Here is a 64,367-nt window from a genome sequence, read left to right on the forward strand (position 1 = left end):
GCCGCTCCTAATCTTCAAAAGGAAAGCTTGCATTTCAAAAGAATCTGCACCTTCTATAAAGAGATAAACAAATACATTTTAATGTGAAACATAGCATGTAAATCTTCTCTTTAATCTGTAATCCTGTTCATGTTTCATATATTTAATTCTCTGTCTTTACTTACCTACTGTATGTGAAAGGATGTACAAAACACTTCTTCAAATAATTCCATGTAAGGGCGTGTTGTTATTTTTGACTTTGCAATGGTCTTTGCTGGATTTTAAGCAAGAGATAACAGTAGACCTGTAAGTCTTTCTTCATTTTTTTAAAGCCACTCTGCATTAGGTTTTCCAAGGAAAAACTTTTTTGAGATTAAATTCCATGAACAGCCTCTTGCACCTACTTAAGAATTGGTCTCCTTGAAATTGGCTAAGATTACTTTGGCAGACATTTTGCCTTCTGTCTAGGCTGCTGTTTGGGCACCTTTGCATAATGTGAAAGTCTGGGAAGTCAGTTTATCACTCTCAGATTAAGAGTTGCTCACCCTAAATGATGAATGGAATAGGGGAAGAGATACACCAGAACACTATAATGATCAAACCGAAGATTCTGTTTGCTGTCTTTCACCTTTACATTAAGTGGACTAGTGACAGACTGATCTCACAGTGAATTCGGAAACAGTAGGTTGACTTTTCTTGAGCTAAACTGTCTTCGCTTACCGAAATTTTAATACTGCCACCAGTGGTCAGTAGCGGTTTTAACCACCACGCAAACTACACAATTGCGTGGGGCCCCAACCCAGTAGGAAAGCTCTGCAAAAACTGCTTGAGGGGTGGCATGTCACATGTTGTTCTGTTGTCATGTGTGAATACGCTGTTGTCAGCGATCTCAGAGCTGTTCATGTTAGAGGTCCACCGGATTGGGTCAGTTTTTCAAGTAAGACTTTTAGTTCAGGTTTGTAATTTATGAAAAATATATACAGGCCTTCCAAACTTGTTTCGCCCACGCACTCTCACTCAAAGATACGTGCGAATGGATGAGTTAGGGGCCGTTCATACCGAACGTATTTTTTGCCCATTGTAAACAGCATTGTTTTCCTTTGTAAACACGCACTGGACGAACATCCATGCCTTCTGCACTGCATCTCACTGTTTCTTCAGTGTCTCACAGAACCTGTTTCCCGCAAAAACTTTCTGTATCATTCGTTGCGCTGCGTCTAGATTGTTTTTAGCGCAGGTGGCACAAAGATTTAACATTCTGAACAAGTTCAGGTTGCAAAGAGGTGACTGTTACAGTGTTTAACATTATTCCAGATTGTTCCTCACCAAGCAAAGTTTCAGCAATGCTTTTTTCCCCTTCTGCTCTAGTGTGCTGAGGGGCCGCCGTGCCTTGTATATCTACTGTTACAGTACTGTAATGAATGTTGCCAACGATGCTAACATAAAATACAGCCTTTTGCAACATGGTGAACAATACACTGCAGCATCAGAATATAAGCTCCTGGTGAAAGTAAATTAAATAAGAGAGAAATATATTACTATTGTATACAACAAATCCTTGAAGTAATAATAATAATACTGTATCAAATTATAATGACAAACTGGACAACAATAAATTATTGTTGGCTTATAATAATAATAAATAAAAACTAAATTCCAAAATGTTAGTGAGTGTAGTAGGTTTTACACACCCTGTTCATAAAAAAAGTGTGTTTTGTAAAAATATATGTAGGTAAATATTGTTTTTTTTATCACTGTATTGTGGAAAACTGGAAAGCATGCATTAATTAACTTTAACTAGGTTTGTATGTTTCTGGGAGAAAAAAAAAAAATGTGTATGTTTCAGTAAACATTTTGAATGTACTTGGCTACAACGGCTGATAGGATGAATTTAAAATTATGATTTAAAATAAATTTTATGCTATTTGTTAAGCCAAAATTTTCGAAATGGGGCCCTAGGTTGATCGGTTTCTTGGGGCCTCAGAAATTGTAAACCCGCCCCTGCCAGTGGTCAAATTGGGAAGTGTTTTAAATGTAAGGGCAGGTGTGGGCTGTGTCTAGAAGCTAGCACCCCAGCAACCTAAGTCTTGCGAGAGTCTCATTCACTGTTACTAATGTTAAGTTTAGGGTTTGATTTAGGGGTAAGGTTAGGTTTAGGGGTATGTGTAGGGTTTCTGTGGGACTCCAAATAAACACGAGTGAATGTTTTATGCGGCTCTCGCAAGATTTACGGCAACCGGGGGATTACCTTCTAGACGCAGCCATAAGTGTTAGCTCCAATTTCCGGGTGAAATACCCACAGAGAGGCATCAATATCAAGTTGTAAAGAAAGTTGTTTTTAGCTGTAAATTATATATGGAATGCATGTTTCATTAACTCTACCCCCAACCCTAAACCTAACCGTCAGTGGAGTAAAAATGTTGTCTTAGAGAGAAAAATGGAACATCTGAAATGAGCTTGCCATTCATTATGCAAATGTGATTACTTCCTGGTTTCAACCCGGGTCTCCCACGCAATTGACGTGTTTCCGGTCACTCAATATGAGAAGGTAAACATGTTTGAACAAATGCAATATCGATATGATGGGAGTGATGCCAGGGTATTTGGAAAGCAACTTGCTGACCCTCCGTGTGATCATGTTGCCTTGTGAAGCTGCATCATACATTCTTTTACAATTCAGTCATGTCAAATACAAATACAATTCATCCTTGGATGTAAATCAGATGTAAATGGGTAATTGACAAATAAGGTTGTCCGAGGTGATAAAAAAAAAAAAAAAAACTCTTGTAAAAATCTAGTTTAAACACGTGTCAAGCATACAGTGCATCCGGAAAGTATTCACAGCGCTTCACTTTTTCCACATTTTGTTATGTTACAGCCTTATTCCAAAATGGATTAAATTCATTATTTTCTTCAAAATTCTACAAACAATACCCCATAATGACAATGTGAAAGAAGTTTGTTTGAAATCTTTGCAAATTTATTAAAAATAAAAAATGAAACAAAATCACATGTACATAAGTATTCACAGCCTTTACTCAATACTTTGTTGAAGCACCTTTGGCACCAATTACATCCTCAAGCCTTTGAGTATGATGCTACAAGCTTGGCACACCTATTGTTGGGCAGTTTCTCCCATTCTTCTTTGCAGGACCTCTCAAGCTCCATCAGGTTGCATGGGGAGCGTCGGTGCACAGCCATTTCCAAGTCTGGGCTCTGGCTGGGCCACTCAAGGACATTCACAGAGTTGTCCCGGAGCCACTCCTTTGCTATCTTGGCTGTGTGCTTAGGGTCGTTGTCCTGTTGGAAGATGAACCTTTGCCCCAGTCTGAGGTCCAGAGTGCTCTGGAGCAGGTTTTCATCAAGGATGTCTCTGTACATTGCTGCATTCATCTTTCCCTCGATCCTGACTAGTCTCCTGCCGCTGAAAACATCCCCACAACATGATGCTGCCACTACCATGCTTCACTGTAGGGATGGTATTGACCAGGTGATGAGCAGTGCCTGGTTTCCTCCAGACATGACGCTTGCCATTCAGGCCAAAGAGTTCAATCTTTGTTTCTCATGGTCTGAGAGTCCTTCAGGTGCCTTTTGGCAAACTCCAGGCGGGCTGTCATGTGCCTTTTACTGAGTGGCTTCCATCTGGCCACTCTACCATACAGGCCTGATTGGTGGAGTGCTGCAGAGATGGTTGTTCTTCTGGAAGGTTCTCCTCTCTCCACAGAGAAACGCTGGAGCTCTGTCAGAGTGACCATCGGGTTCTTGGTCACCTCCCTGACTAAGGCTCTTCTCCCCCGATCGCTCAGTTTGGCCAGGCGGCCAGCTCTAGGAAGAGTCCTGGTGGTTCCAAACTACTTCCATTTACGGATGATGGAGCTTTAACTTCATGGCTGATGTCTTGAGATGTTGCTTCAATATATCCCTCAATATATATATATATATATATATATATATATATATATATATATATATATATATATATATAATTTTCCTTCCTCCTGATGCCATGTATTTTGTGAAGTGCACCAGTCCCTCCTGCAGCAATGCACCCCCACAACATGATGCTGCCACCCCCATGCTTCACGGTTGGGATGGTGTTCTTCGGCTTGCAAGCCTCATCCTTTTTCCTCCAAACATAACGATGGTCATTATGGCCAAACAGTTAAATTTTTGTTTCATTAGACCAGAGGACATTTCTCCAAAATGTAAGATCTTTGTCCCCATGTGCACTTGCAAACTGTAGTCTATGGCGGTTTTGGAGCATTGGCTTCTTCCTTGCTGAGTAACCTTTCAGGTTATGTTGATGTAGGACTCGTTTTACTGTGGATATAGATACTTGTCTACCTGTTTCCTCCAGCATCTTCACAAGGTCCTTTGCTGTTGTTCTGGGATTGATTTGCACTTTTTGCATCAAACTACATTTATCTCTAGGAGACAGAGTGGTATGATGGCTGCATGGTCCCATGATGTTTATACTTGCGTACTATTGTTTGTACAGGTGAGCGTGGTACCTTCAGGCGTTTGGAAATGGCTCCCAAGGATGAACCAGACTTGTGGAGGTCCACTGTTTATTTTCTGAAGTCTTGGCTGATTTCTTTTGATTTTCTCATGATGTCAAGCAAAGATGAACTGAGTTTGAACATAGGCCTTCAAATATATCCACAGGTACACCTCCAATTCAGTACACCTCCTATCTGAAGCTAACTGTCTAATTGTCTAAAGGCTTAACATCATTTTCTGGAATTTTACAAGCTTCTTATAGGTACAGTTATCTTAGTGTATATAAACTTCTGACCCACTGGAATTGTGATACAGTCAATTAAAAGTTAAACAATCTGTCTGTAAACAATTGTTGGAAAAGTTACTCGTGTCATGCACAAAGTAGATGTCCTAAACGACTTGCCAAAACTATAGTTTGTTAATCTTAAATCTGTGAAGTGGTTAAAAAATAAGTTTTAATGACTTCAGCCTAAGTGTATGTAAACTTCTGACTTGTCTCCGTGTAAACTTACAAAAACACGAATTTGTGAAAATGATGACGTCATGCGCACCAGTATTACGTGTTATATAAAGAATGATGGATTGATAGGCATCAATTTGAGATGTATAATTATCAATATGAATACTGGTGTCTGTGCAAATAACAATAATCAATAATTTATTCATTTGGAGTGTTTTGTATGGAGTGTGAACATTGTACAGTAGGCAGAACCTGCAATTTGAAAATCTTGAAATTAATGTATGGATTCAGATGGGAAAAATTTATCTGTATTTTAAATGTTATTTATTTACTTAATTCTATTTGATGCACCTTTTACCCTGCAATTCATTCACCACCGCTTATGTATATAGCCTATATACAGAGATGTGATGCCACGTACAGTATTCAATGATATGCTTGAATATGAAAACATGAGGCAGTGAAAATGCATGTTAGATCCAGTGTACACAAGACCTCTTTCTCCGTCAGAAGATATCCATATATCAGAGTTATGTCTGATATCCAAAACCAGACAACATCAACAGCTTATGTTAACTTACTCTCTTACCAGCCCAAGAGTCAGTAGGGGAAATACAAAAGAAGGCAGGAGACGAAGTGATGGTAAAAATGAGCAGAGTTTATTAAATAATCTTGAGAGTTCAGTCTATAGGCATGCGCGCGAGTACTTCAAAACAACGCGTGAGACATTCAAAACTACAATGGCGGACTACAGGACTGTGTTTGTGCTGCTCAAGATTTTGAGTTTATTGACGCTTCTCCAGTAAAGTAATTATAGTAATAAAGCAACCTCATCGTCTGTCCAGACAGAATTGCTCGATGCTTTCGCCATCTTCATTGTTTGTATTCACCACTCTGTGGAAGAATGCTTATGTGCGCAGGCGCGTAGTGATTCTTTACAAAGTCACATTGCCAACTACTGGCCTGGCATACATAATACAGCGTTTTTAGTCGTTTTCGCGGATCCGTGTGAACGGGGATCGTTTTGACAACATTGTCGTCTGTACGCGAAACTTTTCAAAAACGCAAAGGAAAAACTTCGTTTTTAGTATATCGTTGTCGTGTAAACGTACCCTTAGACATACAGTCACTACGGTCAAAAGGGGTCCTTTCTGTTTTATTTTTATTTAATTTATGATTTTTTCACATGACAACAGAATGGCTACCTGCAGCACGGGACTTCATTCGTGTGATGGACAAAAGTTTTTCAAATATTAATAATATTTGAAAACAAAATTAAGAAATAAAATTAAAAGATTATTCCAGTACTCCTATTTATGCTAGCATTTATTTTTTCAAGAACTTCAGCTTTTAATTAGACTCATATTTTTACTGTTTTTTTATTATGACTTTGAACACAGAAATTTAAAACATTCTCATTATAGTTGAGATGTGTATGTGTGAATTGGATTTTTTTTTTTTTTTTTTTTTTTTTTATGTATTTTTTAATTAACTTCATAGATCCGGACAAAATATGAGTGTTATCATTGACCAAAATACATTCTTAAACTTAATATTTCACCATATAATCACTATTCACACCCTTTAAAATAAAGAGAGAAAATAATATTAGAATCATTCTAATGGAAATCTTAATAAAGCTGCTGTTTCGTAAAAAATAAAAATAAATAAATAAAATAAATAAATAAATAAAAAAATAAAAAAGAAAGAAAAGAAAAACCCTTAACGGAAAAAAGATTACCTTTAAAGGTGTTGATCAGTTCACCTAATGCAATCATATTACCTCTTATTCTATAACATTTGTGAGACTGGCGAATTTCTGACATCAATCGACTGTTTTTGCTTTCTGTCAAATAGAAAACAATGACTTATATGTTATCTATTCTACCATGACAGATAACATATATAACCTACACCACTAGACTCTGTGAGCAGTACACCCCATCTCTAAAAAGAGAAGACAGCAGTTACATTACCCAGCTCTATCTCAGGTAATCTAACCGCTGTAATGGTCGGTCCCCAAAACACAAAAGACAGATTCAATTTAATACTAACTCAGCATCATCAGTTTAGTGAGACTCTGACTTATTAGCCATAGAGAAAGTATTGAGAGTCTAACTTTATTTATTTCCCTCTAATGATAAGAGGAATTAAGATATCTCCTTTGGAAAAATTATGACTGAATAACAAGTGCTACATCTTGCATAAACGACACAACCTCTCTATATATCTGCGTTTACATGCATGTTATTGACACCTATTAATTTGATTTATTGATACATTTTCCATGCTTTATAAAAAAAATAAACAAAACAAAAAATAATAAATAAATACAATAAAATACTTCCTAGCTCAAATGTCTTAGTATTCACAGTCTGCACATTATTGCACAGCATTATATCTGTTAAAGCTCATTTCAAGATAAAATTGTGTATTAAAGAAAAAAAATGTCCCACCTTTGTCCTCTTGATCACCTCTTCAGTAGATGATGCATGGTCCACTTCATGTAGGCTAGGTGAAGACTGTTTCATAGACTGAGTAAATTAGGACGTTGTCTCTGTGAAATATGACCCACACATTTAAAAAGACGGACAATTTCAGTCAGTTATCTAATCAGACTTCTGAACTCGTGTACATTTAGAGCGAGGACCGCCGCCAGATACATGCACGAATGACTGGAGATTTAACCCGCACAGCAAGTGTGGGATGGGGAACCTTCAAGAACTACCAGCCTACTTCTGTGATGATATCTAAGCATAACTTTGAAGATATTTTCACCCGAGGCTACTTTTATATGGATATTGAGCACGTGACAGTCAAAAAAAAAAAAAAATAAAAATAAAAATAAAAATAAAAATTAAGTAGCATATATATAGGCCGTTTCAAAAGCTATAATCTACCTATCTGGGAAGAATTTTTGGGAATCATATGCGCGCTCGAATCAAACCAATTGCGCCCAAAATGCTGTCTAGGTAGGTAGCTGACAACACGGCCATAAAGTTTTAAGTTTTACTGAAATTACCCTACCCAATAAGAAAATGAGACATAGACCTATTTAGACTTTTTTTGTAAAGATATTCGGTTTGGAAAAAAAAAAAAAAAAAAAAAAACATTTTCTTTAAGAAAGGAAGTTTTAATATTTCGATTAAAAACTATTGAGGCTAATCAGATATTGGAACCTCACAACAGCATCAGATAACTTTTATCATAGGAGAAACAAACGATGCTCATTGATTAACAAAATATAAATGAAAAAATCAAGAACAGAAAAAATAAATAGATAAACTAATTTATATTATAGACCTCACACTTTGTATTTAAGTTTAAACGGCTAGCATTGCCAACATGTAACTGTGGAACAAAGTAATGATGCTTCAATTTAATGACAGGAATGCTCTGGAGTGGTACCTCATCCATATTCAACAATAGTGACATCTATTGGTTACTGCTGTGCAAAAAATATCTGTTTGCAACACTACAAAGTTTATACACAAGAATCTAATGAGAGCTCCTTTCTGGCATTTATTATCCTTTCATTATTGTTCTAAATACAAGTGTACAGGTTACATGGTCATAAACAATGGGAATATTACACTACACATCCTTTAAAGGTGCACTCTGTAATTGTTTTTAAACATATGTATAAAATCATGACCACTCACATGAAATGAAGACTCAAGTCACATCAGTAACCTTATAAAATCTGTTTTATTCTACATGGAGAGGGTCCCCTCATGGGGGCTGCCATGTTAGAATCACATGACCAGCCGAATACTACTCTCAGCAATCATACTGTAATTGGACACTTTCACTCATGTATTAAATTAATAATGGCTGACTGTGAATTGTGAATTTTTACATTGGTTTCTGTAACTGAAAACTATTGCATTTGAATTATGCTGCATCCAGGCCACTACGTGTCAGTGTAAGTCTAAGATGACATGAACAAAATCTCACTGAGTGCACCTAAAACTATGTTTCATTTAGGTTTTAGCTAATCTAATGTCCTATGCATCTGAATTAGCTCTGGGGCAGTATGTATAAAGCCACTTAGAGTAAACTTTTAGTCTTAACCCAGAAATAGTTCATCCAGAAATGAAAATTCAGTCATTATTTACTCACCCCTGCGTTCTTATAAACCTACCTGACTATCTTCCTTTTTCGGTACACTAAGGGATACATTTTGTGCTCAGTAATGTCATATATTGACAGTTTATGGTGACCACCTTTTCAGACATGATTTGTAAGTTCTGTTCTCTGGTTTGTTTGCAGCTGTGTTGATTTCTCTGGTGGTCCGGTTTCTCGCTTGAACAGCCCATCTCACGAGCCGCGGCTGCATGCTTGAACTACTGCTCTCGTGCACTCTCATAAACGCGCATAGGAAAGCACCAGTTGATGAAGATTTTCACTACTTAAGTTAGATTTCCATTTGTTTGTTTCCCGAACTTATCGTATGACTTTAGGGCGAGGCTTGAGTCGCATACTATAATTTATTAGACTTCTAAATTATACTTTTGTGTCCTTTTGAAGTTTGAAGAGGTGGTCACTATAAACTGCCATTGTATGGCATCACTGAGCACATTTTTGGGTGAGAACCAAATGCATATTTAAGACATTTTTTTTACTATGAATTCTCCTCCCTGCCCAGTAGGTGGCGATATGCTTGAAGAATGCAAATCGCCAAAATCAAAAGAAGAAGGTTAAAAGACAGAGTGGAGATTAATAGTAAAATAGGACTTAAATATTTATGTTTCTCAACCACGCCTATCATATCGCTTCAGAAAATACGGATTTAACCACTGGAGTTTTATGGATTACTTTTATGTTGCCTTTATGTGCTTTTGGAGCTTTAAAATTTTGGTCACCATTCACTTGCATTGTATGGACCTATAGAGCTGAATTATTCTTCTAAAAATCTTTGTTTTCAGCAGCAGAATGGAAGTCATACACATTTGAGTGTATGAGGCATGAGGATGAGTAAATGATGAGAGAATTTTCATTTTTGGGTGAATCATCCCTTTAAGTGTCACCTCAGTCAGCACTTTAGAATCAGGCTTAGACTTTGATAAAAGTCCCTCTTTCTACTAATAATTATTTAAAACTAAGTCAAAGCTTAGGACTATTCTTTAGAGCATTTTTTAGAAGTTTTAAACATACAGCCCAAGATAAGTGCTCATAATTGCATATACATAGAACACTGTGTTATATTTGTCAATACCAGCGACACTTCCAATAGTGCAGGAAAGGACTAAGAAGCAACAATTTCCATTTAAATTTAATAGCAAAAAAAATTATGAAATTCGCTTGATATACAGTATTTGTGGAATGTTACGTGACGTAGTGAAGGTTCAGGTTCCTCTGGATGGTAAGAATATTTTCTGTGTTCAGACTCAACAAATTACAATTCTGCCATTGAAAAGAATGTAGTGCGATCCTTGGCAATTAATATTTTACAGTCTTTAGTATTTTTTTCTGATCTTTGTTTCCAATCCTATATACACACTAGATCATTATTGTCTAGCAGTGTTAGGACTGACATATGAATAAAGAGGATGCCCAGCATTCCTGAATTGAAAATGGATTAAGAAACATGCAGAGCCAAAGATACCTTAAAGGGATAGTTCACTCAAAAATAAAACATTCTGTCATGATTTACTCACCCAACTTGTTGCAAACCCGTATAACTTTTTTTCTTGCATGAAACACACAAGATTATTTTAGGCATAATGACTGCCTTAGTGACCATTCAATTTCATTTTAAAGATTTTAAAAAGATGTAATGAAGTGAATGGTAACTCAGGTTAACACCTTTTGCGTTTCACGCAATTTTAATTCTGGGTGAACTAACCCTTTTTCTTTGAGAAATAAATGATACCCTTAATTGGGTCACAATACTGTATAGTTGCTTTCCACAAAAAGACCCTTTATACACTTAATTTCCTCAACACTGCTGGTCAGTAGAGCAAAACTGGTTATTGCTGTGATATGTTATTTCTCCGGGCTTGGGCACTCTTCCTCTTCACATGGCTTATCGGTTTGGGCCGTGCTGGCAGGAACCTCACTGTTCTGTGTGGGCAAAAGAAGGTACTCCAGCTCTTCTGCATTGATGGCCACCCTTTCAGGGGACAGCCAGCGCTTGAAATGTTCCAAAGCACTGCAAAATATAAGATGAATAAAAGGCAGTATTCTTCTTTTTATTTTCTGTAAAGCTGCTTTGGAACAATATGTATTGTAAAAAGCACTATACAAATTAAATTGGATCTGCAAACATATTTTGTACTTTCTGACACCTGTGCTGCTGGGTCACAATCCAACTCAAAGAGTAAATCAACAACAGAGTTGTTCAAGCAGAAGAAATTCTGTATTTTGGAGAGGCCAAGTCAGAGACTTAAGCTTTCACTGAGATGTTATTTTGTAATCTGCAGCAGACCATTCCAGTGAGAAAATGAAAATAGAAAATATATATGCTGAAATAGTTTGGAATTTAAGAATGACCCATGGTCCACATTCTATTTTGTCAGTATAAATATGCAGTCCATGTTTAAATAGCACCATATAAAGTCTGTTTTTGGTTATTGCCATTAGGTTTTTTTTGTTGTTATTACATATATTACGTCACAAAGTTCCTTGCTTAATGCTTATTATTTTTTAAAGACCATGTGAAATCAAAATTAAAGTTTTGCAGCTTTTAGTCCATATCTATTATCTTTAAGGTAATCTATATGCTAGGGTACTCCTAAAGGTTGACAAAATTCATTTTCATAAGATACAAGCATTTAAAATCTGCAGTCTCTCTCCAACGGCAAAACGGACCCAGAAAAATGTATGACTCACAACTTACTGTTAATTTAAACTACATTAACCAACCAAAGTTAATTTTGTCCAATCAATTGTTTTTTTTAGAACGAGAACGCACCCTCCCCCATAACTGTTCAGCACGTCTGGCTGTTGTTCTTACCTACGCTGATGATGCCTTCGCAGGGCACTTTAAAGAGAGCACAATCCATGCTGTTGGGTCATTCCAAACATAATTTCCAATAAGAAAGTCACATAAAAAGGAAGTTTTGAATGACCAATACTGATTTCAGCAGTGGCGTGCACTGAAGGAGTGCAGCCCCTTTCATTCACAAATATAAATGTGCACTTCTTGCAGAAAAAGGGGGATCATTTTAATATTAAATAAAACAGATTAAAATCTCAATCTCATAATATCAGTAATAATGTTTCAACGTAAATTTTCATTGTAAATCACGGAAGCATTTCAGAAAATTTGGCAGAACCACGGAGGTGCTTTTAACAGCTACAGCAGATCAGGGTGAATTCCAGTCGAAAGTGATCATCCCTATGCCGTATTTACTCCGAAGGGCAGAGCCTTTGAAGTACTCTGAAAGTAACATGGCATCATTACTGTATGAATGTACACTTTGTCTTGTGGAAGGGCCCTTAGAGAAAGGATTCATTTTCTCACTTTCATTTGGAACAGCCCTTCGAGTCTAGTCACCTTCCCACAGTGCCATTCAAGGGTGCAAAAATGCTTTTGGAAATTCGCCCCCGGGATCATCGAAGTTGCTTTGCCTCAGATGAGAAACAGGTCAGACAAAAAGTCCACTCCATGTAGTGTATGCATGTACAGTATTGTAGTGTAAATTCATCAAAAAAATAATGCTTGATTGCTACAGCATTTCCGACATTGCACACTTGCAGTGAGTGTAGTCAGCTTTATTAATTATAAGTGAGTGGTGGCGTTGCTTACATTGTAGAAAGAAATTCAATAAGTATTTTGAAGAATACAATCATAACCTGAAGGATCTGCCTGATTTAGCCCCCCCCCCCAAAAAAAAGTCATTAAACAAATCAATTTAAAAAAAGTACCATGGTATTAAGATTTTTTGGACAAGTAGGCAACCAGACTAAACATTCAGAACCATTTAACAGAGCACAACAGTCTGGTTCCGGAAGTAAAAATCACATTAATTTTTTCCATAGATGAACTGATTTCAACGATAACTTATATACCTTTAAAGACAGACATACCGTGAGCTACGAGGTTGTTCATCGATGGTATTTGCTTCCGTTGAAGCCATCAGTCTGCGTTATTTCAACTTCATTGTTTAAAAATCGTGTTTGACAGTGGAATTCCTGGTAAACAACTAAATTACCCATGGTACAGCAAAGAAAGATCCACCAATCAGAGAACCCAGGAGCGACCACCTACTCCAATGACGCACGGTGAATGAGGCAAACAAGCTGGTCTCCCTTCACCCTCAAAATACTTATATATTATACATATTGGAATATTTTGTAATAAACTTAAACAATATTGTTTCTATACTTATAATCAACAACCTAAAATCAATAGTTTTAAATATTTCCATCATTTTTTATTCAATGACATCATAGGCAATGCATCGTGGGATTGTAGTTCATGCCCTCAAGTACACGGTCTTGTACCTTTGTCTTTTTGTCTGATTTACAAATACTTGTTTGCCTCAAAACAAAGTTCTTGATGTTGTTATTCACCTCTGAGCTGGTTGGTAACTCTTGTATGGAGGATTTTATGAAAGGCCTATGCAAAAAACTTAAGGGAAAAATACTTATTAGAATCCAGACAGCTGAAAAAGTGGGTGGACACTGTTGCACTCTATTTCTATCTTGGTAGATCATTGTGCCATTGTTCTGCCAAATTACTGCTGTAAGGTCCTAAATATTAATGACAGAATACAGTAAAATAACAACATTAATATGAAAGAAAATGAAGTGTGAAAGTGTCAGTTCTATAAGAGAATCGTGAGGTCAGAGAGGAGGCAGCAGAGATGACAGGATGAAATGAGGGAGCAGAGATGAGAAAAGTGATGGGACAAGAAAAAGATTAGCACTTTAAGGGGCCGTTTACACGACAACGTTTTCAACTAAAAACGGAACACTTCATGCATTTTGGCTGTTTGTTTACACGACAACAGCGTTTTGGGGCCTGAAAACGCAAACTTTTGAAAACGGGCTTCAAAGTGCAAGTTTTTGAAAACGATGCCATTATCGTCTCTGTGCAAACATACAAAAAGGCGAATTTGTGAAAACGATGACATCTTGCACACGCGTATTACGTGTTCAGTCTATAGGCATGCGTGCGAGTACTTCAAAACAACGCGCGAGACATTCAAAACTACAATGGCGGACTACAGGACTGTGTTTGTGCTGCTCAAGATTTTGAGTTTATTGACACTTCTCCAGCAAAATAATTGTAGTAATAAAGCAACCTCATCGTCCATCCAGGCAAAATTGCTCGATGCTTTCGCCATCTTCATTGTTTGTATTCACCACAGCACATTATGTGCGCAGATGCGTAACGTTTCTTTACAAAGTGACATCGGCAACTACTTGCCTGGCATGCATATTACAGCGTTTTTAAGTCGTTTTCGCGGATCCGTGTGAACGGGGATCATTTTGACAACATTGTCGTCTGTATGCGAAACTTTTAAAAAATGCAAAGGAAAAACTTTTCAGTTTTTAGTACATCGTTGTCGTGTAAACGTACCTGTAACACTCTCAATGGAAAGGAGGCGGTGAGAACCAGCTTGATAATATAAATAATATTTTAATCAAGAACTGAACCAAAAGACACACACACACGTAGGTGTCGGGCAGCTGCCCGTAACTCTCTCTCCGTCATACTGCCATCTCCGGTCGCCTTTATCCCTCTCGGGCTTCATCAGCCTAATTAGGGGCCGGGTGTGTGGAATCACGGCCCGGCCCCGCCCTCTGCCCTTCCAAATTCCTCCCTCTTTCTCTCAGGCCAGGGAGCCCCCGGCATGACGTACATCCCCGCTTTTCCCTTAACACAATAATAATATTTAAAAGAGAGGGAAAGGCCAACACGGAGCGGCGGAGAGAGAGAGAGGAGAGGGAGAGAAAAAAAATGGAATGACAAATCAATTCATAGTCTTTCCCTTCGGATTGTCTCTGGCACTGGGCACATTCATGATGTGGCGCTCGCCCCTTTGAAGATGAACGGCATGCGCATTCTAAATTAACTTGATGATTGGCTAATACTGGCCTGATCAGAGGCTCTGCTATGTGAGCACAGGGACATTATACATCACCATTTGAATAGCATGGGTATCAATGTGAACTGGGTGAAAAGCACACTTCCCCCAGCCAACAAATCTCCTTTTTGGGGGTTCAACTCGACTCCGTGAGTATGCGTGCGCACCTCACGAGCGAGCACATCCAAACCATTCACCAGTGTCTGTCTCAGTTCAAACTGGGAAAACATTTCCACTGAAGTCTTTTCAGAAAATGCTGGGTTTTATGGCAGCAGCATCTGCTGTCATAGAGTTAGGTCTTTTACACATGAGACCTCTCCAGTGCTGGCTCAAACACCATGTACCGAGTCACGCCTGGTGTCAGGGGCGCATGTGTGACTCACTGCTGCCTGGCTGCTCTAGCACCATGGACAGCTCTGAACCTTTATCAGCAGGGTGTGATGCTGGGTCAGGTTTTCAGACGAGAAGTGGTGGCAACAGATGCATATAACATGAGTTGGGGCGCACTGTGCGATGGACACCTGGCTTTCGGCACTTGGACAGGTGCGAAATGGGCGTGGCATGGAACTGCTTGGAAATGATAGCTATCTTCTTAGCGGTGAAAGCTTCCCATTCCAACATAGTGAATCATCACGTTCTGATTCGTTTAGACAATATGTCAGTGGTAGCGTACATAAATCACCAAGGCGGCACTCGATCACTACCAATGTTCAGCCTGGGTGCAACGCCTGCATCTTCTCTCCCTGCGCACGACATATGTCCCGGGGTGTTTGAACTGCGGAGTGGCCATGCTGTCGTGCCAGGGGCTGATGGCAGGGGAATGGAGAATTCATCCTCGAACAGTTATGAAGATTTGGGAACTGTTCGGCACAGCAGAAATCGACCTATTTGCCTCTTCAGAGACAGCCCACTGCCCTCTTTGGTACTCCATGTCCCAAACCCCGCTGGGAGTGGATGCCTTGGCCAACAAGTGGTCGATGATGCGCAAATATGCATTTCCCCCGATACGTCTCCTCCATGCTGTCATCAGCAAAGTCCGAGAGGACAAGGAAACGGTTCCGGAAATGATGGAGATATTAGGCAGCCCTCCATAGGAAACACCGCTGAGGAGGGATCTGCTCTCTCAAGCACAGGGCACGATTTGGCATCCCCAGCCGGAGCTGTGGAACCTAAACGTAAGGCCCCTGACCGGAGCTTAATGAATGAGCCAGAATTGGCACAGTCTGTAAAACACCATTTTGCATGCTAGAGCGCCATCTACGAGACGCCTCTATGCATTAAAATGGCTTGTGTTTACAGATTGGTGCTCTTTATGCAGCAAAGACCCAGTGAATTGCCCCATAATGGAGATCCTTACATTCTTTCAAGAGCGGATGGACGCAGGTCTTACTCCGTCAACGCTTAAGGTTTATGTAGCCACCATCTCGGCATTTCACACCACATAGGCTGGCTCCTCTATAGGCAGATATGATCTAATCAAAAAGTTCCTTAGGGGAGCGAGGCGCTTAAACCAACCTCGCCCTGCTACGGTTCCAACATGGGACTTGAATCTGGTGCTGAGGGCGCACACGAGCCCCCCTTTTGAACCTTTGGAATCTGTGAGTAATGTGTGCTCTCTTTAAAGACGGCATTGCTGTTGGCTCTGGCCTCAGTCAAACGGGCTGGCGATATACAGACGCTGTCGGTTGAGAGTTCATGTCTGGAATTCGGTCCTGGGCTTTCAAAAGTCACCATCAAACCCAAAAAAAAGGCTATGTGCCTAAGGTGCTTTCCACATCCTTATGGCTTAGATAGAGCACTTACAAGCTTTCTCTTCTCCACCATCTAATTTGGATGAGGAGCAGTTAGCACATTTATTATGCCCCGTGTGGGCATTGCACATGTATGTGGAGTGCACTCGCCAGTTTAGACTGTCAGATCAGCTCTTTGTTTGTTATGGAGGATGCACAAAACCATGTCCGTCTCCAAACAATGGCCATCTCACTGGATCGTTGATGCGATCGCTCTCGCTTATGAATCACAGGACGTGAGATGACCTATTGGCGTGAAGTGCATTCAACTAGAGGCATGGCCTCTTCATGGGCATGGACAAATGTTATATCCTTAAAAGATATATGCTTTGCAGCAGGATTGTTTTCTCAAAACATGTTCACGAGGTTTTATAACCTAGACGTCACTTTCAATAAAAATAATAAAACCTCCCTCCCCTACCTCTGGTACGAAGGGCTTAAATTATACTGTGTGTATTATATGACTCATATACATCCTCAGACTAAGATTAACTTCCCGTATGGTTTCCACCATGTGGGGTTATTCATTTTCATACACACTAAAGAGATATTATACTAAGTCACTGCCCGGTGGGCCTGTGAACTTATATACATATTCTTCTAAGTGTTTTATACCCTGGAGCATCTAAGGGTATTACATTACGTAGCGTGGCGTCTCGTGAACTGAATCAATAGGGAATGTCTCCCTGAGATAAAGGGAACCAGACATTGCAAACTTGGCCGCACTACTACTTCAGAGTTTCGAGGTACAAGTGATGCATTCTTGTCTGAATTCAGAAAATTCTGAAGAAATGGTGTGTGAGCTCCCGCTTATATAGGACAAATGTGTGCCTAAAAGGGCGTGACTCAAACACCATTGCCAATCATAAGATTACTGTTATGATACAAAGGCTTCAACTAGATCAAGCGTTCAGCAATGTCTCGTTCCCTTCATCTCAGGGAACCGAGGTTACAAGAGTAAGCGGAGACATTTTGTCCATACCTCTGATCGAAGTTTCCCTCCTGGAACAGCTCTGAGGTTTGAGCGTCATGAAGAAACCTATCCCAGCATTCTTTTTTTGCCTGGGACAAGGAACGGAGCATCTCCCTGGATGTTACCTCATTTGACTGTCCCTTGATTCTCTTCAATCGACTTTCTAAAAAAGTATCAACAACATAACATGCTCTATGAGAACAAGTCAACAGGCCACATTAAAAATGTGATCAAATGAAATGTCATTTCAGTACCTAAACTAGCAATGTAAACTTCAGAGTCAGCCATTGGTTCCCAGGGGCTGAAAGAAGCTCTGGGTGTGTTTGGCTGAAGGGTCCCTCGAGAGGAGGGCTGAAATGAGTCTGTAAATTGTCCATCATCCTGTCCCTGTGGATTTGGCAGACTGGAGCAGACCTCAGTCCAAAGATCTCCACTAGATCGGACCACATGGGTTTCGAAGTCGTCAATCATCACGTCCTCCAATAATTAAAGCATATATTTAATGTAACCGATGTGAAAACACTCTGGGCCGACAAGCATGTTTATAGTGCATTTAAGTTTAATTAAAAGACAGCATGCCAGGTGTCTGATGAAGTGGATGGATTTAATCGATAATTTGTTGATGGTGTTACCATAATTAACAGCAATGTAACAAAACACTGCTGACTGTAGGCATTTGCTATCAAGAAAAACCGTTTAGTGTGGACGTGTAGAAAATAACACTGTACATAAAGCTACAGTCGGCATGCATACCTTCAAGTACAAAACTCTCGATGCACTTCAGACCTGAGAAGAATGATTAAAAGGAAAAATAAATACAAGAATTAGCATGTAAAATTCATCCTTCGGACTCGCTTTGCTTCCCCCTGCTGCTGCTTAGGTATGCGTAACCAGTAAAGATTACCTAACGAATTTGATTGGCCAATACACCTGTCCGTCAATATTTCCGTGAATGTGATTGGTGGAGGAGATGTGTTTGGAAACGATACTTCCGTTTACTTCTTCGGCACGTTAACATCTGGTCGAATAATTTTAACGCATATTACTGTTACAACCTCTATATCTCTTGTATCAGATGCCATTTGTTGCAGGCGGTGCTCATTAGGATATGCAGACTGTGCTCAGGCTGGCAGCAGTAGCGGTCCCTATGGGTTTGCTGCTCTCCAGAACCATGGCATGGATATCTAGTGGCAAAACTCATGCAGAACTCATCACACGTTTAAGAGGTATGATTGATAGATATAGAGATAGATAGATAGATAGATAGATGGATGTATGTTATTGCATATATTGCAATACAAAGTTTTCATATCAGGTCATTGAACATTGTAACGCGTAGTGGCTTTAGTATGGCCCAAAATGTGTATTCTTTTTCTAATTCTTTGACAGATCATGGGGTTATCCGAAGTGATCGAGTGTTTAATGCTATGCTTGCCACTGATAGAGGGATTTATTCCGGAGACCACCCTTATTCTGACTCTCCCCAGTCCATAGGTGAATTCCATGGATCTAAAGGCATATTGTTTTGAATACAAGCAACGAATACATGAAATCACAGAAGATTTTTTTTTCTCTACAAAGGATACAAGGCTACCATCAGTGCTCCTCATATGGTACGTAGGGCAAACAGATGCTTCTTAAAGCAAAGAGAAGTTTTACAGAAACTGGTATCATAAGTTTGAGCACAAGTATGCTGTAAATGTCATATTTTACGTGTAATTTATTACTGCTTGTGTAGCATGCACATGCCCTTGAGGTTCTCAGTGACAACTTAACAGAAGGAGCCTCAGCCTTGGATGTGGGCTCAGGAAGTGGCTATCTTACTGCATGTTTCGCCAGAATGGTGAGTGCAATCTTCTTTCACTAAGTTTTTTATACGAAATATAAACTATAAAAGTTATTGTGCCAGTCAAGATTTTAAAAATGCTAAAGGAGTGACTTTCAAGCAAATACTGTATTTTTACAAGTTTATGTGATGACAAATTGTGATGATTCCATCTCTTATTACAGGCTGTGACAGGACACATCGTTAAAAGTATTAAGATGTCTGAAATATTTGCGTTGTGATTTATTATGTTCATTTTGCAGGTAGGCCCCTTGGGAAAGGTGGTGGGAATTGACCACATAGAAGAGCTGGTGCAAGCCTCTGTGAAAAATGTCAAGGCAGATGATCCAGAGTTGCTTGCCTCTGGACGAATTAAACTAGTGGGTGAGGGATTTTTAAAGACAATACATTTAGGACATTTTTAAACAGATTAACGTAGCACATGCTGGTAATGAATTAATTGTAATTACTATACAAATAGCAATTTTCATGGTAATTAAAATAAATGCCTTTATATACTGTATATATATTCACTATATTGCCAAAAGTATTCGCTCACCCATCCAAATAATTGAATTCAGGTTTTCCAATCACTTCCATGGCCACAGGTGTATAAAATGAAGCACCTAGGCATGCAGACTGCTTCTACAAACATTTGTGAAAGAATGGGCCGCTCTCAGGAGCTCAGTGAATTCCAGCGTGGTACTGTGATAGGATGCCACCTGTGCAACAAGTCCAGTCATGAAATTTCCTCGCTACTAAATATTCCACAGTCAACTGTCAGTGGTATTATAACAAAGTGGAAGCGATTGGGAATGACAGCAACTCAGCCACGAAGTGGTAGGCCACGTAAAATGACAGAGCGGGGTCAGCGGATGCTGAGGCGCATAGTGCGCAGAGGTCGCCAACTTTCTGCAGAGTCAATCGCTACAGACCTCCAAAGTTCATGTGGCTTTCAGATTAGCTCAAGAACAGTGCGTAGAGAGCTTCATGGAATGGGTTTCCATGGCCGAGCAGCTGCATCCAAGCCATACATCACCAAGTGCAATGCAAAGAGTCGGATGCAGTGGTGTAAAGCACGCCGCCACTGGACTCTAGAGCAGTGGAGACGCGTTCTCTGGAGTGACGAATCACGCTTCTCCATCTTGCAGTCTGATGGACGAGTCTGGGTTTGGCGGTTGCCAGGAGAACGGTACTTGTCTGACTGCATTGTGCCAACTGTGAAGTTTGGTGGAGGGGGGATTATGGTGTGGGGTTGTTTTTCAGGAGCTGGGCTTGGCCCCTTAGTTCCAGTGAAAGGAACACACTCCACTGTTGGTGCCAAACAGGCTGGTTTGAGTATTTCTGTAACTGCTGATCTCCTGGGATTTTCATGCACAACAGTCTCTAGAATTTACTCAGAATGGTGCCAAAAACAAAAAACATCCAGTGAGCAGCAGTTCTGTGGACAGAAATGCCTTATTGATGAGAGGTCAACAGAGAATGGCCAGACTGGTTAGAACTGACAAAGTCTATGGTAACTCGAATAACCGCTCTGTACAATTGTGGTGAGAAGAATAGCATCTCAGAATGCTATTCTGAGATGCGGGTTGGCGCTGTTTTGGTGGCACGAAGGGGATCTACACAATATTAGGCAGGTGGTTTTAATGTTGTGGCTGATTGGTGTATTAAAAAAAAGTGCTTTTCTAAGCACAATCATTATCATTGACATTGGATCTGTTGAACAGTTACCTTAAGTGTTAGGGTATTGGTATTTTTATTTATTTTTTTCATATTTTACACAGGTTTTTAATCTTAAATGGTGGTTTTGTGTTTTTCTTCATTTGTTTTTGCAGTGGGTGACGGTCGGTTAGGTTTTCCTGATGAAGCTCCCTATGATGCCATTCATGTTGGAGCAGCTGCTCCTACACTTCCTAAAGCTGTATGCATTTTAGTAGTGTTTTGCATTTATACAAGATTTTTTTTTAATTACCTTATAATGAATTTAAATTAAATTATTGTTTACATATTCTATTGTAGTCTTATTTAAACCTGTGCATCAACAGCTCTTGGAGCAGTTGAAACCAGGAGGGAGATTAGTTTTGCCTGTGGGCCCAGAGGGTGGAAGCCAAGTTCTCGAGCAGTATGACCGACAGAGTGATGGCACGTTCCTCAGGAAAGCACTGATGGGTGTGGTTTATGTCCCACTGACAGACAAACACCGCCAGTGGCCAAGGTATTTATCAGTTATGAAGATATTAATCAGAACTGAATTATTTATGGTGTACTACTACTGCAGCTTATTATAACTGTGTGGCTGTTGATTTGTTTCTCTTCCTAGTGATGAGCTCTGATTGCAGTATCGTTGCCCTTGCAGGAGATGGCGATGGTGCTGTGGTTCAGCAAGCCATTAGGCCTGAGAGAAGGCCTCGCATCCCAACTCACCCTGCTGCCTAGCAACATACTTGCCTGGATCATTCTGATTCTTAAAACTGAAGTGCAAAATGCAGCAGTTGCTAGAGGACAGAAATGAATGCACTTATCAGAAGGTTTCCGAGGAGATGTCCCTTCTTTTACCTAAACTGAGTGATCAAGGACTTTGCTAGGAAGGCTTTATATCTAAGACTTGTGTGATCTTAGTATGCTTCATAAATGGTCATAGGTTCAGCTTTAACATACCATACAGCAAGAGGAGTAATGCAGATAGAAAACAGTTACCTTGAAATGTAGCTACTCCCATGCTACCTTTGCAAGATTAATCCTTTTGATGTGTAATTACCACTGTTATATGCCAAGGCATTAATAAATAACAAACAAACATAGCTTATACTTGTAATTATTGAAATAAAGAATGAGTTTAAAACGTATTCTCTAAAACACTTTTCTCTTATTGCATGCATGGCAATTTTCAGTTAATGTGTTGCTATTGTCTAATCTGATTTTGTAATAATCTACATGTAATTAAATGTACACAAACTATAATGCCTTGTACTTTTATAATCAATATAAATATGCTTATACAATACAGTGGCAAATGGCAAAAAGTATGTGAACCCTTTGGAATTAGCTGGTTTTCTGCATTAATTGGTCATAAAATGTGATCTCATCTTCATCAAAGTCACAAGTACAGAGAAACACAATGTGCTTAAGCTAACCACATAAAAACAATTATAATCTTAATTGTCTTTGTTGAACACATCCCAATAAACATTCAAAGTGCTTTGGAAAAAGTAAGTGAACCCTTGGGTTTAATAACTGTTCAATCCTCCTTTGGCAGCAATAATCTCAACCAAGCGTTTCCGGTAGCTGCAGTTTAGACCTTCACAATGTTCAGAAGGAATGGACAATTCTTCCGTACAGAACTGCTTCAGATCAGACATATTCTCAGGATGTCTGGTGTGAACAGCTCACTTGAGGTCATTCCACAGCATCTCTATTGGGTTAAGGTCTGGGCTCTGACTGGGCCACTCTTTTCTTTTTTTGAAGCCATTCTGTAGTGGATTTACTTCGATGTTTAGGGTCATTGTCCTGCTGCATCACCCAACTTCTACTGAGCTTCAGCTGGTGCACAGCCACCCTGGCATTATCCTGTAGGATATCTTAATAAACTTTTCATTTTTCCCTTGATGATGGCAAGCATTACAGGCCCCGAAGCAGCAAAGCAGCCCCAAATCATGATGCTCCCTCCACCGTACATTACTGTTGGGATGATGTTTTCATGCTGGTATGCTGTGCCCTGCTTACGCCATATGTAGTGCTGCGTATTCTTCCCAAAAGTTTAATCAGTCCAAAAAGCATTTTCCCAGTAGCGTTGTGGAGTGTCAAGGTGGTCTTTGGCAAACTTCATGTTTTTGTTGGAAAGCAGCGGCTTCCTTCATGGTGTGCAGCCATGGACACTATGCCTGTTTAATGTTTTCCGTATAGTAGACTCATGAACAGAGATGTTAACCAGTTCCAATGATTCCTTCAAGTCTTTAATTATCACTCTAGGATTCTTTTTTATCTCATTAAGCATTCTGCAGTGTACCCTTTGAGTCATCTTGGCTGGACAGCCACTTCTAGGGAGAGTAGCCACAGTACTAAATCATCACAATTTATAGACAATTTGTTTAACTGTGGACAGATGAATATCTAAGCTTTTCAAGATGACTTTGTAACCCTTTCTCTACTTAGCTTTTGTTGACGTCATTAGCCTAGAGTTTCTCATACTTTTTCCAAACTACACTGAATGTTTGAATGATGTGTTCAATATATACAAGAACAATACAGTATTTTGTGTTATTAGTTAAAACAGATTGTTCTTATTCATTATTGTAGCTTATATGAAGATCAAACCAGATTTTAACACAAATTTATACATATATGAAGGAAATTCCAAAGGGTTCACATACTTTTTCTTGCCACTGTATAAAGATGTCAATATACTGTAATAGATTAAATATTACATTTTGGATGTATTCGCTCAGTTGATGAACTATGAAATGAACTAAACTTTTTAAACATTTTGTTAAGAAAACATATTTTTGCTATAAGTCCTAACATTACAAACAACTGTACCTATGTAAAAAGTAAAAAATACAACAGAACAAAAATACAAAAAAATAAATGGGCACACAGATATTATGTCAAATTAATTAAGTAAAGAAATGGCTATTCTGAATGTTTTTTGTTTGATTGTTTTAGAAAATTTGATAGACTCAAAATAAAATGCGTGTAACTGGGTTTAGTATAAAGCGTAAACAGATGACGTCACGCGACGTCATCAAAATGTGACGGATTTCATGTGAGCATGGTTCACACGTTTGAAGGGGGGAGTAGCTGGTTTAAATGTATTATTTTACTTTGGACAAATAAAAATTAGTAGTTCGCTGGAAAAATTACATCGAAAAGAATACGTGAGCATTAAAAATATTGCGAGCGCAGTTGACAATACTCAATGTCAGGAGAAATACTGCGCAAGCCAAATACACTTTTTCACGCTTAAACATCGCCAAACATTGGCAGCTATTAATACAGCAGACCCGCACAGAATCACACGCTATGGAGACTAAAGAGGCCACAGACAGCTGTGATACAGACAACACGGTTAGAACACACAGCGGTAAACGTAAAAACGTCGAGACAGATGAGGCAGCAAGACAAGACAGCGGTAAGAAGCGAAAGAAGGGTGGCAAACAGCTGCGTCACGGAGAAAGGTACGTTCCCCCACCACAAAAACGCAATCCAGGCGTGAGTTTCAACCAAGAACATTTTGCAGAAACCTCGTATTATTTTGAAGGCAGACTTCGCAAAGTGCATCCTTATTATTTTGATTTTAAGACTTACTGTAAAGGACGCTGGATCGGTAAAACTCTCTTTGAGGTTTTCAAGAGTGAATTTCGATCCGAGTCTATGGACTACTACGATAAAGCAGTCAAAGAGGGGCGCATTAGACTGAATGAAATACCAGTGGATGACCTAAACATAACACTCAAGGCAGGAGATCACATTACAACACTTACAAAATAACTGACAGTATGATGAAGTCTATTTGTATATGCATAATTATTTGTATCTCTTTTGCTCTAGAACAATGACTATTTAAGGAACACAGTGCATCGCCATGAGCCCCCTGTGAGTGGGCAGCCCTTGGAGGTTTTGGTAGATGATGGTGAAGTTGTGGTGGTAGATAAGCCTGCTTCACTACCGGTACATCCCTGTGGTCGCTACCGTCATAATACGGTCATCTTCATTCTGGGAAAAGAGAAAGGCCTTAGTGGTCTCCACACAGTACATCGACTTGATCGCCTCACTTCAGGTGTGTTGCTGTTTGCTCGTACACTGGAGGTCTCCAAAAAACTGGACGCAATGGTACGTGAGAGACAGGTAAGACACTACTTTCTGGATGGCATCATACTTTGTATGTAGTCTCCAAAACTGTATTTCGTGAATGCCAGATTGATTGCCCTTCAATATCTATCTTACAGGAATGTTATGGTGTAATTTATTGGTTAAATACAAGTACATCTGTGGCATGTGTCATTAACTGTGTCTGAGCATTTTATCACATTTATATGCTTGAATCTTAAATCAAAACCATGGCTTCATCTACACTCACACTCCACACTGAGAAACATTTGGAGTGCTGACAAAAAACAAAACAAAACAAAAACAACTTAGGAAACAATTTCCACGTAGAAATTGCTAGTAAATTTAACAGACCATATTTTCAAGTAAAGGCTACACACAGTTCTTGTTGAATTTCATTAGAACTTCTCAAGTAGAGTTGACTTTGCAATATTCTGTTTCATGTTAGCTTTACTTACTTTTTGTTTGTACATTTTACTCAAGCAATGTAGCACTAAATTAAGCCCTGCTTTTAAAAGTGTACTGGCATTTCAATGCTTTTTTTTACATATTTAATTATGTACCACATAACATACAGAAGCCTTCCACAGGGAAGATTAATGCATGCTTTGTAGTTTATTAGACAACATCATCTTACTTTAATGGCGATAGAAACAAGATCCAGAGCTGAGCACACACACCTCAAAACACGATGACAAGTTACAATCAACAGATCTTTTTTTTTTTTAATCATAAACAGGTAATTTTGAGTAGAAAATGAACTTCAGACTTCACAAAACAAGAAGTTGCCAATTGTAACAACAAAGTCAACAATAAAATTGGTGTTAAACAGTAAAACTATGCAAGCTCATTAATTATTCAAGACCAGTGCATGCTTGGAACACCAGCTTTGAGAAATTATGTACAATTTAATTCTTTTATTTACTTAATTTTGTGACTTTTACTTTACATTTAGTGAAATTTACTCAAATTAGCAAATAAATATGACAAGGTTTTCTAGTTATGATTCATGCATAATGCATTCTAAAGATAGCAAACAATCCTAAATAATATTTTCTTATAAGCTAGAGAGCATACATTTTTACATGTTTCAATTGAGTATAATTGTAGAATTTACTTATTTTTTTCAAATTCACACCCAAACTAACTTATTCAATGTAAAAAGTACTTAATCTTTTCTGCTATAATTACTTTTTTCCAGTGCATTTAACTATAACCTGATATATTTTCACAGTTAGAGAAAGAGTATGTCTGTCGAGTAGACGGGGAGTTTCCTGAGGGTGAGGTGGTGTGTGAGGAACCCATACTGGTAGTGTCCTTCAAGGTGGGCCTCTGCAGGGTGGATCCCAAAGGCAAAGAATGCCGCACAGTCTTCCAGAGGCTGAGCTATAATGGACGCTCCAGTGTAGTGCGCTGTCTGCCGCTTACAGGCCGTACTCACCAGATCCGAGTTCATCTTCAGTTCCTTGGCTTCCCGATCCTCAACGATCCCATCTATGGGTCTTCTGCATGGGGTCCGAACAGAGCCAAAGGAGGGTTGGTGGGAATGAGCAATGAGGAGATTCTAGAAGCCCTTATAGAAGAGCATTGTGCCAAGGAGAGTTTGCACTTGTTGGATTTACCTGATGAAGTGATCTCAGGAAAGCAAAGACCAAAGACGGAGTGTAGTGATTGTGCACAAGAACATAATGTCCAATCGAAAACTGTACCTGGATCAAGCAGTGTTGTGTGTGATGACAGTACTTGTAAAGTGCCACTGCTTGAAGGGAAGGCAGAAGACAGCCAACAAGGTAACATTAGATCTGCAAGTGAAACTGAGGTCGAGATGAATGGCGCACAGAAAGAAAAAAACTCTGTCTCAGATGAATCCTCTAAAACTTTGAAATCAACTACTTTTGTTAGAGATAATTTATGTGGCGAGTGTAAAATTGTGAGGCCTGACCCAACGGAGAAGGATTTGATTATGTATCTACATGCATTGCGCTACAAAGGACCTGACTTTGAATATTCAACCAAACTGCCTGACTGGGCCAAAGAAGACTGGGTGCTGGAGTAAACAAGAATCAAACGTATTCATCAAACATTTGTTACCTGATATCACAGTACAATAATGTGGTTTTTAAAAAAAAGCCCCCTTCTAGTACTGAATGTATTCGGTATGAATTGGAAGTTATTTTATTTTCCCATTTTTGGGTGATATAATTTGTATTACACTGTACTGTGGTGCAATTGGAATTTTATTTTACCTCCTTTGTTTTGAAAAGTACATCCTCTCATCTGACATGAACACACAGCAATAAATTGTTTTAAAAAGGAAATCTTCTCATCTGACATGAACACACAGCAATAAAATTGGACTTAATATTTGTGGGAATGAAAGCGAAGTCTGATGGTTTTCTTTATAATTCTTTTTTGTCCAAAAGCAATAGTAGCAGACGTCACATTTTGCATAGAAATAAGGACGTTTTTTTATGTGTCTTGTAAAGTCCAATCTTAAGGTATTGTAAGCTGCAAACCTCCCACAATAGTCACAGAGTGTAGTCAAACCACCTTTAAAAATAAATGTTTATTAAACTTCATCATAGTTTATCTTCAGACATTTCAGACACAACTTGAAATCTGACTTTACGTACAGGCTTTTAACAACAGGAGTTCCACACCAGCAGGTTTTATAATACAGCTGCATATTTTCAAAAAAAAAAAAAAAAAAACATTTTGGCACAAATCATTCTTACCTTTAAAATTTTGGCACTTTGTATTTTTAAGATGTTTTGACAATGTCAAGGACACATCCATTGGCCTTAATGAAATAATATTAAACCAAACTGAATATCTAAAAGATGCGGTATGCAGCAAAACAGAACACCCTCCGTAACTGGTTAATCTTTTAAAATGACCTGGTAACAATGGCTGCTGCTAAGGTTCAAATTTATAAATTACTTACATGTTTGTGCACATCACAAAACACCACTTGATACATACAAACTTTTGCATTCTGATAAATGCTTATCTTTCAAATACACACTAAACATAGAAATAACTCTTTTATAGGGTTTAATTGTAGTATTGCAGTAAATTAGAAATCTGTTTGGGGCTTTAGTGAAAAATGTCCACACACTGAGGTATTCTAACTAGAGAACATTCTTGTAAGTGGCCATAATTGATCTTTCCCTTTTTTTAAAAGAGGTACTTTTAAGGGTCTGGCAATAACAAAAGGATGTTTCCTCACAACTTTTATGTTAATATACACCCAAATGTATTTGTGTGAAATCAGTAATGGGCTAACACATAGGTTATGCATAAAATGTGAAATAACTAGTGCTTCTGTTCCTTTTCAAGTGCACTAGTTAATAAAGTTATTTAGATTAATTGGCATCTTGATTTTTAAGGGCTAAAGAACATAAAGCAAAGAAACTGATAACATAATGATAGTGACTTTTTCAAGATTATGAGGCTTGATTGAAAAGCTCATGGCTTGGTTGTGTTAAAGATCAGGCACAATTGCACAACCTGTTTGAAATTTTTGTATTTGCAGTTCAAACCCCTTGAAGAAAGGCTTTTTCAAAGGCTTTTGTGGGTGCACATTCAGTGTATATTTACATGGCATGCAAGGATTAATGCTTAAAAATCGGTCTTCTGCACTTTTTATGGGAGCACTGTGAATACTTATAAACATTTTTGCAAATTGTGTAATTGCCTCATTGTGTTTGCAGACTATTGTCTGGTATGCATTTTCAGACAGCTTCAAAAATTAAATAAGCTGCTGAGGAAAAAAGTTCAGTTCACCATATAAAGTACTGGCCATACTGTTGTTGTTTATATTTGCTCAGTGTGTTGACAGTATTGATTAGCTGCCACCTTCCCCTTTTCCTTCCCTTTTGATCCAAACATCTGGCATATCAGGTTTACTGTTAGGCAGAATCACTGGCACTTCACTTTGGGTGGTCCTCACCCTGCCAGACCCTGGAGAGGCAAGGTCATATACCGTATCCTTTAAGGAGAGACGTAAGGTGTCCCTCTTGCCATTTAGGTGGCCAGGTTGTAATGCTCCCTCCGTCTTAACAGCTTGAGGGACAGAGATAACAGGCTCAACGTCACTTAGGCAGGTCTCATTGGAATCTTCCAGACCCTCCATGGAGCTCTGAGACTGGCATGACAGAAGACGTTTATGTAGATGACAGCTAGTGGTCTCATCTATTGAGAGCGACCTTTCATTTACTGTGTCTGTAGTCTGAGTAATAATGATTTCTTCCATACTAGAGGAAGATGACAAAGACACATTCCAAAGTTGGAGCCCACTGCTAGACTGGCTTCGGCATTTCTTGCACAAAACCTTCTCCTTAGACAGTTCTTGTGGAGGAGCAACTTTAGGACGCAACATATTGTCTTTGTACGGGGATGAGGTCTGTAGTGCTGGAGGTGGGTTGCAGCCTTTAAGGTGCCTGCTACACATTTCTTCGGTGTCAGCTTCAGTGCTGACATGATCGTAGTCTTGCCTTGGACTAAGGCCACAGAACTGAATATCATCAGAAAGGACAGAAGGTCTGTTGGACAGTTTGCTGGTGCAAGTGCTATTCTCAAAGCTGTCGCTCAACTGGCAGGCAAGAGGCTGAAGCTCATACTGTTCTGTCTCCCTCCCTCCGGGTTGCCGCTTTCTGTGGTTCTGCTGATTGGGGCAGAGGAAACCATCACTTTCTTTATTAAAATTCCTTCGAACTCGAGAACCTGTGCCACAGCCAAATGCCCCATTAGCTGAGGGATTGGCAGTCCCAGGTTCTGCAACTGAACAGGGAGATTCCTCCTTTATGACACATGGTAGGATTACTTTCCCGCAGTTCTTTTGAGGGCCAAAGAAGCAGCACAATGATTGGAAGAAAAAAGTGGCGAAGCCGCACGCCACACACTTAACGAGCAGGAGAAAAATTCCAAGCTTCCTGAAAACCAGTGCGGTTGCGGGTAGCATAATGATGCCTACGCAAAAATAAGCTCCAGCACCTATAGCTACTGGACAACCCATTCTCTTTATGGAATGTGCAACCCTGCCCAGTCTGTCATTGTGTGGGGCCAGACTGTATGAAATGCAGTAATTGGCAACAAAGTCAACAGAGAGACCTGCAGCTGCCGATATGAAGAGTGCTTCCACACCATTTAACTGCCATTCTAAAAGCACGAGGAGGCCAACGGTAGCAAAAACACTTCCTCCCACAGCAATGGACACATATATGCTTAGTGGAATATTCCATGTCGTGAGCAGGAGCATTGCAAATGTGAGGGCTACTGAAAAGCCTGCCACTTCTAATGTCTCTGAACTCAGACTTTGCTGAAGATCATATAAACCTAACTGGCTTACAAACCATCCTTTCTGCAATCCCATTGGAGCCTTAGATATTTCTTCATTAAACCACAATGAAACCTCTTGGTAGAATTGCGACATTCTGCTGAAGTTGAAACTATAAAGTTGGACAGTTTTGAACAATACCACAAGGGCAGTGATTCGACCCTCTGAGTCAAACCGTATGCCTCCAGCATTTGGTAAGTGGCCCTCTGTTTGCTGCTCTGCCACCATCATGCTAAGGCACTGCTCGAAAAAACTTGGCGGGTAAGGAAAGGGAATGTTATTACAGCAGAAACTAAATGCATCTGCACTTTTAGAACAGCGGTGTATGGAAACCCAGTGAATCAAGTTTTCAATGAAACACACATTGTCTTCCACTGCTTCTTGGTCAGCTGAAATTGCTGAATAGAAGCTCTGGTTTTGAATTTTTCCACATAAGTCTCGCAACCACACCTGGGCTTGGGGACTGCTCATATTGAACTCCGGATCCATAGATAAAGAGCCATTGCTATTTGGATTGAAGTGATCACCTTCGTCTGATGGAATGACACCCCAAATTAGAGTCATTGTCATGGGCTCATCTTCTCCCTGCTTCATTCGCTCAAACATGAACTGGTGGCGATATTCAGCATCATATCTCTCGAAGGGATGACTAGATCGGAACATTTGAGTTGCCCTGCCATCCGAAGTCGGCAGTTTCATGCCAGGGTCCACACACGATATGTATGTTCCCCCAGCTGCCAACACTGCAAACCAGCAGATCCATATATAGCGGAATTTTACTACTCCACAAGGCAGGATCTTTAAAAACAGCAGGTTTGATGTGTCAGAAAACCCTCGCCCTAGCGTCCGAAGCTTCTGTCTCAATGTAAAAAGACAGCGCTTTCTTGAACTTGTCTCCCAGAATCCACCAGCATTTTTTGAACAGCAGGGCTTCCACTCTGACTTTGTAATAGGGTTAGAAGATAGCACAGCATAGCGTTCTTGCAAAATAAGCGTGCACGGAAGCCAAACAAGAGCAAATAATGTGTTGATTAATGAGGCACTGCCAAGGTATACAGCATAGCATCTCACAGCTGTGATGCTGCTAATGTAGCCTGAGTAAAATGTAATGCTAGATGTAAGTCCTGATACTAATATCAAGTATCCCATTTCCTGTAAAACCCGGTTCATTCTCTTCTCAGGGATAGCTGGCGGGTTGTGGCTTAGCTGTAGTTTCCAAAAGTCAACAAAAATGAGGGTTTGATTTAGACTACTTCCTAAAAGAACAAGGACTGATGCGAGATTAAGGAGTGGAAAAAATGTTAACCGAAATGCAACTTTGTAGAAAAAATATGAGGTGAGAAGTGATAATATTACAGCAACCAGTGACATTGCTGCTATAAGTAGTGATTTGAGATATAGGCCCATTGTGAGCAAAAGAGCAAGAGCTGCAAGAAGAGGATAGACAGAGTCTCGTGCCAAGTAATACTTGAAAAGTTTTTGTTTAATGCCCAAATCCATTCCTGTTATAGTGGTCATATTGTTCGTGAGCTCATGACCATCTAGATGGTCCAAATATATCTTCATCAATGGATCTCCTTTCTCAACTGGTAGAAATAGAAGACTATATTTTAGGGATGGGACCTTATATTCAACAGTCAGTGGCCCCAAGAAGTCTTTGTCCACAAGGTAGTGAAGAATCTGGAAGATAATTGGCTGCTTACAGCGGTGTGGGACTGATGCACAGCGGCCAAATTTACTCCTCTCAGTACATGATGCTACCAGGCTTCCATCATGGTAGTAAGGAGCACAGAATCTGAGCAGACCTAGACTTTCAGACACCTGTTGGGCAGTCAGACTGAAGCAGGAGGAAACATTGTTGAGAAGAGCCAAATAGTTTCCCAGAGACCAACTTGGACAGCACTCATTCTTCGCCATGGAGCTGTCTAAGTCTGATCTGACCTGGCAAAGATGATCAAATTGGGTCCCAGAACGGATCTAAAACAAATAATAAAAATAGCTTTACTTACATATTCCAGAATCATGATTAAAGCAATGTTGATTACAAACCAATATGACATTCATTCTTATCCGAAAAACATGTTTTAATTAATATACCATGTTGTCTTTTCAATACAATGGCACTGGATATTGTCTCACTTTCAAGCTTAAAAAAGGACCCAACAGTATCATAAAGTAGTCCATGAGACTCGTGTGTCATATTCTAAGTCTTCTGAAGGCATACAATAAGTTTGTAATTTTTCAGTGAACTCTTGATATCTGTTGCACGTACATGAGTGCATGAGAGAAGCTTGTTCACAGAACTTGCGTCGTTTTTAGCTCTAGACAAAGCAAGTTCTCACATGAACACATACCACTGTGCACAAGCTTCTCTGATAGCACTCATGTACGAACAATGGACATCAAAAATCACATCAAACCTATTATATGCCCTCTGATGACTTGGAATATTATGCATGAGATGCATGAATTAGCTTTCTGATGGTTTTGGGTCTTTCCTTAAGCTTTAACGTAAGACACAATCCACTGCCTTTGTATTGAAAAGACGGTGTGGAATATCTCCTTTTGTGTTGAGCATAAGAAAGAAAGTCATACGATTTTGAAACAGCATGAAGGTGAGTAAATTATGACAGAATTTGTGGGTGAACTATCCCTTTAAGGATGTTTTAAGCACTCTACAGTTGTATTGCTTTAAAATAAGATTCTATAATACATAAATCTGATTATTTACGTACGCCGAATTGATCACATGTCAGCTAAAACACTGCATTTAACATCTTCCTTAAGGACTTATGAATATTATCTTCCTTTAAGAAATCTTTGGTTTACCTGTGTCTGTTCCATCTGGCACATGGAGTAAATTGCCTTTAGACTCCAGAGACTGGCAGAGTTTCCTGAACGGAAGACCAGCTGAGCATAATGCTCTCCTACAAAACCACAGATTGGGTGATAGAAAACAGCATTCCATTAAATATGCTGTGCACCATTTCCTGATTTATTAGGTTTGGAAATGGTTCATATTGTAAATTCTTATCTTACCTGGGGCGTTACAGAAAAAGTTGTGCTCAGTGTAATCTCTGTGCAACATTCTCCTTGGCCGTTGTTGTAATTGAGGTTGAGATCTACTTGTGTCCTCTCTGTAAGCCAAATGTATTTTTTATAAATATAAACAAAACAATATATTGGGGAAAGCGGTCCAATTTAGTTAATAAATCAGTACTAGAAACATCTCTATTAATAGGTAGTTCAAGTAGTTACAGCTAATGGCACGCTATATTTCATCAAAATCTGTTTTTAAATGTTATTTTTTTGTATGATTATTATGCATGCTGTTTTTATGACAAATATTTGAGAGACACATATCACACAGCAGGACTATCTACGTGAACTTCAAAAACAGCTTCTAAAACATACACTTATATATTCATATGAACCTAAATTCTTGATATTCAAAAAAGTTCCATATTATTTGTCAACTTCTCTAATATACAGTATGTTTAGTATCATTTGATCACAAAGATATACCCTGCTGTATTTCTGTCTCTGAGTTGCCATGGAGCTGGGGACAGTGATTTTCCAGGCCCAGTGTTCTGCTGTAATCTCATCCAGGTTGCGAGCCTGATGCTGATTTCTGTTCCACGAGGTTCAAATCCCTGTGAGATCCGATCAAAGACATATCAGTGGTGAATGGAAAATTAACTGAATCATTTGAAGGGTACATTTACAATTTTGGTGATGAATAAGGCTACCACTGGTCAGTTAAAAGGAATAGTTCACACAAAAATTATAATTCTCTCATCATTTACTCACCGTTATATAGTCTCAAACTCGTATGACTTTCTTCCGCAGAACACAAAGATATTTTAATGGGGATATGATATCTGTTTGTCAATCCAATGCAAGTGAATGATTACCAAATTTTCAAGCTCCAAAAAGGACATAAAGGCAGCCTAAAGGTAATCCATAGGACTTCAGTGGTTTAGTCAATGTCTTCAAAATATAACTCCTTTTTCATTGTACACTTTGCCATTGCAGTCTCTAGGCATGATCATGATTTCAAGCTTGATTACACTTCCTAGTGCTTGACGCAAGGCAGAGTGCTAGATAGAGCTAGGAAGTATAATTGAGTTTGAAATCATGATAGCAAAGGAGACTGCTGTCAAGATGCATAGTAAAAAATGAGTTACATTTTGGTCTGTTCTCACCCAAAACATGTATGGACAAACAGACATCATATCTCCATTAAAATATCTTTGTTTGTTTTCCGTGGAAGAAAGAAAGTCATACAATGTTGAGACGACATAAGGAGGAGTAAATGATGAGAGAATTATAATTTTTGGGTGAACTATTCCTTTCATTATCAGAAATGTATTCAAGGTGAAAATAAACTCTTGTCTAGTCTAGTGGGGTTCTAGGCACAAACCTCTCGCTAACAATTCAGTGCTTGACAATTCACTTCTTATGCATTCAGAGATGCATCACTTTTAGTATGCAATAAAATAGCTTTTTTACTCTGTGCAGAAAGTACAAGCAGATGCATTAATGTAACATTATGAGAGTGCAAGACAAGACACATTTCTCATATATTATGGACATGATGGAGAACTAACCGATAAAGGGTCAGAGAAGTCTGGCAGGGGTCCAGTCAAAATCCCAGCAAGAGAACAAGCAAACAGAACTACTGTACATGAAATGAGTACGGCCACTGGGTATTCCACTATGACCTGTGAATAGCTGGAAAATGTTTAAAATCAATGGTATTAAAATTCAAACTGAATCTGCCAAATTGAATTGCCGTATGGACCATTAATCTAATGACACTGCTGGTAGTCTCCACTCAGATTCACATGAACAATCTACTCACTACAAATAGCCTTGGTTAATTGTTTGAATGGTTCGTAATAGTTCTAAACATAAAAAAAATCTGATTTAATCCAGTATTGTACATAATGTTATGTTAATGTGGATTATTGTATAACATAATAATATTTGTTTTTTTAAATAATACATGCATAATGCATAATTTATTTGGGCTGTGAATTTCATATTAATAAAAAAAATATTGTCATCTCACCTTCTTGGAATCCTACGTAGACCATCATTCCTATAATAGAAAGACATAATTATTACGATTTTAAAATGCTTAAAACAACTATATGAATGTCCAGTAGAACAGATAATTAGGTTAGGCAAATGTCTGGACCTCACTGTCACCATGTGACATTGTACAGGCTTGTGGTTACTGCCATCTTGAGATCCATGAAGCCAATGGCATTGCATTTTATTATGACCTGAAGGCAGGCGAGATGGACTGCACCTATGGACAGTCTTAACAGGATAGGCATTGCTTTCAAGTGACTGTTTGTGGCCACAGCAGGGGCATCTTTTGGGCTGTGGTGAGTGATAGGCGGAGCCCTGTGTTACTTGGCGGTGGAGGAGAGTACAGTTGTGTGACTTGGATGGACTGCTGCTGTTCTCCTCTATCTTGACCACACTCATCTGACCATCCATGCTGTCATTGTCTGGTGGACACAGAGAAACCTCAGGGATCTCACTGCAAGAGAAAGGGTCACATAATTAAATGTCTCTAGGGTCATCTACCAAATGATATTGCTTTACAATTAAGCTTTAAACACAGCATTGAACAAACAACAGATTGCTGTAAACTGTAATGTAAAATTATTAGTTGTCTCACTTTCAAAATACTTAAATGAATAGCTACACCAATTTGCGTCATCATTTACTCAACCATATGTCTTTTAAAACCTGTATGACTTTCTTCTGTGGAACACAAAAGGAGTTATTCTATAGCAGAATGAACATAGCAAAAGCTGTTCTTTTCCATACAGCAAAATTTATGGTGACCACAGCTGTGAGGCAATGCAATATTTCAGTGAATAATTACTTAAATTTCAGTCTGTTCCTCTCACAAAGCTATTGTATGTCTTTAGAGGACTTGGAATAGAGTGCACAAATTGTATAGACTTCTTTTATGATGCTGTAATGGTGCTTTTTTGTCCTTTTTGGGGGTTGACAACCCAATAGATCAGACATTCTGCTATACTTCTCTTTCGATGTTCCATGGAAGAAAGAAAGTTGGGTTAGGAACAACATGGAGTGACATGGAATGGTTTAGAGAGTCAGTAAATGGCAATTTTCATTTTTGGGTGAACTATCCCTTATGCACAGTTCTTCTGTCTGAACAATATGCCTCCATCATGTACAGTTTCTTTCTGCATCTTGCCAGGGAAAATTGGCCCAGAGTATATTTGAGTGCATTGCTGAGTTACTGGCAACATATATTAGATTAGCAATGATGTCTTAAAAATGTATCAGTGAAACGCTTGAAGGCTCAATTATACCAAGTGGGAGGGACTCCATCAGCTTACCCAGTCAAATCTCATAAAAGCCTGTTCATATGGAAAGAAAAATAAATATTACTTCCAACTGAACTTCACAGAGAGTAAATATGAGCTATTAAACAACAGTCTTTTGTACTGCTAAATAACGCAGACCACCTTGAAGAGCCAGACTTTAAAGCTGAAGAATGTAACTTTTCCTGTGTTAAAATACTTTCTCCTATCCCATCTTAATATGCAGAGACAAATATTAGTAAGCCATTCGTAGGTTCATTTTCTCGAGAACTGTAAACACTGTGTTTCTGTTGCGCTATGAAAATTGCTCTGTTTGTTTTGAGCGACCCGCTCAGACCCGCCCCAACAACATTACTCAACCAGTGGCGTGAGTTAGGGGCGGGACTATCTCTTTGTTTGACCAATGGCAGATGGGGGCATATTCAGAAAACTGTTTTGAAAACAATGTTTAAATTTGCAACTCTGTTTGTTGGTGCTAGTGGCACAAAAATTATATACTTAAGCTTTAAGATTCAATATTCCTTTATTCATCATTCAGTCATTATAGGCACTAAATTTTAATGAACTCACATGCCTCTGATTTCATATAGAATAAGTGAAAGGCAGCCTAAGTGTTTTGAAGTGTTTACCATAATCAGTCTAATCAGAAGTTACTTTGCTGAAATGTAGATGTGATAATTTAGAAATAATGTAGATATGACATATTAAAGTGTGATAGACCTTAAGATCCCGATAAACGTCATACGAAATCGAAGAACGAATGGGTGTGACATCATTTAGAACAAAATTTGGCCAAAAAGAAGGTGTTTTTGTGTTTGTTTCAGTGGTTCGTAACAGCTCGCCTGTTCAAACTTTTAGCAAAACGTCCTACCGGCTGCTAAACACCTTCTTACTGCCATTGGTCCACATCATTGGTAGGTGTGACCTGAATTGCCATCTACTTTGAGGCCGACAGCTTATTCCTGTTCACGGTGTTCAGTCAGTAAAAACCAGTCAACATGAACACACCGGCTTGCAGTTATTAGTGAGCTGGTGAAAATCTACCTACATCTGTACGATCTGTACGCGTAGAAACATTTTCCAAGAACATGGCATGCATTTTTTTAATTAGTCTACAAAAGGAATCAAATCTACTCAAATATTCTTAAGTTCCCATTCACTCTAATATGCTGCTTCACTCATGTGTCTTCTGCAGTGAATGCCATTCACACATCTGCCTAAAGTAAGGTATGCCTATCATCATTCTTTTGTCTGTATTCTTTCCAGTAACACTCTTTTTAATCTTGGCAGTTGTATCAGTGTCATCAGAAATTACAATAACAGAGTGTAATCGGCTCATATTATGGCCGCGTATAGCATATTAACGCATTAGCGTCATGAATTCAGAATGTAAACAAGACAAATTGCGCATTTTATACTACATACAGTATATATTACTTTAAATCATCATCGAGTGGTTAAAAAAGTATCTTTTACTGATCTAGTATGAATTCTACTCATAGAATGAGGCATAAAGTCATTGATAACACATTTTAATGTTACATTAATTAAAGTTTTACTGAGCTTCCTTATATTTAAATGCTCCTATAAACACCGCCCACAGTGGGTGGCGGGTGTCTGAATGCTCACAAACAGTATACTGTTGCTCGGCTGTTTTGAACTTCTTTTTACCCCTGAATGAAGAATGAAGAAAAACTTCTCTGAAGTATATCGAGCCTTTAGTCAGAGTAGACACATGGCAGTGAAGGATAGACATGGAATCTGTTCAATGGGTTGTACTATCTACTGTAAATGTAGATCATGTATAATTATAACAACCCATGTTTTCCAGAGTTATTTATTCTTACCCATTTGCTCCAATAGCAAACGAATAAATCCACTATTACATTTCCACAACTTTCCACAAGAGGAAAAAAACTAGAGAGCGATGGATCATGACAGTCAGAAGAGAGAAGATGCCAAATTTACTAAATTTACCAAATTTCACTACCTCAGCAGCTGTATTAGAAACCCAATTGCAACCGTGGTAACTATTTTTTTAAACTAACTCCAGGGCAATATACACATAGAATAATGTTCTAAATTTACACTACATAATTAAAAAATTGAAAACATAAAATATAAATAATTTACCAGATTTACGCTGCTACATAAGGCGAAAATGCATCACTACAGACAACATGTGGGCACATGTGTACAAGAACAGCAGCAGGTGCAGAGAGCCCCATTTCTTTCAGTCTTGCTAAAGAACAGCAGGGGAAAGCACTCTACAATTTACTGACTGACAGCATATAATAAACCTGAGTAAAATACACTTTTATATAGCAGTCTCTATGATCAATTGCTGCAAACAGAACTGCAAAAATAGTAGCAGGAAATGTAATAATGCAATGTAATGAGTAATGCAATCATTATTCTTAGTCAGATACTGTGAACTACTGCTGCATTAAAGGGATAGTTCACCTAAAAAAGGAACATTTTGTCATATAACTCTCGTGTTGTTCTCAACCAGTATGTCTTTTATGGAACAAAAAAGAAGATATTATGCAGAATGTTAGGGTCTGATAACCTCAGTCACTATTCATTTTCATTGCATCTTTATTCAATGCTCTGCAATTCTTCTTTCGTGTTCCACATAAGACAGAAAGTCATATTGGGTGAACTATCCATTTAAAGCGAGTATGCCCTTTCCAGGGTCCTGATACAATGAAGGTATCATGCTGTATATTACCCCAATGATCTAAAGGAATGATATAGTTCTCATTACAAGGGTAAAATACTGCATTCTTTCAACATATGTTAACTAAAAGCTCAGCAAAACATTTACAATAATAACCAATTTCTGATGATCAGCTCATGTGAATTTTGGCTGTGCAAATGCAGTCATTTCAATGGTCATCAGAAAGAGCACAGGCTTAATTTGATTTGACAGCTCTGCAGCTGCTTCGTCTAGGCAGAAAGTCTGCAGTGCCAGGACTCAGAAGTGATGGTTGTGTGACCAGACAGACAGTTCAGTGTAAGACAAGGAAAAAAACTGAAAGTTTGCGCTTTTTATCATGAGGTTCTGTCCTTAATCCTTTGTAAAATAGCTCAGAACAATTTAAGGATATGGAAAATTGACCTTAAAGAATATCATAATAATTTCTAGAGTGAATTTGCTCATACGTACAAGACCTATTTATCTACTGTCAGCTTAAAAAATTGACTAGAGCCATTTACTAAATATTTAATTCACTGGCTCCCTACATGCCACAGTTTATGAACTGATGCTGTGTTTATAAATAAATATTCTATAAATAACATAGAAGTTCACATTGTTTTTTTTTTTTTGCTTTTTAACTCTTGTGTGCTACGAGCCATGATATGGAATAAACGCTTGAAATGTAATAGAAATAGAAATTATTTGGTTTGACAGATGTCCTCACAGCATTTCAGTGGATATCAGTCATGTTGTCTGGCAAACATTGACTAATATACTGCAGTATAATGGACACTTACTTCAGGCCACTGACACCCATGGAGATTCAATCTAGATCAAAAATAACTGGACTGATTCACATAGGGGTGAATCAGTGTAGTGTCACTTCACTCACATGCATACTGCATGTTGTTGCATTCTGTATGACTTGCAAAGTGAATTTTTTATTTTTTTTTAATTAATGAATACTCTAATGGTTCAGTGTCATGGCTTTTCTGCTCCACAAAACAATGGATTTATCTAGATTGAATACACATTCATGCATTCCATTGTGATAGCTATATTTCCTCCATACTAACAACCTGTTCCTAAAAACATGTGCATGATTGATTTAACAGCTCAGAAATGTAATCCCTTACCAAAAGAAGCATATCAATGACATTGCCACCAGACTATACCATCTCCCAGGCTTGTTTGTGGCCGTATTGCTTTGGGAGATGAGCCACTTACTTTCATGTGCAGGATACGTGCAGCCATTTTAAGCAACATAAATAACAGATAATAACATGGAACAAAACCTTTGATTAACAAATCAAAGGCTGCTTAGAGGGGCCCACGTGTGTGGCTCGCATTGGAAAATAAAGACAATGCTTCTCCTGAGAGGGTCATACTCAAACATGAGTCATTGCTGCTTCAGCTGGATCTTCTCCACCAAAGCTGGAGAACACATCGCGCCATCTGCTCCCTATTACTTTGATCTACAGACAGATTTCCTCATTAATGTTAATCGCTGTCGATGTTAATGGAACAGAGAACCTGCACCTAGCTATGCTGAAGCAAAATGTCTCACTCATAGTAACAGATGAGCCCTGTGATTAACATGCTTAAGAGTCAATCGCCTAACACCTCCATTTAGTCCTAGAATGCTGTGTAGTTCATTATTAGAATTACTCCAGACAAAAAGAAATCTGACTAATAAGGAAAGAAGAAAACAACAACAACAACATTAAGAAAGAATTGGAATATGGATCACTGACAAATTACGATGTCAGAGATTATAAAAATGAGAAATGCTTTAAAAATATTATTTAAAATGTGTATCAAGTTCATTGAAAGAATCTAAAGATTTAATGACTTTAAAAATTTAGTTTAACCATCAATTAAAGGTACTTTTAATACAAATTAGTGTATACGCAAGTTAATCATTCATTTTCTAAATGTTTTCAAACATATTTTTCAAGGTAAAAATATATTTCTTTAAAATAATAAATGTCAAAATATTGGAGATATATATATAGTATATATATATTTTTTTTTAAACTTCACACACAGTCATGAGGGTCTAGGGATCCTTTGTTTTCTGATTTTATTGTCACATGACAACAAAATAGCAACAGAATGGTTGGTTACACCACCTGATTTTAAATTGGTGCACAAACATTTTTCAAATATTGACAATATTTTAAAGAAAAACGGTCTCACTGATTTATATATATATATATATATATATATATATATATATATATATATATATATATATATATATATATATATATATAGGAAATATTAATAAAATATTTGTCTCCAAATACTTAAGCTAACATATATTTTAATAAGACCTTTATTTATTTATTACTGTTACACCACTTGGACATTTTTTAAAACATGTTCATCATAGTATAGGTGTATTCAAGTAACTAATCTGTGTGAATTGCATTTTTTATGTATTTTTGTTAAACTTAATAGATCAGGACAATAATAATGAAAGTCACGTCACTGACCTATGTATATTACTTCATTATAAGTATCCTGCTGAAGGTGTACAGTAGGTTATCTGTACATTTTTAGAACAATGCAAATTTAAATAGGTTTTTAAGAAATTATATAGAGAAAACTGGCTTTTATGGCCAAAAAACATGAAAGACTTCTCCAAGATCAGAGGTCACATCAGTAGGCTATAGCATAAATGGGGCTAAAGGCCCCCTAGGGCAAAAGGCACTTTTGATTTTATTTTCTCCCAAAACACTAAACAACTGCAAAAACAACCACAGTATTTTCCTTTACACTGTTTATACACTGCAACATATTCCTCATCCATGAGATCTTTGCGTGCAGTGTCTAAAGTTTGATTTTGAGGTAATTTAATGTAATATTGAATCATTTTCAAATTGCTGCAAATGTATGTAGCTAATGAGAATTTATTTTTGAGAGAAAATACATATTTGTCATTTTCAGTTTTGTTCAAGTTGATTAAATCAAATGTTTTTTCAACATCTGTCCAATAAATGAAAGGATAGTGTTTGGGGTAAAAAGCCCCCTGTTGTAGGGACTAAAGGCCATTCATAAAACATATTGTTTCTCATTAGGGGGCAAATAGATTTGTTTTTTAAAACAAATATTAGTGGGCTAATATTGACTGATCCGATCACAATGGAGATTCATCTTGAAATGTTATAAAATGCCAAATGTGATTTAAATGAACAGAAAATGGTTAACCCTTTTCTGTAATGGTTATTTTGAACAAGCATTATCTTAATTTGTCACTTAAAAAAAAAAAAAGGGGGGGTCTTACTGTGTAAAAAGGACACATTTTGCCCTATAACTATTGTCACTATATTTACACAATATCACTTTAACCCCCCTGGAGGTATTTTACCCCAAATTAATATATAAATCAAAACAACCTTCCGTTATTATTTCATTTCTTTTCCATCAATACTCAATAAAAAGAAATGTATTTTTTCAATCTTGATACACTTTGTGACCAGAAAAAAAGCAAATTTTCCTTAAGGTGCGCATTTAGCCGCGTTGCACCCTACTCTAGAAACAGAAAAGCATTAACCCACCAAATAGGTGGTAATAGTATTTAGTCCTACCTACGATGCTCCTTTTGTACTTTCTACTCATTGCCCGGCAGTGACACGGAGCCAAAGTGGGACTGACAGAGCGACACGTTCCAACGTATTTGCAAAAATTGCCTTTTAAATGACGTGTTTTCGCTCACAAACACACTTACAGTTAAATAATGAGCCCTGTAAGCCGACTGTATCACTCACTGCAATCCACATACAGTATCATACACGTACCTTTGAGGTGCATTCTGAGAAGGTCCCTCTGTTGTGGACGAATCTATGATTTCAGCATCATCACGCTCTCTAGAAATGGAAACCGTATCCATGCTGACACAGACGCCTTTAATAACAAGCTGGAATCTGCCCGTCACTATCAGATCTGTAATTCTGTGCACAATGCAATCGATTTTGGTATGCAGTTTCTGGTCGTGGCACTAGGTTAGAGAGTGTATGTGGGCTGGTCCATCGTTTCTTATTGGACGTCGCTGGTGTGTGATTTAAAGGTGTTGACAGTGAGTTGATCGGTCGCTGTTCACCCGAGGGTGGTGCTGGAGAGAAGAACAGATTCGCAGCGCTACATGGGTGTGCAGATAAAGCCAAACTGGAAATGAAAATGATATTTTATTCATTCCCAACACCCCACTCCCCACAAAGTCGTATATGAAAAGAAGCTGCAATGGTTTGCTGCATACAATGCATGCAGTCGCGACCCTTTATATTTGATTTTATCTCATTGTCAAATGATTGTGTTTAATGATTACAAAACTGTAGGCTATGCATTTTATATATTTAAATTGGAGCAGACACTTGAGAAAATTAGCTACCAGAGATTGCATAGTGGTTGGTCCAGCTAATCCTGCCAAGTAACCTATACAGTCACTTATAATAGATACTGCTGATGCAGTAGAATAGCCCTTTTGGATACATACAGCAAATTATGGGCTTTATTTTGACACTATATGTGCGGTAACATCACACACATTTACAGTATATAACTGAGCTGTGAAAAGGTTATAATGACATTCATCACAAATCTAAATGGCATTTAATTTATCTTTAAAAGTTATCTTTAATATTCACGCCTTGATTATTGTAATGCCCTGTTTAAAATATTGCTAGACTACAGTATGTCCAAAATGCAGCTGCAATAGTCTTCACCTTCACAAGGCGCTCTGCCCACATCACCCCTCTCCTGCATGATCTCCAGTGACTACCTGTTGCATCCCGTATTCAATTTAAAATACTCCTCCTAACATTTAAGGCTTTAAATGGACTTGCTCCGGTTTATTTGTCTGATCTACTTCACCTTTATTTGCCTACTCGGTCTCTTAGATCTTCTGAACTTGGCCTTTTGCCTGTTCTTAGATCTTGATTGTCCACAGTAGGTGGAAGGTCATTCTGTGTTGTTGCTCCTAAGCTATGGAACACATTACCCCTTACTCTTCGTAATATTTCTTCTCTATCCACTTTCAAGACCCAGCTGAAAATGTATCTATTTGCAGTACACTTTCAGTAACCTTATATATATATATATACACACACACACTGGTGGCCAAAAGTTTAGAATAATGTATAGATTTTGCTGTTTTGGAAGGAAATTGGTACTTTAATTCACCAAAGTGCATTCAACTGATCACAAAGTATAGTCAGGACATTACTGATGTAAAAAACGGCACCATCACTATTTGAAAAAAGACATTTTTGATCAAATCTAGACAGGCCCCATTTCCAGCAGCCATCACTCCAACACCTTATCCTTGAGTAATAATGCTAAATTGCTAATTTGGTACTAGAAAATCACTTGCCATTATATCAAACACAGCTGAAAGCTATTTGGTTCGTTAAATGAAGCTTAACATTGTCTTTGTGTTTGTTTTTGAGTTGCCACAGTATGCAATAGACTGGCATGTCTTAAGGTCAATATTAGGTCAAAAATGACAACAAAGAAACAGCTTTCTCTAGAAACTCATCAGTCAATCATTGTTTTGAGGAATGAAGGCTATACAATGCTTGAAATTGCCAAAAAAAAAAAAAAAAAAAAAAAAAGGAAAAACCAGAAGATTTCACACAAAAGTGTACACTAAGTCTTCAAAGACAAAGGACAACTGGCTCTAACAAGGACAGAAAGAGATGTGGAAGGCCAGATGTACAATTAAACAAGAGGATAAGTACATCAGAGTCTCTAGTTTGAGAAATAGACACCTCACATGTCCTCAGCTGACAGCTTCTTTGAATTCTACCCGCTCAACACCAGTTTCATGTACAACAGTAAAGAGAAGACTCAGGGGTGCAGGCCTTGTGGGAGGAATTGCAAAGAAAAAGCCACTTTTGAAACAGAAAAACAAAAAGAAAAGGTTAGAGTGAAACACAGACATTGGAGAACAGATAATTGGGAAAGAGTGTTATGGATTTTAACCCCATTGAGCTTTTTTGGGATCAGCTTGACTGTAAGGTGCGTGAGAAGTGCCCGACAAGACAGCCACATCTATGGCAAGTGTTACAGGAAGCATGGGGTGAAATGTCACCTGAGTATCTGGACAAACTGACAGCTAGAATGCCAACGATCTGCAAAGCTGTCATTGCTGCACATGGAGGATTTTTTGATGAGAACTCTTTGAAGTAGTTTAAGAAGTTCTGAACATTTTATTTTTAAATTGTAATAGTAATTTTTCACGTTATTAACATTGTGATCAGTTGAATGCCACTTTGGTAAATAAAAGTATAAATTTCTTTCCATAAGAGCAAAATCTGTTCTTCTTTTATTCTAAACATTTGGCTACCAGTGTATATATGTATCTTATATCTTTTATCATGTTATGAAATGTATTTCTGAAATGTACTTATTGTAAAGTGACCTTGAGCTTTGGGAAAGGCGCTATATAAATAAAACATCTTCTTAAAATGTGTTAACTAACAAATCACACCCCTTTCTCATGCATTACTAAAAAAGAATTTGCCATAATGTGTTAAGCCCACATTGTGTTCGCCTCTGATTTATTGTGGATCATGGGTGTTTCTGAACGGGCACTCATAGTAATTTCCAGTGGCATATTTCTCCCTGTAAGCTACATTGTGTTTTTATTGCCTCAGTGTATCACAAGACAGAAAGACGCATCTCCCTCATAAACAGCAGTGAGAAAAGGCTCCAGTGACAAGAGATATATGTGTGAAATTATATACTGCAATAAAATTGCAATGCTCCAGTCTTTCTAAACTGTGTTTTGTTTCAAAATATTTTCAGTCAGAAGGTTGCTGTCTCGGTGTGTGTTTAAGCATCTTGATTAAACAATATGTCTAGTTCTGTAGTCTACCTCTGGTTTTGTGCCACCAGTAAGGCTCTCAGTGCTGAATCTATAGGTCACAATTATAGTTTTCTTCATCAGACATTATAGAGAGTAGATGAACTGTTAAATCCACTTCAGGATGGTCTCTTGTCTAGATAGAGTTTTAGAGACAGAAAGATATAAGACACATTAACTATGTCTTCATTTGTTCCATCAATACAAATTACAATCTGTCCTGAATTCTTTTGTGCCTTGAAGTGAGTTATGTATGTTGTATATTTAGGCACTCATAAAACGTTTTTGAACAAAATACCTTTGCAATACCATGTTTTATAGATATATACTATGGTAATTCCATGATATTCTTTGCAGTTCCTTGGAGCACCATGTGAATACCATGGTATAATGAATATTGTGATCATCCAGTACCATGGTATATTATTCTCGTGCGACCCTGCATACACATGCATTGACATTGTATTTTGGCTTTGCTATACGCAACACATAATTTAAATTAATTTAAACCGACTGATCTCAGTTCAGGAGACTCTGGGCTGTCATTGAAGGGTTAAACTTTTGATGAACGTTTTGTCATGTGACAAAACAACATTGCTTTCAGTCAAGTTAAGTCATGTCAAGTCAACCTTTATTTATAGAACACATTTAAAAACAACAGATGTTGACCCAAAGTGCTTTACAGGTCAAACAAACAAAATATATAAAAACAGACTGATTTAAAGTTAAATATAAAACATAATAAAATAAATAAAAACATTTAAATACAACATCATGTATTAATCCATTTCAACCTATTCAATGATCTATTCAAAAGCTACAGAATAAAAATATGTTTTTTAAAGAAGATTTAAAAATGGCTAATGATGAAGCTGACCTGACATGGAAAGGGAGACTATTCCATAGATTAGGACCTATCACAGAAAAGGCACAGTCACCCTTAGATCTATAGCGGCAATGAGGAACCTTCAGTAGAAGTTGATCAGAAGACCTGAGCGCTCTGGTGGGGGAGTAAGGGTGTAGAAGGTCACTGATATATTGGGGCACGAGACCAGATAGTGCCTTGTAGACAAAAATCAGAGATGCTAAAACCGGGGAAATGTGATCCGTTTTTCTTGACCCTGTTAAAAGCTTAGCTGCCGCGATTTGAACAAGCTGTAGGCGAGATAACACAGTTTGGGGCAGACCAATGTACAATGAGTTGCAGTAGTCTAACCTTGATGAAATAAGTGAGTGGATCACAATTTCCAAGTCTTTATGGGAAAGAAAATGTTTCATTTTAGCGATAGATCTAAGGTGGAAAAAGCTACCCTTGACAACAGCACTGATCTGCTTATTGAAAAGTAATGATGAGTCTAAAATCACTCCAAGACTCCTCACATGATCTTGTACATTCGACGACAGAGGACCTAACTGGGCAATCAGGCCAGGTAAGGAGGACATGGAGGAACCTAAAATCAGAACTTCGGTTTTGCTTTCATTTAATTGTAAGAAATTGTTTGCCAGACAATGTTGCAATCTTTGAAGCAATTTAGGGCGTCCTCAGATGAATGCCCTATATGGAGTTAAGAAGAAAATAAGGTGCATTTTTAACTGTTCTGAGACCAGTGCAGACAGACAGCACACTGGAGGTTAAGTCATTCACCAAATAGGGAGCAAGTGATAATCTTTTAGCTCTCTATGCAGCTAAGTGCATTCAATCCAAACTTCATGTCAAAAGTTCAGTTTCAGGCTGCAGATGATGTTATTTCTTACTCAAAGTGGCGCTGTTGTTTCAGTGATTGACTCAATGGTGTAGATTTGGCTTGAACATTGGGGGGTAGATTCCCTCCTGGAATCTACGCCCTTGGATTAACTTGATTTACATTTGACATTACTATTTGATGAAGAAGCAACCACACCTGTGATGAGTGTTTCTAATTTCTGAGTTTCAGAGTTAAAGTAAAAAACTTAAAAAAGAGGTGTAACCTTCAAAAATGCTGAAAGCTGAAGTTCTTGAAAAAAGAAATGTGACATAAATAGGAATAATCTTTAATTATTATTTCTTTAAAATATAGGCAGTGAAACGGTTTTGTTTTAAAATACACTTAACATTTGTCCACCAAATTAAAGTCATTTGGTGTAACCGACATGCAGGTAAAAAACAGAGAGGACCCCTTTAGACCCTCATGACATTTTGTCATTTTTATGAAAAGGCACATTTTGTTCAGGTCAAATGGAGCAACCCTAAGGAAAGTATTTTAGTACCTTTTATTTACCTGTTGTCAATGACCCATATATATATCACCAATATATATATATATATATATATATATATATATATATATATATATATATATATATATATATATATATATATATATATATATATATATATACACACATATATATATATATATATATATATATATATATATATATATATATATATATATATATATATATATATATGTTCTTTGGTATTTGGTAGATTAAAACGTATTCTTAAACATTTTTTTCTGAGTTACAACATTGCTACCATCTACTGACCTAAAGAGGTAAGCTCACTTTGCACTTTATACTCAACCAATGCACATTAGATAGTCTAAGTTAAATCTCAACATAAATGTACGTATAGCTTATATTATTATTCAAGGGGGTCAATGATATTGTAGAACTGACATATCGCCTCTTTTGTTTGTGTGCGTGTGTGTGTGTGTGTGTGTGTGTGTGTGTGTTTCAGTTGCGGTAATGGCGTGGTTCTATTATGTGGGAGGTGATTACTTGTCCATCATCAGCAAGACACGCCCTCGGGGCGTTCCCACAGCTTTAAGGTACATTGCGCATTGAATGTGTTGTGCGTGCTACAGTGAAGTATGAATGAAGGAACTGTGTCGGAATCTGACAGTGTAGATTCAGAAAGGACTTACACGAACTTGCGATGACTTTCTCAAAGACTCCATGTGGACTTTTTTTCGTTCTTGCCTTGGTGTTTTTAACTTTAACAGTCGTTTTGAAAAAATGGCACTTTGGTCTACGTGAGGAAGCGGCTTTTGGTGATGATGCTCCAGAGCGCAACAGATTGCTCCAACAACTCCAGGAAAGGCACCAAGAACTTGATCAACTTTACGTCACATCATCAGACGGATTTATGAATCCACATTTATCTATAAATGACAGTATAGATTATATCAATGGAGAAATGAGTGCGGACAACACTGTAACTATTAATGAAACGGACATTGGTTGCGAAGAACTTGCTGGCATGAAAGCTGTTGACTTCCTTGGTTCGGGTTACACTAAAACAGTGTTGAAAGTAGCGTTACTTCAAGGATTGTTCGTAGCGCTGAAATCTGTGAATCATCAAGGCACTGACATGAGGATGTGCATGGACGATTTTAAAGATTCACAGAGGTGTCTTGAGTTCGTATCTTTCAAACTGAGGAAAGAGATTGCACTGTTGCAGAGATTGCAGCACCCCAATATTGTACAGGTAAGAAAACTTCAAATCATCTTCTTGCATAAAGGTAAGTGCTTTTGCATGACGTAGTTATTTGGGGTTCTAGTGCTACTTAATGTAAATTATAATGCAATAACTTGGACTCACAGTCCAAGTAGTGGTTTTTGCTGTTTTTCCAGCAGGGTAATAAACCAAAAAGTTCTGATCTTGGCAATGACAAACGATTGTATCTGACCATTCCAGCTGAAAGGTCAGTGTCAGGACAGTGCTCTGGTTGGTGGCATCACAGCAGTTCTGGAGCAGGGGACGCCACTTCAGATGATACAGCTCCTGCAGAGCCCCTGGGAGGAGCGCTTTCGGGTAAGAGCAGCACCCCCCACCCCTCCCACCAAGTGTTAATCAGCAATCCCCCACCCACAGACCCCCACAGGGCATACCTGAGGTGGGGGTGGATGAAATTCTTTGGCTTGGGTGGATTAAGTGGCGCCCCTTCTCCATACCAACTGAGCTTGATAAAATAGTCAGAGGGGCAGATGTCTGTCTCAGATGTCCATCCTTCCTTACTCTTCTTTATCCAGATAATTTCTTGTCAACGTGTGAGGGAGCTAATGATACTGAGTTTCAGGAGTCAAGAGAGTATTTTCTTTCATGTTCATTTTGGTATACAAGAAGCAGGTGCTGATATTCTATGCCTTTTGTTTATTGAGGTTCCACTGACAAATGTGTATAAGCTAAAGGGGTGTAAATGGAGTGACTTCTCTCTTCACATTCTTATCTTCTCTGAAAAATCTTTGGACATGGTCGGGAGTTATTCAAAAGATGTTTGGTTTCATCCACCTCTGTTTGTGCAGAGCTGTGGCTATGCTGTGTTTCAAGGATATATTCAAGGGTGACTTAATACTTCGGCTATGCTTTTCAATGTTAAAACACATTATATAATGCTGTATGAGAAAGCCTAGAGACATGGACAAGATGTTAGTAAAACTAGGGTTTATATCTGTACATTTATAAGATTTCTGCATGCCTGTATAGTCTTGACTAGTAGTTGACCAGCATGGAGTTTTCAATGCCCAATGCCGATACCGATATGTAGAGAGTAGGGTGGTCGATGGCCGAATGCTGATATATAAATAATACAATTTAATGATGGCAAATGATGTCAAAGAAACGCTTCTTTTACATGATATTTAATAAAAATTCAATAAAAAAACTTTGAAAACAGAAAATATTTCTTATGCCTTAACAAGGCTGTCAGTAGATTTTGGAATTGATATGTAGAGGAACTACCACTTCTGTTAATCGGTCAATGCCGATAATCTCAAATTGGCCAAAAATTGGCAGGTTAATCGGCCTGGGGTATGTTTCCCATTCAACGACGTAACTAACTGCTTAACATCCATATTACTATGCATCATTGGAGAAATGAACTAGCTAGACATGACCGTTTTCCGAAACCGTTGTAACTATGTCGCACATCCATTGTTCAAACCATGTTGGTTCAACAATATCGAGCTGTCGTTAATGACATTACGCAGGGGTTGGAGTCATAACTTCTGCGGATATCAAATTATAATAGCTCATTTATACGTCCTCCAGAAAGCTTTTTAATGCTCGAAAGCTGCTGAAGACATGAAAGCGTTGTAATGCAACTGATGATTGTGGTGGGGTTTCCCTCTATATCAAACTTTGGGGTTCCCCCAAAGCACATGCACACTCTTAAAAAAACGGCACTATTGCGTTGACATGGACATATAAGCCGTGTTCTCTGACAGATACCATGTTTGATAAAGGGCTTTCATTTAAAGAAATATTCCAGGTTCAATACAAGTTAAGCTCAGTCGACAGCATTTGTGGCATAATGTTAATTACCACAAAAATTTATTTTGACTCGTCCGTCCTTTTCTTTAAAAAAAGCAAAAATCAAGGTTACAGTGAGGCACTTAGAATGAAAGTGAATGTGGCCAATTTTTAGAGGGTTTGAAGGTAGAAATGTGAAGCTTATAATTTTACAAAAGCACTTACATTAATTCTTCTGTTAAAATTCATATATTGTTTGAGCTGTAAAGTTGTTTAAATCATAATTTTTACAGTCATTTTAGGGTTTGTTGACATTTCATCATCAAGACAATGTTGTAAAATTGGTCTTAACTTTACACAGAAAAGGTTAGTAAGTGATTTTATCACACTAAAATCATGATAACACGCATATTGTTTGTGTCTTGTGGCTATACTTTTGAAACTGTGAATATTTTAATGTTTACAGATTGGCCACATTCACTTCCATTGTAAGTGCTTCAATGTAACCCAGACTTCTTTTTTATAAAATGAATTTTTGTGGTAATCAGTATTATGCTACAAATGCTGTCAGTTGAATTTAACTTATATTGAACCCGGAATATTTCTTTAATACCTTAAACGGCTGCATTCGTTTAATGTGATGTTTCAGAACGCAGCTCTCTGCAAAACCCTGGAATAAGACGTTTTCTTAAGTGCATGTAAACGTGGTCATAGTCTTGACAGAATGAAAGATAAACAGAATATGGAATGAATGATATAGAAGCCTCTGCGAAGTCAAATTAAAGAGCTGTAGTTCCAACCACACAAATTTGCGATGCTGTTTGCGAGTGTTCGTTGGAACTGTGGTTTCGGGAAACACTAAATCGTAGAACTATGTTGGTAACGATGGAACTTGCAACCATAGTTGGCTAACATAGTTGATATATATCAGTCTATCACTAGTCTTGATATCCCAGCGAGTAGTGTAAATAGATAGATCAACTTACTTTATTGATCCCAGAGGTAAAATTCAGGTGCAAATCAGCAGTGCATCCATTGAAAAGTACACAAAAAATCATCAAGCATCATGTTATGGGTGCACAAAATTGATAGCCTATCATAAGCATTGGCGGATATTCATAAATGAAGTACAAAAATCAAAAAGTTTATTTAAAAAAAAAAAACAATCTTGAGGTAACTTTTGCTTTTGCCAGTTTTTTAACTATTGAATTGTGTTTGTGGCACAGGTATGTCTTGGCTTAGTGAGACTTCTTCAGTATCTGTCTCAATCGCCGCTGGGTTCTGTGGCCCTGCTGGATTTCCAGCCTCGACAGTTTGTTATGGTGTCAGGAGAACTCAAGCTAACTGACTTGGATGATGCAAGTATTAAAGAACCAGCCTGTCGAGAGGACTCCGACTGTGGGCTGCAGTTTCCCCTCCGCAATTTCACCCTCCGATGCTCCCCCTCTAGAATTTGCGAAGGTTTGAATGAGATGAGGAATCTCTACAATGCCTACAGGTGAGCACTTCCCACATTCTATCTTTATTGTCTAAGCCAGATAATAAAAGAGTCTCGCATGAAGTTTCATGGCAGCTTCACTCCTGCTGTGCTTGTTATGATTAATTATCACCCTGCTGGGTTGTACCGTATTGATCTCACAGCTTGACTTGCCTCTCTGCTTTTCTTGGCATTATATGAATTCATTATTTTCTTCTCCAGGTATTTTTTCACCTACCTGCTGCCTCATCAGGCCCCCTCACAGCTGAAACCTCTTATTCACCACATAATGAACTCCACAAGTGAGGAACTTTACCTTTCTTTTGTTGTGAAATTCATCTTGTATTTTCAGATTGCCACTGATGAACTCAACAAATCACAGTAAGGGATTAGAAACAGTTCAAGTAATGAAAAGGGAAGCTAAAAGCGAACAGTTTTTTTGTGTGTGAAGTATAATAGAAAATGGGAGCAAAATCACTTTTAATTGTTCTAGACAACATAATTACAAATTGTTCTAGAAAATAACAAATATTTTGCTCTGATCATTTTTAATGAAACCATATATTTGTTTCACTGTAAACTTTTAGAAAAACAACACTTCCTGTTGCCCGAATCCTTTAATCAAATGTTCAGCAGTCATTGGTTTGATGTAATTTCATTTCATTTATTTCATTTCAAAGCTTATTAGCACAGTGTACTCTTATTTAAAAAAAAAAATGTATTCATTCTAACCTGTTACCATTGAAAAGGAGTTAGCAGAGTGGAACAAACCAAAATGAAAAACATTTAGTTTCTAATACCTGACTACAGTATAAGTGGCTGCATTATGGAAGCTTAATTCTGTGTTCTTGTCATAGGGGATTTGAAGCAAAGCATTAATGAAACACTGATTGCCTTCGAAGAGGTTTTGCATATGTACCAGTCTGGGCTACACCTGGAGAATTTGCCACCTTCAATAACCAGAGGTAATGCATTGATCTTATTAATGTGTTATAAGATAGTTATTAACAGGTATCAGCTCAAAATATGCTGTTATTCAATCAGAACTACAAATATGTTTAATTCTGTTTACAAAACATAAGTATTTCATATACATCAAGTGCTTTCAGCTTGATGGGTGTTTAGAGTGAAAAGCATGTCTCCAATAGCACCTTTAAACAGATGTACATAAAATGTGTGTAACTCAATCCATCTTCAAGGAAACATTTTTTACCCTGTAAGAATGGTGAGCCTAACTCTCTTTTACTCACTGTCTGCGAGCTTTGACACCCATAACAGGGGCCAAACATAGTCAAGAATCTTCAAAATCTTATGCCCAAAGCAAGCTCACAACCACTCATGCAAATAATTTACACCAGTGGTTCTCAATTTTATTTGGTCACATCCACCTTTGAAACAACAACCCCCCCCCACCACCTTTAAAAAAAACAACAAAAACAACAAAAAAAACATAATCGAAAGTTATCAAAATGTACAAGATTAACAACATTTTCTTTCATCTTTATATCACGTAAAAAAGTTTTATTTAAACTGAATGAAAAGTTACACTTCACTGAAAATGAATGAACATTTGTCACAATGCCAACATTGTTCTGTTATTTTGTGTATAATATCTGTATTACATAAATACTTAATACATTTTAATTATGCCTATACACTTTCAAACCATTCAAAAACAGAAGGAAAAATAAATAAATAAAAGGTGATACTGATGCAGGATCAACCCCTGGGCATGAACACTTTGCAAACTGAATCCTCCATTCATCTGCATTTAAATAGCAGAACATTTTTCTCTCAATGGAGACATTTAAATTATTATTTTTTTAAGATAATAATAATAATTGCAAGGATTTATACCTTTGAATATTAATCCGCCTCAGTAGTATCTATAAAAGCATTTTTAAACTACAGTAAACTTCCAGTAAGAATAAACGACTGTGATTGGCCCATCCTGGCCAGCGCTGAGAAAAGTAGCAGGTACTACATGTCAGTGACAAGACTGAGGGATGAGAGGATGGTGATAGGCTGTCCAAGTTCCAAAAGCACCATACAAGTCGTCCTTAACTCTTGTGCCTTATATATCAATTCTTCTGAAGCCATTCAATAGTGTTGTGTGAGGGACCGATCGAAATATCTGTGTTAATTCATCGTTTTCCCCATTTGAAACTGGCATGTGAGACATATTTGTTTACATAAGTGCAGCTGAGAGCGCTCCTGACACTATTACATGCTTTATGCAGTTCGCGCTGTGGTGCCTGCCAAAAGTTTAAACAAAGTAGGAGAAAAAGCAGAGGTGTAGAAATTACGCACATTGTTTCTTGCGTGTATTGTCACTATTTTTGCTGAATGTGTGAAAGTGATTTGAGAAGGGTTAGTCTTCCGCACCTCCTTACAATACCTTTGCGCCCCACACTTTGAGAACTACTGGTTTACACACATGAAGATATTGCAGGTTGGGGGTTATTAGGGGGCCAAGCAACAAAGGTGCTGGAACCCTATTGTGTTTGGTAAGATTTTCGTATTCTTTTTCTTTCTTCTGCCCTAAAAGTGTCTGGCATCAAAGACCGTAAGTAGAGATCCCAAACTTGGCAGGGTGTTTCCAAATGCGCACTGCTACTCAGGCATACACGCACAACTCCATACGTCTCTAGGTGGCGCTATAATAAGTATGTTTGCATTTTCGCTAATAACTCCGGAATCATAAGGGCTACAATAAAAATTCTTTATCTCCTGATTCCTTGAGTCAAGCTCTACAAAATGTATATCCGATTTCATTTCCGTCTATACATTTTTTTCAAACTCCTCCTAGGCCGTTTGTCCGATTTGCACGAAAATGTGTATACATCATCTACAGACCCTCCTGACAAAAAGTTATCAAAAGAATTTTGATATGTGAAATCGTTCCGAAGATATTAGCGATAAAATTCCTTCGGTTGAACGTACTTGGATTCATTGATCAATATCTATTCAAAGCAAAGTCCAAACGTAATGAAACTTGGCACACGTAATCAACAGGCCAAGTTGAGGATGCACGTAAATTTTTGTACAATTATACCCATAGGGGGCGCTACAACTAAAAAACTGTAATAACTTTGATTGACAAAGTTCAAATTAAATATGCACCTTATTTGGTTCAAGTGCTAACATATCCATAACATATCGATTTGAAAAAAAATAAAAAAATGGCCATCAGTAGCCAATCACTATTCAGCACCTAATAACTTGAATTGTGAATGGCCAGTGGTCATGAGATTATTATAAGAAAGTTCTCTACTCAAAGCTGTATATAAAAACAAATTTGAGAATTGGCTACACGGTGGCACTATAATTAGCTAATTTGTGTTTTTGCTAATAACTCCAGAACTGTATGGGCTAGAATAATTTTTCTTAGCTTCTCCAAATCCTTCAGTGCCCCCAAATCATATTGTCACATGGATTTCCATTTCCGAATGTGAACTTTTCAACCACTTGAAACTTGAACTTACTTTATCGAACTCATCCTAGGCCATTTCCTCAATTCACATGTAATTTAGCATACATCATCTACAGACCCTCCTGACTAAAAGTAATCAAAATAATTTTGATTCATTAAATCATTCGGAAGATATAAGCGAATACATTTTTGGGTGTGGCCTGTAATCACTAATTGGCCTGTATCTTGTGAGCAAAAAATGTAAACACATGGACAAGAGAACATTCTTAGGGCACATGCAAAATTTCATCAATTTGGGATTCTAGGGGGTGCTATAACTTTTTTTGTGCTACTGTGATTAAGGCAATTAGGGTTTGAGATAGGGTGTGAGTTAGGGTTCCACAGGATCATTCCTGTCAAATCAGATTATTTTTGTCATTTTTCCATATGTGCTTGGCCCCCAGATAATTGCTGCTTGCGGCTATATTTATAGTTTTGAAAATTGTACTTGTTTTTATTTCTGTTTCAATTATAATTTCAATTTAGTTTTTGTTCATTTTAATTGTTCATAAATAGTTTTTATTTATTTTATATCTTTGGAAAATGATCTTATAATACTAGAACTAATAGAACTAATAGTTTTTATTTAGTTTCACACATGGCACTTTTTTACATGTCAATCAGACATCTGCTACTTGTCTAATTGGGTGGTTCTTTTTGATAGAATACACAGATAGTCTAATGTTACAGTCTAATGTTAATGTTACAATTGCTTAATGACAATTGAATCAGACCATCCCACATTGATTGAAAATACGAAAACTGTCATGTTTTTTTTTATTTTTACATTTTCGTTGTATTTTAGTGCACATTTATAGTTTCTGTTTAGTTTTTGTTCTGTTGTCTTCTTTGTAATAGTTTTCATTAACGATAATACCATTGGTGGGGTGGATCTTTCTTCCCTTATTTAAGACATTGGCAAAGACATTGCTTCAGTATGCATGTCTTTTGTTGTCCCCGGGCACACACATTTGCGTGCACACATTTAGTAACATGAGACTCTGCCACCTCTACTGTAAGAGGCAGTAGTGTGCTACTATATTCTCTTCAACTCACTGAAGATGCTAATATTTTGCAGATGGGTGTTACAACAGTGTTGAGTGGCTCTTGAAAAGATTTTGATGCGTTTTTTGATCTTTGTGCAGATTATACTCTCCTGAAAGGAATGAGGAGTGTTGGAAATATGGAATACAGATGCTGGCCATCATACAACCAGCAAGGCTGTGTGCTAACTGTGCACAGTGCCAAAGAGGCAGCTCTCATCTGTAGCTCTAACCCACAGTGCACAAGCTTCTCTTTGAGCGATGAAAGAACGTGGACTGGTCAGTATTTGCTTAAATAAAACTTGGATTATTTTAATTGCACTTTGATCATTAGATGCTGCAAGTAGCTATGTAAGGGATAACAGTCAACCAGTCATTATTTCAAAATAAAGCCAGAAAGGGTGTTTACAACCTGCTTATTAAATGACTAATAAGTACTTTTAGTTAGAAGGCCTGCTTATTACATGATTAATTACCAAATAAATAAATAAATAAATGGGGATGAAATATTTATTTGAGTTCCAATTATTTAATGTTGTGAGAAAAAAATAGAACATAGGGTTGTAATGGGTTCCAGAGCACTAATACAGCCAAATCAAGTTTTGTTTAGTTTTTTTGGGTACAAATTTTGAAACAGCGATGCAAAAAATGACAGTAAATTTGTTTAACATAATAATTAGAGCTGTCAGAATTAACGTGTTAACGCATGCGATTAATTAAAAAAGTTAAATGAGTTCATTTTTCTTAATCGCGATTAACACGTTTACCATTAATACAGCATAAACGCTGGTTGGAAGGGCAGAACCTTTGTAATGTGTCCGCCTGGAGTCATTACACTGACACACACACAACAGCGCTTTCGTGTCAGTGATAAAATGTACCTGCACTATTACATACGTAACAAACAAAGTACATTTTAAACTCAACGAACATATATTCAACATTCGGACCTGTAGCCTACATCACTATTGAAGGAATAACCTATTAAAATGGATATGAGAAGGGATGTTGCGACGCGGCTTGAGTTTTTTAATCATACCCTGACATCCCACATCTTCATCAATGGAGAAGGGCAGCATATCAACAGCCCAAACACTTTAGTTATTGTTTCATATCTGTCAGAATTAGCACTGAGTGCTTGCTTAAAAACAGATGGGAGTTTGTGCAGTTTCGGCTCACCTGCGGCTCTGTGCGTGCCTCGTGATTCATTCATTCATTCCTATAGGGAGTTCTGCACAGCTTGTCAGAGCCCTGCAGAACTGCAGAGGGTCAATTAGTCAAACTCCCATTTAGACTTTGGGAAACGTTTAATGTTACTTGAATTGGTGCTATTTTAGTGCATTTCTGTCTATACTGTTGAAGGCTTTGTTTGGAAAATGTTTCCAAAATGCATTATATTGTTACATATTGTTTTGTTTTCTTTCATAAGATGGAAATACATGCATTTTGACATATATATATATATATATATATATATTTATAATGTCAAATTTCAGCACTTTATAAAAATCTGTGATTAATTGCAATATATTAATGAATTCCCAGCACTGCCTCAATTTGGCAAAATACAACAGGGGAAAAAACCCTGAAACATCAAATAAATATCTATCTGATGAGCAGGCCTTCAATAAAGCAGTGACTACCCCTGTTCAGCATTATAAATCATCTGAATACATGTCTGTTGTGTCTGTTTGGAACATGCTGTGTCTAATGCAAGGGCTCTCCTTGCCTTTACTTGTCTGCAGGTCGACTTCTTGCCTCTTTCAGAAGTGGCTTCAGCCATCTGGTTCCAGATATAAACTCAGCAGTCTACATGAGGAGGGTTAAAGCCTTGGGAGCCGTGCCTTGAGAAAGAAAAATCAAGCGGAACTAGGGGGAAGGGCAAAAATTTGAGACAAATGAATGTGTTATATTTATAGGCATCTTACTCAATGCTTGTTTGATCCGCATACTACCAAAGAGCATTTAAAAGGATTTCCCTTCAGGTATACGTAATTAACCTGAAAGAAAAAAAGAAAAAAATACAGCCTTCTAACTTTATTATTTTCCTTCAGTCTTGCGTTTACATGGCACGGTCCACTGAAAGGACATTTAGTCTATTTTACGCTGGCTAATGCCTGCAGGAGAAAAAAGAAAACAAGCACTTTCACAGATTTACTTTGATGTTAATGAGGCTAGAAGTTTGCAGCATTTTGCTGAATGCCAGAATGTGCTGAGGACCGTGTCAATAGGCGGAAAAGTGCTGGAACCACAGAATTGGTAGAGGAATGTTTAGTGGGAACTATTTTCCTTCCTGGATTACTTTATATATATACACTGATCAGCCACAACATTATACAATAGCATTCTGAGATATATTCTTCTCACCACAATTGTACAGAGTGGTTGTCTGAGTTACCGTAGACTTTGTCAGTTTGAACCAGTCTGGCCATTCTCCGTTGACCTCTCTCACCAGCCCATCTGGCACCAACAATCATTCATGCGATTATCTAATCAGCCAATCATGTGGCAGCAGTGTAGTGCATAAAATCAGGCAGATATGGGTCAGGAGCTTCAGTTAATGTTCACATCAACCATCAGAATGGGGAAAAAATGTGATATCAGTGATTTGGACCATGGCATGATTGTTGGTGCCAGATGGGCTGGTTTGAGTATTTCTATAACTGCTGATCTCCTGGGATTTTCACACACAACAGTCTCTAAAATTTACTCAGAATGGTGCCAAAAACAAAAAAACATCCAGTGAGTGACAGTTCTATGGATGGAAATGCCTTGTTCAACAGAGAATGGCCAGACTGGTTCGAACTGACAAAGTCTACGGTAACTCAGATAACTGCTCTGTACAATTGTGGTGAGAATTATATCATCTCAGAATGCTATTCTGAAATGCGGGTTGGCGCTGTTTTGGCGGCACGAGGGGGACCTACACAATATTAGGCAGGTGGTTTTAATGTTGTGTCTGATCGGTGTATATAGTACTACATACTTCCATCCCATGGGTGTGTCAATTTTGTTGTTCTTTCAGTGAAAGAGATATTCATTTAATTTGTGAGTATATGTTCATTCTACATTCTATGCCATGTTCTAATGCTTTTTTTCTACAAACTACGTAATAACTTGTTTTCATAGTTTCCTTTTGTATGTTATTATTGCTAGTGGTCAACTGGTACATCACCAAGGCCGATAAATCTGCCGATATTTTATATTTTTACATGATCGGCATCGGCCGTTATGTTTTCCCATTTGGCCGATTAGTTTCTTAAGCAGCAACTGCAATGAGAATTGCACGTGAAGAAATCATCTGAGACATGTAAATGACCAATTACAGTTCACTTTGTTTTTACATGCCATGTGTTACTGCAATAATAGACAGTCTCAACAGTGCAACTGTCTCATTTAATGGCCCGCATATCAGAGCCACGACAAACATGATGTTTAAAGTGCTTGCGTGTTTCATTCTCCCTCTCTCTGTCTTGTCTAATAATAAAAAGACAAATATCTATAAAAATTCTATCATATACCTTCTGCAAATGCAGATATCTCGTTTAAACAGATTTAATTTACAAAGCTCACAAAACTTGCGCAAATCCAGCGTTTTCTTCCTGTGGAGCGCTCATATACAATATATTCCTCTTAAGCGGGTTTTATAATAGCCTGGATAAAAACTGTGTCCCTCTGACTCACAAATGTTGCGTGATGGTCCATCCGTGACACTCCAAGCAGGCGATTAAACTGGAAAGCGGTCAGTAGATTGCTGCTATCGCTGGATCGGCTTGAGAGCGATAGAGCAACTTCAAAGTAAAGCTCGTCAGGTGCATTGTAAGTAAATGTCATGTGCACTGTGCATGTAAAATTAGCTTGACTCAGTCTTTTTTCAAGAAAATGTGATTGCTGATACGCACATACCATCCATGGTGGCTGGACTACTGTGTGCACTGTTATTTCCTTCTTCCAGTGTATGACAATTTCTTGACGTGCAAACAATTACTAAAATGGGAAAACTAAACAGAAACCAGGAGAAACTGCTACGTACCATCTAAAACACACATCTTTAGTTAAAGATTTTTATTTTGTATAAAGTTAAAGTTTTGTGTAAAATTTTGAGTAAATACAGTGCTAAATAAAATGTCTTAAATTTATGTATATATTTACTATTATTTTATATTTGTGTTATATATCGGTCTATTTGGCACCCTATGGATATCGGCATCTGTCATTAAAAAACCCATATTGGTCAACCTCTAATTATTGCTTACGACAGTTAACGGAGCCATGATTAATTTATTCTGTGAGTGAAAGTGTCAGATTTAAGGGAGGTTACCGAGATAAAGTGAGTAGTATTTGGAAGGTCATGTGATCTCATGACAAGTCGTTATAGTTAGTATGAGATGGCAAAAGAGGGTGAAGTTGGCTCATTCAAAAACGTACGACTTTTACCACCAAGGAGAAAAATAAATAAACTAACAAATAATGCTATTATGATGCTTCCTAAGTTCAACCGCTAACCCAAACCTAAACCTAGCTATGATTTGAATGGGACTTGTGATAGAAATCAAGATTTTTAATAAAATCGTTTAATTATCATCATGATGCGCCTTTTTCATCTCGTCTTCATAATCGTTGACGAAATCAAAAAACCTTCATAAACAAATGTTTTCGTCAGTGATTTTGTTGTCGAGATTAACACTGCCTATGTAAGGCACATTTTAATTACCATGGAAGCAAGTCAAGTCATGTGGAGTTTAAAGCAGCGGTTGATGCTGACGCCCTAAATTATTTTAGGGAAAAATAAACACGTGTACCACAGAAGAATGAAATTACTGGGGTTTGGAAAGAGACGAGGAAAGGCATTACAGGTTGTTGACATACATCGGTCATTTGTATTGCATAAGTAAATATGGAATGAGTAACCAAATTTGTTTACTGATATTTAATAATAAAGTGTTGGATAGAAGACATTATTGTGTCAATTTGAAATTGTGTTTATTGATTGTTCAATTTCAGTGCTGGACTAAAAGTTGATATCTTATGATTTCGACATCTCCTAATTATTACAAATTGTCATGGCAGCCCTCATGAGCCAGCTCGCCCCATGGAAAATAAAATAAAATGTTTTTTATTAAACTTCTGAAATGACTGGATTCTTTATCTCATGTAAAACATCTTCATTGCATTTTAAGCATACTTGTTAAAAGTACTATTCCTCTATTTAGAGGTAAAACTATTATAATGAAGAAAAAATACTAAATGTACTTCTAAGTAAAAAGAGGTTAAGAGTTGGTGCAAAGAAAAATTTTAGTGTTTTCGATCACATTAACAAAGTCCTTTAGCCTTTGTTTAAATTAACTGCGTTTCATTACCACCTAAATTTTATCAGTGCTTTCCGTTAATTCACTTTTCAGGTGTGAAATCAACTGTCAGTCTTTCCATACTCCTCTCCAACTCTATCCCTGATTTTATTTTACCAGCCATATCTGAGGAGACCTCCAAAGCACACAGCTTCCCAAAGTTTACACAAAGCCTTTCCACTGCATGCCAATAAATCACTTGCAGGGTCATTATAGTTTAATTGTTACATGTAAATGCAGCTTGTTTGGGGCCCTTTCTCATGGAGAAGCCCCAAAACAAAGGAGCATTAAAAACAATTAAAGTAAATCTGCTGTTAGCACACGAATGGGGCTGCCATCTGCCCTAGTTAGGGGTTTCCATTCATGAGCACATAGTTATGCACAGATAAGCCCAGGGTTAGTCTATGGTTTCAGTGGCAGGGAATGTTTTGGTGGGAGCCATTGTTACTCTTGCATTCCCCTGGAGGTCCTGGGATTTGCACTGATAAGATCACATGCAATTATTTTGTATTATCTGGAACACTCAAAATGAGAATGACTTATATGTAGAGTAAATCAGCAGTGATGGAATTACACCAAAAGTTTGTTCACCATGCAAACAGCTAAAAAAGGGGTAGAACCATCCCGTTTGAAGGAATTTTCTGGGTTCAGTACAAGTTAAGCTCAATCCACAGCATTTGTGGCATAATACTGATTACCACAAAAGTTACGTTTGACTTTCCCCTCCTTTTCTTTAAAAAAGCAAAAATCTGGGCTCCAATGTGGCACTTACAATGGAAGTGAATGGGGGCCAGTCCAGTACTCACTGTTTTAGAAGTATAGCCACAAGACATAAACAATATGCATCTTAATATGATTTTAGTGTGATAAAATCACTTACTAACCTTTTCTGTGTAAAGTTATAGACAATTTTACATCTTTGTTGCCATGACGATGTAATGTCAACAAACCCTAAAACGACTGTAAAAATTACGATTTAAACAATTTTACAACTCAAATAATACATACAGAAGAATGAATGTAAGTGCATTTATAAAATTATAAGCTTCACATTTCTGCTTTTAAACCCTCCAAAATTGTCCCGAAATTTTTTTTAATTTAATCAACATTATGCCAC

The 64,367-nt window shown here is 37.8% G+C and overlaps 5 protein-coding genes across 7 annotated transcripts; 3 read left to right on the forward strand and 2 right to left on the reverse strand.

Moving 5' to 3' along the window:
• Positions 1-10,201: 10,201 nt before the first annotated feature.
• On the reverse strand, positions 10,202-18,629 carry LOC127455065 (coiled-coil domain-containing protein 32-like). Its single transcript, XM_051722630.1, has 4 exons — positions 18,496-18,629; positions 17,997-18,219; positions 17,752-17,905; positions 10,202-11,093 (listed from the first exon to the last, which is right to left on the reverse strand). Exons 2-4 carry the CDS (start codon positions 18,211-18,213, stop codon positions 10,928-10,930), a joined length of 537 nt encoding a protein of 178 aa, XP_051578590.1. The 5' UTR covers positions 18,214-18,219; positions 18,496-18,629; the 3' UTR covers positions 10,202-10,927.
• An 85-nt stretch (positions 18,630-18,714) lies between these two features.
• LOC127455064 (protein-L-isoaspartate(D-aspartate) O-methyltransferase-like) lies at positions 18,715-22,779 on the forward strand. 2 transcript variants are annotated; one of them, XM_051722628.1, is made up of 8 exons: positions 18,715-18,968; positions 19,132-19,236; positions 19,324-19,355; positions 19,481-19,585; positions 19,831-19,951; positions 21,403-21,488; positions 21,613-21,782; positions 21,924-22,779. In XM_051722628.1, the coding sequence occupies exons 1-8, from the start codon at positions 18,851-18,853 to the stop codon at positions 21,958-21,960; spliced, it is 774 nt and encodes a 257-aa protein (XP_051578588.1). In that variant the 5' UTR covers positions 18,715-18,850; the 3' UTR covers positions 21,961-22,779. The 2 variants fall into 2 exon arrangements, with proteins under 2 accessions (XP_051578588.1, XP_051578589.1); XM_051722629.1 differs by having other exon boundaries at positions 18,716-18,968; positions 21,888-22,775.
• A 1,537-nt stretch (positions 22,780-24,316) lies between these two features.
• On the forward strand, positions 24,317-27,771 carry LOC127455154 (pseudouridylate synthase RPUSD2-like). 2 transcript variants are annotated; one of them, XM_051722781.1, is made up of 4 exons: positions 24,607-24,741; positions 24,866-25,021; positions 25,115-25,411; positions 26,628-27,770. In XM_051722781.1, exons 2-4 carry the CDS (start codon positions 24,938-24,940, stop codon positions 27,447-27,449), a joined length of 1,203 nt encoding a protein of 400 aa, XP_051578741.1. In that variant the 5' UTR covers positions 24,607-24,741; positions 24,866-24,937; the 3' UTR covers positions 27,450-27,770. The 2 variants fall into 2 exon arrangements, with proteins under 2 accessions (XP_051578740.1, XP_051578741.1); XM_051722780.1 differs by having other exon boundaries at positions 24,317-25,021; positions 26,628-27,771.
• Positions 27,772-27,937: 166 nt separating this feature from the next.
• On the reverse strand, positions 27,938-43,802 carry LOC127455156 (protein dispatched homolog 2-like). Its single transcript, XM_051722782.1, has 8 exons — positions 43,610-43,802; positions 35,935-36,285; positions 35,806-35,835; positions 35,342-35,465; positions 34,257-34,384; positions 33,771-33,868; positions 33,561-33,658; positions 27,938-32,708 (listed from the first exon to the last, which is right to left on the reverse strand). Exons 1-8 carry the CDS (start codon positions 43,699-43,701, stop codon positions 29,241-29,243), a joined length of 4,389 nt encoding a protein of 1,462 aa, XP_051578742.1. The 5' UTR covers positions 43,702-43,802; the 3' UTR covers positions 27,938-29,240.
• A 5,792-nt stretch (positions 43,803-49,594) lies between these two features.
• On the forward strand, positions 49,595-60,638 carry LOC127455122 (extracellular tyrosine-protein kinase PKDCC-like). Its single transcript, XM_051722729.1, has 7 exons — positions 49,595-50,146; positions 50,357-50,473; positions 53,137-53,408; positions 53,610-53,689; positions 54,245-54,352; positions 58,005-58,181; positions 59,648-60,638. Exons 1-7 carry the CDS (start codon positions 49,595-49,597, stop codon positions 59,749-59,751), a joined length of 1,410 nt encoding a protein of 469 aa, XP_051578689.1. The 3' UTR covers positions 59,752-60,638.
• The last annotated feature ends 3,729 nt before the right edge of the window (positions 60,639-64,367 follow it).

This window comes from Myxocyprinus asiaticus, chromosome 17, assembly GCF_019703515.2.
Source record: "Myxocyprinus asiaticus isolate MX2 ecotype Aquarium Trade chromosome 17, UBuf_Myxa_2, whole genome shotgun sequence".
NCBI lineage: Eukaryota > Metazoa > Chordata > Actinopteri > Cypriniformes > Catostomidae > Myxocyprinus > Myxocyprinus asiaticus.

Excerpts from the sequence above, each read along its gene's own strand:
- LOC127455065 (XM_051722630.1), bottom strand. The coding sequence starts at position 18,213 with ATGATTGACGACTTCGAAACCCATGTGGTCCGATCTAGTGGAGATCTT. Across the intron at positions 17,906-17,996 it reads AGTTTACATTGCTAGTTTAG|AAAGTCGATTGAAGAGAATC; the intron begins GTACTGAAATGA and ends ATACTTTTTTAG. Across the intron at positions 11,094-17,751 it reads GAGGGAAACTTCGATCAGAG|TGCTTTGGAACATTTCAAGC; the intron begins GTATGGACAAAA and ends TATATTTTGCAG.
- LOC127455064 (XM_051722628.1), top strand. The coding sequence starts at position 18,851 with ATGCAGACTGTGCTCAGGCTGGCAGCAGTAGCGGTCCCTATGGGTTTG. Across the intron at positions 19,586-19,830 it reads CTGCATGTTTCGCCAGAATG|GTAGGCCCCTTGGGAAAGGT; the intron begins GTGAGTGCAATC and ends TTCATTTTGCAG. Across the intron at positions 21,783-21,923 it reads AAACACCGCCAGTGGCCAAG|GAGATGGCGATGGTGCTGTG; the intron begins GTATTTATCAGT and ends TTGCCCTTGCAG.
- LOC127455154 (XM_051722780.1), top strand. The coding sequence starts at position 24,587 with ATGGAGACTAAAGAGGCCACAGACAGCTGTGATACAGACAACACGGTT. Across the intron at positions 25,022-25,114 it reads ACCTAAACATAACACTCAAG|AACAATGACTATTTAAGGAA; the intron begins GCAGGAGATCAC and ends CTTTTGCTCTAG. Across the intron at positions 25,412-26,627 it reads CAATGGTACGTGAGAGACAG|TTAGAGAAAGAGTATGTCTG; the intron begins GTAAGACACTAC and ends ATATTTTCACAG.
- LOC127455156 (XM_051722782.1), bottom strand. The coding sequence starts at position 43,701 with ATGGATACGGTTTCCATTTCTAGAGAGCGTGATGATGCTGAAATCATA. Across the intron at positions 36,286-43,609 it reads TCTCAGAATGCACCTCAAAG|TGAGATCCCTGAGGTTTCTC; the intron begins GTACGTGTATGA and ends TTTCTCTTGCAG. Across the intron at positions 35,836-35,934 it reads TGTCACATGGTGACAGTGAG|GAATGATGGTCTACGTAGGA; the intron begins GTCCAGACATTT and ends TTTCTATTATAG.
- LOC127455122 (XM_051722729.1), top strand. The coding sequence starts at position 49,595 with ATGACTTTCTCAAAGACTCCATGTGGACTTTTTTTCGTTCTTGCCTTG. Across the intron at positions 53,690-54,244 it reads CCACATAATGAACTCCACAA|GGGATTTGAAGCAAAGCATT; the intron begins GTGAGGAACTTT and ends TTCTTGTCATAG. Across the intron at positions 58,182-59,647 it reads CGATGAAAGAACGTGGACTG|GTCGACTTCTTGCCTCTTTC; the intron begins GTCAGTATTTGC and ends ACTTGTCTGCAG.